We start from the raw sequence: 72,089 nt of genomic DNA, 5'->3' as shown, positions 1-72,089 counted from the left end.
AGTATTGTGCCCGCCATGTGCAGGTGGATAAATTTGCTGTACAAGAATTTAATATTTTAATGTTTTTTAAATTTTATATCATTACATGTAGTGATATTAATATTTTGCTTTAAAATAATTTAAATTTACAAATTTTAAATAAATTAACAAACATATTTTTATAATTGCTTGATAATAATGTTTAGAAGTTGTTGAAATCATAATCTATTGTCCATGTTGACATGTTTGCAAGGGTCCATCCTTTCGGTTCTTGTATAATATTTTTTTCTATACAATTTTGCAATTTTAAAATATTTACTTTGTGATGATGTTTTTTCAATCAAATTCTAGCTCTCCTCAAAATTATGTTTATTTTGCTTTCTAGAATCTTTGATAAATCTATGAAATTGAAATAAGCACGTCTTACTTTTTAAATTTTATTTGCTTTATATAGTAGTTTAAAGGTTTAAATATTGTGTTAATTATTACAACAAAAAATAAATTAAATGTTATTATACTTTTTTTTGGTAAGTAATGGAAAGAAAAACAAACAAGAAACCCAAAAAACTAACCCGAGATTAGCCTGGGAAAGCGAACCCCAACTCGATCATCAGAAAGAATAGAAAAAAGGAAGTCCGGAGGCGACCAGAATGTTATTATAATATAATATATTACAATCAATACTTTTCTAATAATTAGTCACAAATTCATCTTGATGATAATCATTTTGCTTGATGGAATTTTATGATCACCAAGTATTCGAATTAAATTATTCATTCTCATACAATAACCCAATATATCCAATTGAATCAGCTTAAGGTGATGATTTCTCCTATTTTCATCTCGTAATACCTCATCAAGACATTCAATCAATTTGTTCTTTATTCTTTCACTGTATAGAATATCATTCATGCTCGCAGATATCGCTTATTTGACTTCATTAATATTTTCTAATAATTATATATTCTTGAATTTCGTAAGCAAAAAAAAAACAAATAAAAGAATAGAAAACAAAAATGAAGGGACAAAAAAGATAATTAGGAGAGAACTACTCTCGTTTTTTTTCAAAAATATGAGAGAATGTCAAGATATAAGGATACAAAAAGAAGAGTGAAAATATTTTTTTGTCCATTAATTATTATTTTTTTTTAAATAAATTTTTTTATTTTTTCTTAATGAAGTATTAATTTTAGTTAAATAGAATTAAATCGCAGTTACTACTCAGTACAAAAAAACGTTTTATAATTAATATGTTAAATTAATTCTATTAATTAGAATCACTAAGTTCAACATTTGAGAATTTGAAGAGATTCAAATAATAATATTTTTAATTAATATTTTCCAACAACTTCTCCTATGATCATGTTTCATTTACATTTGTTAAAAACTCTTGAAATACTAATAATTTTGTACATCAAACAGTTGAGAATAAAAATAACTACAACAAATGAAAAAAATTGAATAATTACCTTGAGAAACATAAGAATTTCTTGTAATTTTTGACACTTTTGTGTTTCCCGATTTAGTTGTTTATAGAAAATTAAATATGTTTACTCTTTTCACATTGGAAACTTTTAATGTTTTACCGAATACACCAAAACCATGGTGTTTTAATGCGTTGGATGCTAAAAAAATTTTGAGCATCCCGACTTTGAAAATTTACTCTCAATCATACGCCTAAAATTTGCCACCAAATCTGAATCTCTCCACTGTTTGTTTGTAGGGATTAATATTTGTTTTCTACACATACAGTGTATACATAACCAATAAAAAGTAATATTGGTTGTACTTCCTTAAATGCACATGACCAAAAACAGTGGATACAGAACCAACAACCCTAGCCCTAGTTCACATTTTAACCCTTTGTTTACTCTTTAAATTTGTCTTGAGAATAATAAAAAAACAAAACCTTGAATCAGAAACCATGGAGAAGGTTATACCTATCCGATCCAGTGAAGTTAAGGAGATTCAGAGAGGATCGGATCAAGTAGCAGCTAAGGATGTTGATCCTGAGAATGTCCCTGTTGAATTAGGTGAATCTCCAAGTCCTGATTAATCCTCAGTTACAGGTAATGATCAGACTGCTGATGATTCGGAGATACAAAAAGCAACCATGGATGAAAATGTTGTGGTGAAGGAGAAACAAGATGTCCTTATTGAATTAGGGTCAGATCAAGTAGCAACTAAGGATCCTGAGCATGTCGCTATTGAAACACAGACATTATTGCAGGCGGTGATCAGACTGTTGTGCGGATTGAGCTAAAGATAAATAATCAACAACAAAGAACGAAAAACGAAACACAGACATTGTTCACTAACGTTTATGTTGGTTAGTCCACGGCTAGAATGAGAATAGCTTTTATTAAGGAGGCTGAATTCAGATTACAATATAGGGTTTAACATAAAAGAGTATTTATAGGAAACAGCATATACGGTCTGGCAGGGTGTAACTCCGCCCTGTGAATCCCCCGCCAGCCAGACCGGGTTGTTTTCTGTAGTAGCCTGTAATACAGATTCAAGGCATTACGACACAGACTGCTAATGATTCGGAGATACCTATCAGATCCAGTGAAGTTAAGGAGATTCAAAGAGGGTCGGATCAAGTGGCAGCTAAGGATGTTGATCATAAGAATGTCCCTGTTGAATTAGGTGATTCGTCCTCAGTTGCAGGTAATAATCAGACTGCTAATGATTCCCATATATGATGCACCCTCACCTACGTTAGAGATGAGAACTCACTAAGGGATAAGTGTACCCCGTCGTTATCAAGTAATAAATTTCTGGTTTAAGTCCAGGTTATCGTCCACAGGATTTATTTCTGCAAGTATCGAGCTACTCGATCTCGGATGTTATCTAGGCTTAGGGGGTTTTGAGTTTGTTTGATTAAATTAATCTACTCCTAGGTTGAATTACGCTATTCCTAACTAAGTTATCTGATTCTAACTAAGTTATTCTACGCCTAATTAAGTTACTCTACCCCTAATTAAGTTAAACTACTCCTAAGTGATCTTTTACCAATGCAATTAACCGAAGGAACACGAAGGGATACGATGATAATGAAAATAGAATGTTTAAACAATTGATTTGAAACCTAAGTCACTTGTGTCCAAGGCGATTAACCCGACCTATCCTCCTAAAGTCCCTAGTTCGTGATTCCCTTATAAGGCCGAAACTAGCTCTAAGGCTCAGTAATTTGGGCTTAATCTTCTATAGGGTCGTCAATCCTATAGGCACTGACTAGGTCAGATTCAGCTCGTAATATGTGCCAACCTAATTTTGGGATTATCGAATGAGTTAAAGCAATCAGACAAAGCGTAAGACAAAGATTAAAACATCAAAACAATTGAATAAACAAGAACTATAATATATATCAAAGATGGAAACATTGTCACGAAGTTACAATAAACCTAGAATTCATATCATGTATCAGAGGCTAGACAGAATGTAAAAGAAGAAAAATCCCTTTCAGGGAACCTGTCTACCAATGCAGGCGTCTTTCTAGGATTTAAGGATGAAGCTTGAGCAATCCTCGGTGAATGGAGCTTCGGAGGTGTCTTCAATGGAGGTTTGAAGGATATGGAGGAGGTGGAGAGGATTTCTCAAGGTGAAAAGCTAAGAAAATTACAAAGGAAAAAGATATCTAAATTACAATGGAAAAATCCTATTTATAGACGCGGTTCGGGCCTCGTTTTGACCTATTTTCGTGTCCTTATTGGTGTAGGAAGACGTGGGGCCAATCGTGGCTTCGTGGGGGCGGAATTGATCTTTTTAACCAATTCCCGCAGGGATGCTCGCCGAGCAGGGCTGCTCGCGACGAGCAGCCCCCTGCTCGCCGAGTAGGCGCCTGGAGGCCTGCTCGGCGAGCAGGCCTCTAGCGGCCTGCTCGGCGAGCAGGCATGGCCTGCTCGGCGAGTGGGCCTCCAGGGGCCTGCTCGGCGAGCAGAAATGGCCCACGGGGCCCTGCTCATCGAGCGTTTTCGCCCGGAATGCTCCCGAAGCGTGCCGAACAACCTCGATGTCCTTTTTCGCCCGAATTTACACCTGCGCACATATAGAAACTCCAGATAACATTAGTCCAAAAGCTAAATTGATCCGTCAATCGCTTATTTTGAGTAAACGCTTCGTTTGGTGCGACTTTTGACGGACCAATTAGCTTCAAAAGATAACGGAATTATACTATGCATGTTATTTCGGCCGTATTTGCCTAATTTGATCACAAAACGAGCCTAAACAGCAAAAAGTAAATAGAACGTTTCCAATTTCTAACTTACTCACACAAAAGCATTTAAATGCGAGAATTGCTCGCTTATTAACTAAATAACTCTAAAACCCGTCCTAAAACCGTACCGAAAGATAGGGGTTTTTGACCCCTATCAAACCTCCTCGCACTTAAAACTTTACTTGTCCCCAAGTAAACTAAAAAACTAAACCCGCCATCACAAGCAAGCTAGAAAACCTCCCGGTTTGACTAGGTGCTTGACACAATTTCGAGCATCTGTAATTACATGCATTCGGAAATACAAAGTAGAGACACGATATCCAAAAGCCGCATTTCAATTATCATGGGTCATAGTTTTAAGCAAATGGACACATGTTCAATTAAACGAGTTTAAGGGGATCGCTAAGTAAAACACCTCACCATAGGTAGTTCACTCATTTCACACAATTTTTGGTGGCTAAGGTGTTTACTCTCGGCTTATATGTTCTTGCTTAGGATTACGTTGATTTTGCACGTTCATCCGCGTTCCTCTACTATGCTATATGATTCCGATGATATCAAAAACAACCTCTAATCGGGGTTGTAATGTGGTTAGAGGGTTAAAGGTACAACAAGGGTTAATAGTCCTAGCGCTACAAAAACAAAGTTTAAACGACTTTAGCAAATATGAAGTGACTGAGCTTTCTTATTCATCCCTTATTATTTTCTTTTTGGGATGTTTCCTTGAGACGTTTTTTATTTTTAAGAACTGGGGAATGAAGTTCTTCCCTTTTGTTCGTCTCTTTTCTTTTCTTTTTTTTTTCTTTTTCTGTTTTTTTTTTCGGATAGTGATGCTCATTCACTTTGGCTTGCTACTGTAATGCCATAAACAAAGATAAAGCGCTAGAAGAAAACAAAGGCTCTAATTGAGCTTTGCAAAATAAATTGGGTTAAATAGCAAACCAAGTTGTGGTTTGCAAAAACAGGTTAGAACGAAAGAAAAATCTATAAACTACAAAAATGTAGGCTCAAAGGGGCTTCCTAGAGTGGATGAAAAAGAAAAAATAAGGTAAAGAAAAGGGTTAATTCTAATGAGGCTGATTCATCGTTTATCATCTCAAACCATTGCATGTAGGTTCAACATAGTATTAGGTGCAAAATCTGTAATCTTCCACAAGTCAAAGCATTCACACAAAAATGTCAAGAAAAAGAGCTTTTTGATGTTCGCTCTTAGGCTCAAATTCAACTCACAATTCTTTGGGTTTCAATTTTGTGTTTACTAGTTTTCCCCAAACTCAAGTTTAATGTCACATGCCTTCAATTCTTAAGTTATCTACCTAAGTAATGATTTTAGCATTTCTTCAAAAGTAGGGTCTAAATGCAAACTTTAGCTCATGCTTTTACAGATACAAGAGTTGTGTCCTACGCCTAAACTAGTTGTCATGCAATTTTAGATTCGGTTCTCAGCCCTCAAAAACAAATAACGAAATTTAGATTCGAAGGAGGTTCACGGTTTTAGGTCCTAAACATGCAAAACATAAACAAAACCCAAAAACGCTAAACTAAACTAGACACGACGCAACAAAAATTAAAAATTTATACAATTTTTGTAAGTTTGTCTACCCCTCCTCCTCACACTAAAAATATGCAATAAGTTCCAATATTGCATCACAAATCATGAAGTACGAGTGTAAAGAGTTAGGGTGGAGAAGACAACTTACTGATCGGCCGGGGGGTATGGCCAAGGCATGTTGTAGCGCTCGCAGTAATCTGCCGCTACGTATTCAAGACCCGAAAGCCTTCGGTCCATATTCTGCTCAAAGTTGGTGAACCGTTGGTCCATCTGTTGAACAGTGTTAAAGGTCCATAGGTTAAGATCTCGCATCTCTGCCATCATGGTGTTGATGGCTTAGAACTGGGCCTCCGTCCCCGGCGCTTGGTGCTCCCTTTGGTCTCCTGCTGTCGCAGGTTCTTCTTCCTCAGGTCCCTCGTCCCTATGCTGTTGTGGAACTCGTGCTCTTTTCCTCCCCCCTCTGCTAGAGCTTGCTCCTCCGGTTGGGTTCCTGTTTAAGACTTCATGAAAAGTAGATTTCCCCAAAAACTTGGAGTTAAGCAAAGTAGGGTAAATAGCAATTTCGGGATTGTCCAAATTTTTGAATTGGCTCTCAAGTAGGTTGGTAACTAAGTGCCCAAGACCTAGGGAACCGCGTTTCCTACTCGTTTGGCTTGAGAAGCCTTCAAATATGGTCTTAACATTATTCACGTGTTTGTGGTTGGCCACACACCATAGTATGAGCAATTCTGTCTTTGAGACTTTATTGCTCTCGTTTTTGCCCAACAAGTTGTGGGCCACAAATTTGTGAACAAGATTGAGAAGTGGGTCTCGGAGAGCGACTGGGCTAGCAGTCTGGAGTCAAAGTCCGATATGCCTGTTAATTGTTCCCAAGCCATATCTTTTGTTAGAGGTTTCTCAAAATCTGAGATCGCCTCTGGGTCGTTATAGACTCCCATTAGGGCTGCTAGTGTGGTACCATCGAGACGGTAAGGTTTACCGTTTAGTCTAAAAGAATGCTTCCCACCGCCCAAGGGTAGCTCTTTTTCCCAAGTGGTCAAGAATTCCATAGTAAAGTTGTGATAAACTGGAGTCTGTTTCGTGGCTAGTCTATACTAGCCGTGGAATTTGAGGATTTCATTGAAATCCTTCTTTAAGCCTATACTCGATAAATAAGTTTGATCAACAACTATGTGTGTAGCAAGATCTTGCTTGGAAAATCTATCGTACAATATCCCCTCACGTTCATCAATAAGACCAAAGGGTGGATCATACTTAGCATGGAGGCTTTCGTCGAACTCGACCTCAGATTCGGCTTCATTCTCGACGACGACCTTGGCTTTGCCTTTCCTACCCATAGTTCCTGAGGAATAGACCAAAAATGGAAATGTTAGGACATATTTACAGTTTTTAACATAAACCCCCAAATAAACCATTCATAGGCATAAACCATAGCTTTAGGGACTTTAGGGACTAAAACCATAAGTATTTGGTCCCTAAGTGTTTTACCCGTAATCCACAAATTCGTACAAAATTGGACATACCCAATGACTAAAACATGGTAAGAATGCAATTCATAACTCTATTGACAAGTTTCTAACTATAATTTGAATAGTTGAACTTTGAGCTAAAATGAGGATTTTTGCCCAAATTGAGCAATTTCTCCAAATATTCACAAATTGAGAATAGAAATCACACATAAACTATAAATTAATCATTATGTCAACCTAAATTGCAAGGAAATCAAGAATTAAAAAGCAAACAAGAGATTAATTTGAGAAAAGAGAGAAACCTAAAACTTAGGTTTTTCTTAAATCTCAAAAATTATCACCCTAAGCTGAACTCTAAGCCTAGAAACATGTCAGAAATCATAAATAGGTAAAGATTCATACCTTATATCTTGAATTCGGGTCAGAATGGTGGATTTAGGGGGTTAGGTTTTTGAAGAAGTAAAAGGAGAAGGAGAGGGGAAGAAAGAAAGAATGGAATAAAAGAAAGAAGAGAGAAGGGAAGAAGAAGGTGGGGAAGGTGATGATGAGTCACCCCCCTCTTTTTCTTATTCTTTTCTCTTTTTTTTTCTTTTTTTTATTCTTCCTTCTCTCTCTTTTTTTGGTTCGGGATCTTTAAAATCCCGAACAGCCCGTGTCGGTCGAGCCGGCTGACTCGGCCGACCAGCCCGGCGAGCTAGGCATTGCCTAACTCGCCCGGGTTGGGCGAAATTCGTTTTTTTTTATAGAGTGCGGGGGAACAAAGTTTGACAGCGTAAATAAACAAAACGAGATTAAAATTCAATTAACAATAAAAGAAAATAAAAACAGAAAGAAAAGGGAATGCATAATCAAATTGTTCAAACTTTGAATCAAAAATCGAGGAGAACCCGATTTCTCCCCCTTACTCAATCCTTTCTCAGGATCTTTGGATTCTTCTCCGTTGTGCTCGGGAGAGAACCCTGTGCCCTTTCCTGCCTGTCCCTATTGATCTGAGCCACCTGATTGCTCAAATCCTTGCAGAAGGCTTCGTTGTTGGCAAGCCTAGCCGAGATCTCCTTCAAAAGAGTGATCACCTCGTCGGATTCTTTAGGTGGCTGCATTGGCCCTTAGTTCTGCTGTTGGTATGGGGGCATGCCAAGCCCCTACTCTCTATGCTCTTGAACAAAACCGCTAGGAGATCAAAGCACATTCTGATTTGAATTCCCGTAAGAGAGGTTCGGGTGCTGAGGCCTCTTGTAGTTGCCATTGTTGTTGTTGTTGTAGGAGTTGTAGTTGTTGGGGTTGGAGTTGTTATAGTTCTGATTGTATCTCGGCTGCCCCCCAACATAGTTGACCATCTCTACCCCATCTCCAGCGAAAGGGCTACCTGCTTGACAATCCTTTCCATTGTGGTCGCCGCCACAGTGCACGCAGGTGGGAGGTCGGCTGAGCGTAGCCAACAGTACGTCCATCTTCCTACTCAAATTCGCAACAACTGGATTTTGTTCCTGTTCTTCCACAGCAAATACCCGCTGCCTTGTGGGGCCGGCGAGCTTCTGTTCTTGCCACTGCACGCTCTTTCGGGCCAGCTCGTTAATCATGTCATATGCCTCTGTTGCTGTCTTCCTAAACAAATCTCCACCCGCTGCGGAGTCTACAATGACTCTGTTGGTGGGTGTTAGTCCGTGATAGAAGACGCTTACTAACTGATGCTTGGGTATGTCATGATGAGGGCACATGCGCAGCATTTTTCTGAATCGAGTCCAAGATGTGTGGAGCGCCTCATGCTCGGGTTGGTGGAAGGATGTGATCTCACCCCTGAGCATTGCTGTCTTCGAGGGAGGGAAGTAGTAGGACAAGAATTCCTTCTCCAACCCTGCCCATGTCGTGATTGAACCGGGCTCCAGTGTTCTCAGCCATTCCAAAGCTTGCCCAGTCAGAGAGAACGGGAACAATTTCAGTCTAGCAGCATCTTGGGGGACCCCATTGGTCCTTGCGGTGTCTGCGCACATTAGGAAGCGATCCAGATGATCATTCGGGCTCTCATGTGCTTCTCCTCCAAACAGTCTGGTCTGTTGGATCAAGTGAATTATACCAGACTTGATTTCATATGTATTTGCCGAATGTTTGGAGCAGCAATGCCGGACAGGTGCTGGTGTCGGTGCGGTGCCAGGATCTCGCTCATTAGACGAGTGTCATTTTCTGGTCCGGTGTTCTCAGCATCCCGCTCATTGTTCCGTTCATTGTCAGTCATCTTGATAGGCTTGATAGGCTCGATGATCTCGTCTTGCTTCAGCTTTCCGATCTGTTTGCTCCTGCGAAGAGTACGTTCAAGTTCAGGGTTAAGAGGGACAACCGGTATTTTCGCTGATCTCGTAGGCATACGCTGAGAAGAGATAAATACAGAAATAAATGAAAGCTGAAGGGGAATCATACACATCATACAGTTTTGTACATGTATAAGAACAGTATAAATAAACATATACAGACACGTATAGATGAAGTTGATAACTACATGTTCGTACAAACGAATATAAACAAGCGTAAGTATAAAGAATGGTTATCATAAATGAGTATATATAAACAAGTATAAACGGTATAGATACATATGAAAAAGAATCATGATTATAAACAAGGGTGGTTATTGTAAACAAGTATATATGATATTAACAAAGGATATATTCACAAGGAATGCCTAAACTAACAAGTCGACCTTTGGTTCGATATTGCAGAAGAAATAAATCCCCGGCAACGGCGCCAAAAACTTGATGCGCCCTCACCTACGTTAGAGATGAGAACTCACTAAAGGATAAGTGTACCCCGTCGTTATCAAGTAATAAATTTCTGGTTTAAGTCCAGGTTATCGTCCACAGGATTTATTTCTGCAAGTACCGAGCTACTCGATCTCGGATGTTATCTAGGCTTAGGGGGTTTTGAGTTTGTTTGATTAAATTAATCTACTCCTAGGTTGAATTACGCTATTCCTAGCTAAGTTATCTGATTCTAACTAAGTTATTCTACGCCTAATTAAGTTACTCTACCCCTAATTAAGTTAAACTACTCCTAAGTGATCTTTTACCAATGCAATTAACCGAAGGAACACGAAGGGATACGATGATAATGAAAATAGAATATTTAAACAATTGATTTGAAACCTAAGTCACTTGTGTCCAAGGCGATTAACCCGACCTATCCTCCTAAAGTCCCTAGTTCGTGATTCCCTTGTAAGGCCGAAACTAGCTCTAAGGCTCAGTAATTTGGGCTTAATCTTCTATAGGGTCGTCAATCCTATAGGCACTGACTAGGTCAGATTCAGCTCGCAATATGTGCCAACCAAATTTTGGGATTATCGAATGAGTTAAACCAATCAGACAAAGCGTAAGACAAAGATTAAAACATCAAAACAATTGAATAAACAAGAATTATAATATATATCAAAGATGGAAACATTGTCACGAAGTTACAATAAACCTAGAATTCATAGCATGTATCAGAGGCTAGACAGAATGTAAAAGAAGAAAAATCCCTTTCAGGGAACCTGTCTACCAATGCAGGCGTCTTTCTAGGATTTAAGGATGAAGCTTGAGCAATCCTCGGTGAATGGAGCTTCGGAGGTGTCTTCAATGGAGGTTTGAAGGATATGGAGGAGGTGGAGAGGATTTCTCAAGGTGAAAAGCTAAGAAAATTACAAAGGAAAAAAATATCTAAATTACAATGGAAAAATCCTATTTATAGACGCGGTTCGGGCCTCGTTTTGACCTATTTTCGTGTCCTTATTGTTGTAGGAAGACGTGGGGCCAATCGTGGCTTCGTGGGGGCGGAATTGGTCTTTTTAACCAATTCCCGCAGGGCTGCTCGCCGAGCAGGGCGAGCTGCTCGGCGAGCAGGGCTGCTCGCGACGAGCAGCCCCCTGCTCGCCGAACAGGCGCCTGGCGGCCTGCTCGTCGAGCAGGCCTCTGGCGGCCTGCTCGGCGAGCAGGCATCCAGGGGCCTGCTCGGCGAGTGGGCCTCCAGGGGCCTGCTCGGCGAGCAGAAATGGCCCACGGGGCCCTGCTCTTCGAGCGTTTTCGCCCGGAATGCTCCCGAAGCGTGCCGAACAACCTCGATGTCCTTTTTCGCCCGAATTTACACCTGCGCACGTATAGAAACTCCAGATAACATTAGTCCAAAAGCTAAATTGATCCGTCAATCGCTTATTTTGAGTAAACGCTTCGTTTGGTGCGACTTTTGACGGACCAATTAGCTTCAAAAGATAACGCAATTATACTATGCATGTTATTTTTGCCGTATTTGCCTAAATTGATCACAAAACGAGCCTAAACGGCGAAAAGTAAATAGCACGTTTCCAATTTCTAACTTACTCACACAAAAGCATTTAAATGCGAGAATTGCTCGCTTATTAACTAAATAACTCTAAAACCTGTCCTAAAACCGTACCCAAAGATAGGGGTTTTTGACCCCTATCAATATACAAGAAGGAACAATGGCGAAACAAGATGTTGAATCTGCAAAAGAAAAGTACAGCAGCAGTAATGGATATTCATTTCTAATTTTAATTCAAATGGTAATGTTTTCTTGCTTTTTTTCACCTGTGACAAAAAAAATTACCTAATATAAATTCTCTTATAAATTATCAAATATAACAGTCAAACTTATATATCTCTTATAAATTATCAAATATAAAATATGACTCTCATCTCGGAATCATCATATGAGGTGTATGTTATAAGATCAACTCTAGGCAAAAGATTCATTTACCATGTGGTTATGCATCTTATAACTTATTATGATTGTTTGGACTAATATTTGATGCAGTAAATTTATCAACCAATTTGGGGGTTAGATTACCTTTATGGATTTAATTTGATGTAGTAAATACTAGAATTAAGAGAATAAAAATGAGACAGAAGGATTAGTTGGAAATTTGAGAATTTGTAAGGGTTAATATTGGTTTTCTACACATGAGCAAAGACAGTGGATACATAACCAACAAACGGTAATATTGGATGGCCTTCCTTATATTTACACTTCCTAGTTGACATTTTAACCCTATATTTACACTTAAAATTTGTCTTGAGAGCAATAAAAAAACCGAAACCTTAGAATCTGAGAGGGTATTGATACTGAGAAGGTTATACCAAGCCGATCCAATGAAGTTAAGGAGATTTTAAGAGGGTATTGATCCTGATATGGCCCTGTTGACTTAAGCGATTCATCCTCATTTGCAGGATGAATCACCTGATTCAACAGGGATATTTATATATTAATTTAAATACCAACAAACACTTCTTTTTATGAATAGTTGTGTTCGTAAGTGAACAACGGTATCTGTCGGTGTACAATAATGTTCGTTCGTCAAAGACATATCCTTTGAGTTCTATTTATATAAAATGAAATTGTCAAATTCAATTACTAGAGTCTTAGTTGTTGGAGACGTTGTTGAAAAAACTATTTGTCGGTTCATAATATTCTTATTTCCCTACTCTTATGATAACGAACATACACATTATTTGAGTTCGCTTGTTTAGTCTGTTGTATCCGATGATAACGAACATACACACAATAACGACAGATTTGTATAAGCTTCATTCTTTTGATTTTTTTATCTACTGTTAATATTTTTTTTTTCCTTTTGTTTTTTGGTTAATCAGAAGGATTGATGGGACTGGAATCTAGAGTCCAAAGACTTGAGAATTTTGTTTCAGAAAGAAAATTTTTGATCTCCATAAGTAGTTCCTAGATTTCTCGGAATATGTAGTTTCAAAGTTCTTTACAGTAGTTCTAAAATTTCAATGCCTGACATCGCAAAAAAATTCGTTCAAGTTGGAACCTCAGGTTGTCCTTCAAAATAGCAACTTCTTCCTATTATGTCATTTTTATTTCTTTTATTTTTTCTTCTATTTTATGTTTTATGTTTCTATTTCTATTTTATTTCATGAACTACATAGTTTAAATATAATCTATGTTATTTAATTTTATAAAATTGAAAAAATAAAATTTAAGTTTATTTTCTATATTTTATTTCCTTTTTAATATATAAGATTGATATACAAGTAGTAATGCAGAACAGTAGCAAAGTTTTTGGGGTTAGATTACGTTCATGAATTTAATTTGATGCAGGAAAAAGAAATATTGCCATAAAAAGTAATATTGGTTGTCCTTCCTTATATGCACATGGCCAGATACAGAACCAACAACCCTAGCCCTAGTTCACATTTTACTCTTTAAATTTGTCTTCAGAACAATGAAAAAAAAGCAAACCTTCAATCAAAAAAACATGGATGCTCATCCTGAGATAATCCTTATTGTTGATTCATCCTCAGATACAAGTAATGATCAGACTGCTGATGATGAATTGGAGATACCAAAAGCAGCAATGGATGAAAATGTTGTGGTGAAGGAGAAACAAGGTGTCCCTATTGAATTAGGGTCTGATCAAGTAGCAGCTAAGGATGTTGATCCTGAGAATGTCCATTCATCCATATTTGCAGGTAGTGATCAGACTGCTAATGAAGTTAAGGAGATTCAGAGAGGGTCAGATCAAGAAGCAGCTAAGGATGTTGATCCTGAGATACAGGTAATGATCAGACTGCTGATTCCGAGATACAAAAAGCAACAATGGATGAAAATGTTGTGGTGAAGGAGAAACAAGATGTCCCTATTGAATTAGGGTTAGAACAAGTAGCAGCTAAGGATGTTGATCCTGTTCAATTAGGTGATTCATCCACACTTGCAGGTAATGATTCTGAGAAACAAGATGTTGAATCTGCAAATGAAAAGAAGAGCAGCAGTAATCGATATTCGTTTATGGAAGAAATTATGGGGCTGGAATCTATAGTCAGAAGACTTGAGAATATTGCTGCAGAAAGAAAACGTGCAAGAAGAAGTTAATGGTTCTAATTTTAATTGAAATTGTGATGTTCTTCTTTTGTTGTTTCAGTTTTCTTTTTTCTTATGAATATATGCATTATCTTTCCATCAGTGAAGGTGTTAAAATACATATATAATAATTCTTAGCATTCTCAAATTTGATTTCACGCAATAAAATTAAAACTGATGGAAGATTTTGAAGCTGCTGTTTGATTTAATGAAAATATAGGTAGAAAATGGGACAGTATGCATCCTTTCCTTCATTCTGAGTTTGTCCTTTGGCTAGAAAGAGATGAGTGTACCATTCCTTATTATTGTTTTGTTAAAGGATTCCATAATGATTGAACTCTGTGTTGCAGGGAAACTCTTCTTTATTAGCACTTCGGGATTTTTGTTTTCTAATACTGTTTCCTAGCTAATTTTTCTTTAAAAATAAGTTTCCCTATGTGGTTTTGGTTTTATTTCGGGTTTTCGATTCAGTGCAACATAATATTGAACTATATGTGGTCTCCCACATTCTCTTGTGTAATCTAGTGTCACACCAAATAGTTGTGTAATATTAAAGACTGGTTATGGATTATATTTGATGAATTGATGAGGTCTGAATGTTTTTGCTTCTATTTTAATTTTTTGATGCTCCAGCCTTCCCTTCATTTGGAAGAAGTATGTATAGAGCAAGTAAGATTGACTCAAATAAATACATATTTTTCTTATTATTGTTTCACTGGTTTGAGTATTATTGGCTTTCAGGTTAATTCTAGTAAGCAAAGCGCTTTTTGCATACCTAAATCCTTCCTTGCCACCAGTATACACAGAAAACCTCCAATAATCAATTGCTAGTGTTTCTCCTCCACCAACAAGTGCAGAAGCTACTTCATCATGCCCATTCTTCACAAAACATGTCATCACCAGAGAAACAATTTGTTGAATCTATGTCTAAGCACTTCTAGATAGAAAGGAGGTGAGGTTTCCTCTTTCCTATTATTAAGAAAATAAATATGTCATACTAGAAATAGCAGAGAACCAAAATCCAGTTGCAGCTACTAAATCGAATACACCAAGAATCGAAAATCAAAAGCTAAGAGCTCTAACTAGTGTAAATCTGTGAATATGAAGGGTGAAAGAGCAGAAAGAAGTAGGAGGAGGGTGATAGGGAAGAAGAAAGCACATAAATTTTGCACCTATAATCAACTACAATACCAGCTATACCTATTCCAAGCTCAATCAGAAATATCCCATGGGTAAGCAAGTACAACCATTTTAGCATGTGAAAGCTCTATGAAATAAATCCTAAATACAGCCAATATAAGATGAAAGCATTCACATGCTAATAAGCTAATTCATTCTCAAGACAAAGCGATATGCCAAATACATAATTGATATTCTACATTCTAGTGTGCTTTATGCAATTTGAAGTTAATATACAAGGTACCAATCCAAAAATTCATTCCAAAGTGCAACCAATACTAGAAATCTGTGTTAGGATTCTGATTATGGAGCCGAATCACCTAATCAAACAAGCTGAATCCCATATCATCGTCACTCTCTTCCTTTGGCTCCTCCTGCACAGGAAAATGTACAGTGTTCTTATAAACCAAACAATTTTTTTTTTTTAATTAAATCATGACGATCTGTAATAAAGATGTCATCGACATTACAAAATGAGATCGTCAATATGAATGTAGAGAGAGAGAGGGAAGAAGAGGGGAGGGATCTCGAGGGAAAGAGATAAGAGTTAGGTTACAACCGAGAGAGAAAAGGGGGAGGGAAATTAGGGTTCAGAAAATCTCAAAATAAAAAATGGGGGGAGAATAGAAATAATTCCCGCTTAAGTGAAATTGGATATTCCTACCTATATATTTATTATTATTATTTTAATTACCAGCGGAATTCCGTCCGTATGTTAAAATTCCGCTGGTAAGATTATAATTCAGTAGCGAAACCTTAATTCTGCTACTATTTCGCCGCTGATCAACAGCATATATAAATCCGCTGCTATTCCGCTGGTGATTTCCGCTGGTAAAACACGTTTTTCTTGTAGTGTGTGTTGAAGAATCCTCATTATAGATTATCAAACTTCTTATTAAGCTTATGAATGATGCCAGTGGCAGCGGCCTAGCCCCTCGGCCACCACCGGAACCATCCTTATAAAAAAAAATTTATACATGCACTTGTAAAATTGGGGTCCCAAGGGATGCAACATGTGTTCGCCAATGTGCACGATTTATACTTGGTATGATGTTAAATTGGGCAAGTTGGTACGAGGAAGGTGTTAAAAAATGAGTACAAAGACATTTTAAGGATGATAGTTGCTCGCATCGGCCATCACGTCAAACTTTGGTTCTTCGGTCCTCAACCATACATTCACATCGCGTTTCTTTTGTCATGTGTTTGCTGGAATCTGAGATCCGCGTATATATTCCCACCCGAGCTAGAAGCGCACCTAGATCGGTTAGGATTAGTAAAGGATAAAAAACGCACCATAAAAATGCACCATAAAAAGAGTAGGACTTTCCTAATACAAAAGTAAAAAATATCAGATCGAAACATATTTTTGGGTTGCACAAACTTTAAGTTCAACATGTCCTTTTAATCATTGACTTTTTCTGTTTTTTTTTTTTTAATTTAAGCCTAAGGCCCTAATTAACCTATAAATAGTAGTCCTTTACAAAGCTTTAAAAGCACGGAAATAATATTGAAAATTACTGAAACTCTGTTGAAAAGCTTTGAATAAATTCCAGTTTTCTGAATATACGATTTGTGATCAATTTTTTCAAAATCCCACCCTTCTATATTTTTATATTCAAATCCAATAATAATATTAAAAGTTAATATTGTTTTGAGGTCTTTTGCTGTTTTTCCAGTTCCAGTTCCAGTTCCAACAAATATCTTACGTATTTTATTTTAAAAAACTATCATGACGTATCTTTGCGTCATACTTTTATAGAAGTTTCATAATTTTTTTTATTTTTTCTGAGAAAGTTCTAAACGCTAGGTTTCCCTTCGCAAACTGGGACGAAGATGATCTCGAACAATTTTAATTTAATTTTTGAAAATTTTAAAATGATATTCCACTTAGAAAAATCTAACTAAGCATTTGCAATTTATTTCATATTAAAAAAAAAAACAAAATTCAGCCACCTCGGCTTTAATTCGTGCTTTCGGCTTTAATTACACTGCAAATTAGAGCCGAACCGGACTGATTAAGAAATATTTAAGGAGATTTTGAAGTAAGATAAAGTAAATATAAGAGTCCACAGACTCTGTCTCTGAAGGATGTGGTAGTCTCATTGCGACGTCTACCATGTCTACTATTTCTCGAATTAGTGGAAAACAAACTGAGTGACGTCTTTCACTATTCCTTCAGGGTTGCCCGTCTGTAAACCGAATACCCAACCAAACAAAAAGAAAGAGACCTACGGTATGGAAGGATCCATTCCCTTCAAAATCGCGTGACATGTTTCTAATACGAACAACGAACATGAGGGGGCCACTAAAAGGTATCTAACTTTCCGACATTGGGAAAATCTCCTTCCATACCTATTTTGAAAAGGAACGCCCGTTCACAACCGGTAAAATTAAAAAAAAATGGATTTAATTAAATAAAATTAAAATGTCATTTCGATAATATATTAGAACCTAAATGTCATTCCCATAATAGATTAATTAAAACCTAAAATTAAAAATGTTAAATAAAATTAACCTACACATTTTTTTATAAACAAATTAACCTGAAGATTATTATTCCTCACCTACCAAAAAATAAAATTGTCAACCCCAACCCCAACCCCAACACCAGGTTTCCTTTCTTAGCATGCTTACTATGGAAAGAACAACTTAGAACAAAATTGTGACCTTAATACCCCTTAAGTAATTGGGTTTGTTCATAATTCTCCATCTATATAATGGAAGGTAATGGAAGAACTTAACAAAATAAAATAAAATAAAACCTTGATATCAGTACAGAAGAGGAGGTGAGAATATGGCAAGAAGGAAGCTGAGCAAAGGCAAGCAGAAGATCGAGATCAAGAGGATCGAAAATGAGGATGATAGGTTGATCACCTTCTCCAAAAGAAGATCAGGGATATATAAGAAGGCCAGTGAACTGGTGACTCTTTGTGGTGCTGAAATTGGGTTCTTGGTGTTTTCACAGGCAGGTAAGCCGTTCTCTTTTTGGCTATCCTTCCCTGGAGACCATAGCCAACCGGTTTCTGGGACTCCAGATTAATGAAAACAGTCACCCTCGCCCTCTGATCGAGGCTTATCGGAAGATGAAGGTTCATGAGCTTACTCAGATGCACAATGATATGATCAGCAATCTGGAGGTTGAGAAAGCCAAGGGAGCTTAATAAGAATTCACCTCTCACATATGCAAAAGACTCTCATGAATAATAATTATAATGATAGTAATAACTTATTTTCTTGTATAATTCATTTTTTAACTATAAATAATTATCACTTTTCTACCGTACATTCGTCACGTGATAGTCATGTTAATATAAATGATAATTATTTCAGAATATTAACGGTATCAAAACATTCTAGGATTTTAAATAATTATCACTTTTCTATGGTACACTCTTGATATCATCACAAAAATATAAGGGTTTATCACTGCTAATGAGCATTAATTAATGGGTAATTAATTTATTAGTCCTTATATTTTGACAAAACACACTGTTTAGTCCCTGTATTTTCAAAAACACACGGTAAAGTCCCTAACGTTTTTCTCGGTGAACTGTTTAGCCCCTAACGTTTTTCTCGGTGAACTGTTTAGTCCTTGCCGTTAGACTCTCATGAAGATTCTATTAGTCAATTTGGACTTGCGTTCTCCTTTTCCTTTATTTTCATTTCCTTTAAACTCTAATGCATCTGAAATCAACTTTGAATGTTCTTCTTCTTAATCGTTCAAATTCGCAAGCATTGGGTCTGTTCTTTTTCTTGTTCTCCATATAAATAGCTTATTCTTCTAAATTGGATTTCCTCTTCTGAAGTTTGAAGTTAAATAGTAAAGGGTAATTTAGTCATTTCCAAAGTCATAAATGGTAAAAAAATCTAACAAACAGACGGAAAGACTAAACAGTTCACTGAGAAAAAGGTTAGGGACCTTACCATGTGTTTTTTAAAATACAGGGACTAAACAGTGTGTTTTATCAAAATATAGGGACTAATAAATTAATTACCCTTAATTAATTGATCAAGTGTATTATTCTTAGAATACCTTTTTAAATTAAATGTTTCACACTTTCGTACCTAAGATTTTTTACACATAAAAATATAAATTCTACCATCTAAAAATAATAATATAAAACATTTTAAGAAAGAAAATATATATAATTTAATAATTATCACATTAAAGTCTTTAAATAAGAAAATTGTGCCAACAAAATAACATTAACAACAAATTGTGCCAGTAAATTAATATTAATATCCTTAAAAATAAAGTTGGAAATGATATTTTCTTTTAGTTTTAGGTTATTTAATATTTTTTTTTAAGAACTTTAATATTTTATTTGAAATTTAAAAAATTAACATGAAATTCAATGGCTGATTTTTCTAAAGGGACTGCCTGAAGCCGCCTTGGTCGGCACAGGCGGTCGAAAATTGTTTAAACCGAATAACACCGCCGCCTGATTTGAGAAATCGAGGCAATGTTGTGTATTTCAATACCTATGCGGCCGCCTACGCCAATTTTTAGAATACTTTAATATGTTTTTACAATCAATTATGTTGCACGAATTCTCCGGATGAAACATGTATTTATACTGTGTGACAATACTAGTTAGTGTCCAAAAGATTATGGCTTAAAAAAATAATTAATGTCAAGAAGAGGTTTTAAGTGAATCTGGAATTCCACTAAACAAATACAGATTTTACCAATCTGAATCAATTCGACAAATCAAGCCCAGCAAGTGTCCAGAAGGCATATCTGAATCAATTCGACAAAGATTTTACCAATCTTTATCCTAACATGTTTTAAGAAATGAAAATTTAACCCTAGCGTATAAAATGATACAAATTTAATTCTAATTTTTCCGATAAAATTAATTTTAGTCATACGTCACCACTTTTTTCAAAAAACTGGTTTAACTATTATTTAACTGTCACACCATATCTACCAAACAAGTTTGACGATAAATTTATTATGTTAGGGCCCGTTTGGTTTACCTGTTGTCTACTATTATGGTTTACTGTTTGTTGTTACGATTTACTGTTTGTTGTTGGAAAAACAATGATTCACTGCTTTTGTAGAAAGCTAATTTTTATGTATGAAAAAGCAAACAACGGCTCCTAACTAAACACTTAAAACTCTCATTTTCAATGTAAAAATGCAAACTGGAGGTAAAAATGGAGTAAACAAACACCCCTTAGTGACAGTTAAATAACAGTCAAATCAGTATTTTCAAATTTTCCATAACATAAGGCTAAAATTATTCTTGCTTAGAAATATTAGCTAGAAATTTAGATCATTTACTTTTTTTTGGTAGGGAAAGGAAATGAAAACAAAAAAAAAACCAAAAAGAGGCCTAACCCGGGATTAGCCTAGGGAAGCTAACCCCCACCATATCCTCCAAAAGGAGAGAAGAAAGGAAGGTAGGAGGAGAAGAGAAAGTAGAGATCCCCAACATCTTCTCATGACCCTCGGCTGCTAACCGATCCGCCACACGGTTCTGTTCTCTGAAAATATGGCTGAAGTTGATGTATTCAAAGGAAGAGCACATCCTTTTGATACCTTTGATCAAATTCAGGCTATTCAAACAATAACAATATTATCTGATATCATTTTGATAGCTTCGAGGTTATCAGATTCAACGAGCAACTTCTTCAAGCCCAGACTCTTAGCAAGTCTAAGGCCAGATAAGATCCCCCAAAGCTCAGCGGAAAAGGAAGAACACATTCCAAGATTCTGAGTGAACTCGGAAACCCAAACACCACCACCATCTCTCAGGACTCCTCCAGCAGCGATCTTCCCGTCCTTCAGACAAGAGCCATCCGTGTTTAACTTCACCATACCTCTGCTAGGCCTACCCCAGCCCAAGAGATGAATCGCCTTCTTCTGGATAGATCTGGCAAGAGGATCTTCCTTAAAGCTATCAATAATGGAGCCGAACTTTTTAGAGAAGAAGTCAACCATATTAGGAATAATAACCATTTCTCCTTCAAAGATCTCCAAATTCCTCCATTTTCAAATCTAGTGACAAACAATTGCAAAGATAATATCACCATACTCCAGATTGGCTAACAGTCTTCCATTAACACCATCCGTAAACCAGTCAGTTTCAGAATGGGACAAGAAAGCAGACAACAACTGGTTAGGAAGAACTATGCCTCACACCTCTCTACTTTTAGGGCAGTCTCTAAGGGCATGACAAATGGACTCCTCATGACCTCTACATCTACTGCACGCCCCAGAATCAACCAAATGCCGCCTATACCTATCAGCATTAGTAAGCAACCTATTCTTGACCCCGAGCCACAGGAAACTCCTAATACGGTATAGGACTTTCAAAGTCCAAATCTTCTTCCAAACATCCGGGCGAGGAAACTCCAAATTATGATGAAGGCCTCAAAAGCAGACTTGCCAGAATAAGCCCCATTTTTAGTCAAAGCCCAACAGTGACTATCCCTATCTTCCTCCTTATTACTAATCTTAACTCCTCTAATCCTCAAGAGAGTTTCAATATTAAGGAAAGAGTCAAACCTAGACCAAATCCAATCACCCTCAGAATCAACCACATCAGCAATCCTCCAATCTCGGATCTCCACAGGCGGCGGGGAAGTACAAACTTCTAATAAAGACTTATTACCAATCCAGATGTCGTTCCAGAAACTGATAGACTTCCCATTGCCCACATCCCAACCAATCCCAGAGCAAAACTCTGAGAACACATTACTTAGGCGTTTCCAGAGAAAAGAACAATTAATAACTCTCTCCTTAGGTCCTCCAAAAATCTTATCTTTTCTATATTTTCCGCATAAAAGGCGAACCCAAAGAGAAGAAGGGAGCTGCCACATTCTCCACAGAAGCTTCATAAGAAGAACTTTATATTGTCTCTGGCTTGTCTAATCCTGAGACCCCCCATATCTTTAAGTTGGCAAACCTGTTTCCAGGGAACGAGGTGAATTTTTTTTCCCTCTGCCGAATCCCCCCACAGGAAGCGACGATTAATCTTATCAAGATCCTTAAGAACAGGCTCAGGCAGCTTGCAAGCTTGCATAATATGATTAGGAACCGCACAATTGATAAACTGAATCATAGTAAGACGGCCAGCCATAGACAGGGTTTTAGCTTTCCAACTGGCACATTTACTATTAGTTCTATCGAAGGTCTCTTTAAAGGAAGCTTTAGAGACTCTATCACTGTGGAGGGGAACCCCCAGATATTTACCTAAATAATTGGTCAGAGGAATACCAGATACATCACTCAGCCTCTTACAAGTACTTTGTTTCATGTTTTTAGAACACAACATCCGAGATTTTTGGATATTGATCTTTTGGCCAGAAGCAGCGCAGAAGCAGCTAAGGATGTCCATAATAACACAAATTTGTTCCTCATTTCCTTCCACGAATAACATAACGTCATCAGCGAAGAACAAATGGGTAACCGGGGGACAAAAATTATTGATGGAGATCAGATGAAGACTCCCATTATCAACTGCTTCTTGGATGAGGTGAGATAACCTTTCCATAGCGATAATAAATAAGAAGGGGCTCATAGGATCCCCTTGACGAATACCCCGAGAAGGAGTAAACTCCTCCGACATATCTCCATTAATCATAACTTGAAACACAGGAGAAGAAATGCAGACCTCGATTAATCTCTTCCAATTATCTGGAATACCCGCTTTATCCAGACTATCAAGAAGAAAACTCTAGTTAAGACGGTCATAAGCTTTTTCCAGATCCAAATTAAGAGCCACAATACCCCTCTTACCCTTTTTAATTTTCATAGAATGGACCATCTCTTGGGCAATAACAACATTATCCATTAACTGTCTCCCAGGAACAAAACTGCCTTGATTCTGACTAATAATATCCGGAAGAATACACCGGAGTCTATTAGCCACAATTTTGGTAATAGTTTTGTAAATAACATTACAAAGACTAATGAGTCTCATTTGAAAGAACGAGGTAGGCTTCTCCACTTTCGGAATCAAGACCAAAAGAGTTTTATTCACAAGCTTGATATCCTCAGAGCCACTGAACACTCCTTTAATAAAACTATACATACCTTCCTTAACTATCTCCCAATGCTTATGATAAAAACCGGCAGGAATCCCATCAATCCCAGGGGCTTTGGTAGCCCCAATACTAAGGATCGCCTTTTGGAAAGCTCTCAGAATCAAATCATCACCAAGTCTGGGAAAAGTAATCCTAGAAGCAGCTTTATCCAACTCCACTCTTTCCTCTCTAAATAAATCTTTATAGAAAATAAGTGCCAAATGACGAATGTCCTCATCCTCATAAGCCCAATTCCCATTCAGATCTTTGATAGCATCAATCTGATTCCTCTACCTTCTAAAAACAGTAGAAAGGTGGAAATACCTGGTGTTGCGATCTCCATCTTTGATCCAAGCTTTCCTAGATTTCTGAAACCAAAGTAACTCTTCTTGTATAAGCACAGCTTCCAATTCCTTCTGGAGAGTTCTAAGAAGGCCATTCAAACTATGATCAAATCTAATCTCCAAACTACGTTGAATGCCTTCGATTCTACTCAAAAGCTTGTTTTTCCTTCTGATAATATGGCCAAAGATGCTTTTATTCCAACCTACCACATTCCTTCTGAAACCCTCAGCAGCAAGTAAAACATTAGAATGAGGCTGCCAATTCTCCTGAACAAAGTTATTAAACTCAGGATGAGATTCCCAGGCTACCTGGTACCTAAAAGGTCTATCCCCTCTAGGGCGATGGCCTCTAACAAGCTTAATAAGGACAGGACAGTGATCAGAGTGACGGAAAGGGAGGATTAACACAGATACATCAGGAAATCTATAATGAGCCGTCGTGTTCACATAAACTTTATCTAAGTGAACAAATGTACTGTTGCGCTTCTAAGTAAACTTATGGCCAGCAGCACCTAAGTCCGAAAGACCACATAAATCCATACTCTATTTATGATTAAGACACCGGTTCACGTAGTGGTTCCCACCCCCTCTTTGATCGCTCATAAGAGCAATATCATTAAAATCCCCAGCCACAAACTAAGCATCCACCAAACTTGTACTCAACTGGTATAGAATCTCCCACAGCCTTCTATGGTTGACCAAAACAGGGTCGGCATAAACAAAAATGATAAAGAAAGGGTTATTTCTAGGATAACTAATGTTACTGTGAATAAATTGCTTATCCATACTAACAACATCAATATGAACGCGACCTGGCTTCCAGAAGAGCCAAATCCCTCCAGCCCGGCCAGTAGCCTCTGATCTAACACACTTCCAATTTTTAAACTTTCAAACCACCTCATCAGCTTTACTTCCACTAATCTTTGTTTCCATCAAAGCAAAGCAAGAAGGGTTAAACTGTTTAATTAAATCTTTAACATGGATACGGGTAGCCTTGCTAGCCGCTCCTCTAACATTCCACACAAACAAATCCATCAAATGGAAGACTACTGACCACATGCCCACACCCTAAACCAGGTACTTATTAGGGGCTCATAAGAGCCTAGAAGCGGTACCCGCAGGCCCCCTTTTATCCAACAGTTCCAAGGAACTTTGGTTACTTTTCTGGTTACCCTTATGTTTCTTCAAATTCATTTTATTGACACCCATAGCTTTACTATTTCTAGGTTCAGCACAGTTTTTCGGGATACTAACCTTTTTATCGGGTAAATTACATCAATGGTACCTGAATTATACTCCAGTTCACACTTTGGTACCTAAATTACATTTTATCACAAAATATACTCAAACTTTGTATGACTGGACAATATAATATTTATGACCTACTATAACAGGTTATCTATTAAAAATGATTATGTGGCATAGTTTGACTAAGTCTTTAAAAAAAAAATTAGGACCCACCATACACTAACTACCTTGCAAAGACTACACTACCCCCTCTTAATCAATTCCATTCCAACGCCACTATCCCTCATTCTTATTCATATATACTCTCTTCATTCTTGTTTCTCTCTCTTTTGTTTCTCTCTGTTTGAACATGCTTATCTCTCTTCTAACCTTTCTCTTTTCTAAACTGATAAAAAAAACTCTCTCTCTTCCTACACGGTAATTAAAACCAGCATCAATGGAAAATACCCATTGTCTATTCTCTACAAACTAAATGGACATAATATAATCTTCTAATCAAACAGGTTTTATTTGCTATTATTCGACTTAACAATACAACTGTGCTAAGCAAAATCAATAATCAATTCCACCTTTGAACACAAAATGATTCACAACGGGAGAATATATAAACTTTTCTAGAGAATATACATTTAAATAAATAATTATAGATGCATGTACATCTTCATTTGAGTTAATGGGTTGGAATAGATTTAGCAATAAAAGAATAAGAACAAGAGAGAAAATAATAAGATCCACTAACCTTAAATGTCTAGTCTAGTCTTCTGCTAAAGAAAAACTAAACAAAAAATGGGGTCTTTAATGTCTATTTGAGGCTCACATATTCTGGATCCTTAAATCAGGTAATTATTCTTCTTAAGTTGCCATGATCTGTTTTAATCTCTTCTTTCTCTTTGCGTTTGTCTCCACTTATCTGCCAAACGTTCCCTTCTTCTACCTCCACTTCCACTTCTTCTTTCTTCAATCCTGGAAGTTCTACTTTAAATATGTGAGCCTCTAGTGTTTCCTTTCAATCCGTTCATGTGTTTGAAACGATGTTGTTTCGTTCGATAGCCCCGATTGAGGGACCAGGGAGGCGATCGGGAAGTCCTGGAAGGAAACATCGAAGAGAGAGATGTATGGGTAGGTGAAATTTGTATAATTTCTTATGCTTAATACTGGTTTGATTATTCTTCAAAAAAAAAACTAATTTAATTCCTTTATGCATATCAGATTATACTGGGTAGGCCGAATCAAAGAGAAAAAATCAAAGAGTTAGAGAGAGAATCAGATTACTTGAAGATAGAAAACAAAGAGACTGAGAAAAAGAGACTGGGAAGGATTTTGTCGAGAGAGAGAGAGAGAGACAGAGAGAGAAGGATTCTGGGTAAGAAAGCTTTATGATTTTGAGAAGATGACGTAAAAGGGATAATTAGAATTTGGGAATTAAAAAAAAAAGATTAAATGGTAGTATTTATTTTATATAAAGGGTATAATTGTATTTTTATGTATTTTGATATAAGTGGAGTATATGGTGGGTCCCATTTTAAGTTATTAATGGTCAAACTGACGTTGACCGGTTATAAACCGGATAAATGCACATAATTGTCCAGTTATCCATACTTGAAGTATATTTTTGGGATGAAATGTAATCTAGGTACCAAAGTTTGAACTGATATATATTTCAGGTACCATTGGTGTAATTTACTCCCTCTTTATCTTTCTGTTTTACAGTTGGGGCCATTGCTTGGGATTCATCCGGACCCTCAACTTTGGATTCAAACAGAGGATTGACAGTCTCCACATTAATAGCTGCCGGCTCAGCAGATTCTAACCCAGGCATGCTGAGATCCATTTGCTCATTTGTCGGATCAGAGTCGAGGACCTCCTCAATAGAGAGAGCCCCAAATCTAGACCATGCAACAACAACCGACACATCACCTGAACCTTCTTTCTCCTTTGGGCTAGATCTCTCCTTAATTCTAGGAATGTTCTAGAGAGGAACCGAATCCTTGCCAATGTTAGGGGGGGCGATTCTAAGCAATAGTCGCGCGAGTCCTGCACCTTCCCGACCTCTTAGCAACCATCCAAGGGCCAAAGTTCCGTCCATCCTCTTGAATCCCCTCTTCTCTTACCATAACTGCTTCAACAACCTGCTCTACCACTTTTACTCTCTTAGGGCAACCTTCAAATGTATGACCAAACATACCATATTCGTAGCATATATTATGAATACCTTCATACTCAATAAAGTAGACAGTATTCCGAACACAGAATTTTGATAAAAGGGGCTTAGCAAGATCATTATCAATGCAAACTCTTGCAAGCTTACCTCTAACTGCCCCAATGGTAGTCTTATCCACATGGTGCACTTTCCCAACTAGACCACCAATCCTATTTAGAAAGCTTTCATTATAATAATATTCAATTGGTAGGCCCGGGAATCTCACCCAAGTAAGAATCCTATTCACAGAGCAATCATGTGGGTTAAAGTTAGGAACTCATGGCCTTAAGGCTAGAACATGGTTAGAGATCATATAAGGACCTCCATTGATCACAGCATTAAAGTCCTCAGCTTGAGTAAATTTTATAACGTAATAGTCGTTCTCTAAGTCAGTAATACTGACTTTCCCTTTTTTTGCCCACTGCGCCTGGATTCTCTGAGCGAAGTAATTGAAACTAATTCTTTTCCCTAGAACCGTTACTATTAAGGATAACTTCCAATTAGCTCTGAGGGCCCGCTTCTCTGCCGACGAAAGCCGAATCACAGGACATAAAGGATCATCCTGACCTCCATCCTCTTCATCTGAGTCTGAGAAATCCTCCTTAGAAACATCCTCAATAAAACAATCGTTTGACAAAGACTCCTCCTCGGTCACTCCCATGACCGTATCCCTCCATGAACTCTTCCCCAAACCTTGCTTATTATTAGTTTTATTCTCAGCCTCACCACCAGGCCTAGCCACCATTTTTTCCATCAACATGCCCTCGACGGCCGCCACGTCAACCCCAACTTTCTCACCCCTTGCGACCAAGAACGGGCCTGACACCATGGGCACTTCGCCCGCAGCCGCAGGGGCACCATCACCCAAAGACAAGGCGTCGCGTGCCCTGTGGCCTGCCGCAATCCCCTCTTGGCCAGACACCATACCTGCTTTCCTAGGACTTTTCCCATCGCCAAAATTATCCACCCCTGGCACATAAACATCCGCCCCACCAGCCTGATGCCTACATCGTCCCTCTCCTCCCTCCTGAAACGCCCACCTGTTCTCAACCTTAGATCTAGAACCGCCATCCCCTAACCACCTAAAACCGGAAACTCCCTCCTCGTCCCCATCCCTTGCCCTCACCGACCCCAGATCGACGCCTATCCCCTCCCTAGCGCCCCGATCCCCCCTATCCGATAGAAACCGGCCACCCTCACCGCCCAGACCCGCTCTCTCCGCCGACCTCTCTCTTTCACGCCTTTTCTCTTTCATCGCCTAGGTCTCGCATTGTGATAATTTAGATCATTTACTACATTAACGCTAAATCTTCTATTCATTAAAAACGTTGGAGTCAAATTTAGCCTATACCCCTTTTCTTTTCAAATGGTTGGAACGAAATGGATTCTAACCAAAAGTCGCCCATAAAATTATCTGTAAATTATACTCATCGTCTTTTGGGTCTTATTTTTTTAATAGTCTGTGGACATTAAAAATAAATAAGAAGTCTGTGAATTTCTTCTTTTACTAATATAAAAATTTGTTAACCTTTCACCATTCAAATAACAAGTAATCTTTATTACGGAGCTGATGTAAATAATATTTTAAACAACTTCTAAGTGTTTTTTTTATTAGAAGTAAGAAATTGACTATTTAAAAAAAAGTTTCGGAAATGGTAATTTGAAAATAAAAAATGTGAGTTTCCATAGAAAATATTGTTTTAAATAATATTATAATATTAAGTTTTAGAAAATAAAAAAATGTGGATTTCATGTTAAGGTCATTTGTTTTTTCATCTGTTATTTTGAAATTGTCTACCTAAGATATTTTTGTATTAGTAAAAAAGTAAAATTTTAGGAATTGTTTATATCAAAATTTTAAATTTAGGTGCCATAAAAAGGTAAGCCAAAAGTTAATAGGCCATACATGTAATTTTTCATAAAATGATAAGGTATCAACCATGGCTTAATATTTTTGTCGCCGAACTTGCCACATTTTGCCACTTAGGTCAACTTATCATTCTCCTCAATTTAATAAATGTAACACGTTGTGTCTCTTTATGTGTTTATATGGGATTTATTTGCCCTCTCAACTCATCCTGTGCATATAGAAAAAAATTGAATTATGGATTAAAAACATATGGAAAAAAATTGAGCGAGTTAAATTATGCAAAAAAAAAAAAAACATGCACATGTAAAATTGGTTCCACTTATAAAGCTTTTGTAGAGGCTGTTATTATGAAATATGACTCTGGTTTGGGAAAATATAATCTCAGGTGTATTATACAAGTTACAAGATCAACTTTATTCAAAATCATTAACAAGTATGCTATGGAAGGCAAATGCTTCATTTTATGTATGTTATAACTTGAGAAAACTTATGATTGTTTGTACTAATATTAGATATAGGAAATTTATCAAGTAATCTAGTGTTTTCTTTTAGTTTTTTTTTGTATGAAATTTATGTCTACTTGCTATAGAAAAAATAAATATTGGAGTCGTTTATCACTTCTAATGAGCATTAATTGATTGGTTTATATTATACATGAGCATTAATTGATTGGTTTATATTATACATGTCACACTTTCGTACTTGGTATAATTCATAATATTTTTTATGTAAAAGAATGTTATATAAAATAATTATGTTGAGCCCAAACAGAGTGAGGCAGGAACTTTGGAATGGTTTAAAGCACTTTTTGGCCCCTGACCTATTCAAAATTTGTGCATTTGGCTCCTCATCTATTATTTGGTCACATTTTGTCACTGACCTATCAAATTAGATAAAATTCAACCCATATTGAATGGAAAATTAACTTTGTTAGAAAATTAACAGCAGTCACCAATATAAAAACGACACATGACACATGAATAAAATTAATTTTCAACTAGAAATGGCAATAGTAACTATTTTACACAGTAAAAAAATCCTAAAAACTTTTCTAGTGTTCCGATAGAGTGAAAATTAATTTTATTTATGTGTCATGTGTCATTTTTATATTGGTTACTGCCGTTAATTTTCCAACACAGTTAATTTTTCATTCAATATGGGTTGGATTTTATCTAATTTGATAGGTTAGGGGCCAAATATGACCAAATAATAGGTCAGGGGCCAAATGCACAAATTTCGGATAGGCCAGGGGCCGAAAAGTGCTTTAAGCCCTTTGGAATTGATAAGGTATATAGGTCATCCTTATTCGGTCTTCGATGTATTTCCCTTTTTGTCGCCAAATCCTTCTAAATAAAGTGATTAGCAAAAAATTCAATAAAAATAGGATTCAAACGGTTAGAGATGAAATTGACAGAGATTATGAATGATTTGAGGAACATGTAACATATGAGAAAATTTAATTGGAGTATTAGAGACAGTGAAATTCAAATGGGATAATATTTCCATTACCTACCTAACATTCTTAGGTTTGTCATATTCTGAATGAATAGATAAGTTTCATAGGTCAGGAGTAAGGTGATGAGTCGCTCCTGGGTCCATTAACCAGTCAGTTAAACTCGAGTGAGAGGTGGTTGCAATGTTTGATGCGGATTTGAAATTGGTTCTGAAATTGCGATTCAGTTTGGGCAAAGGATTGCTTTGCTATCTGACCAACAATTATAGTTGCGTGAGGCTAGATTGACTGATGGCATGAAAGACGGAAGGGGAATATCACGAGCAAGCTCTCTTTCTTCACTTAGCAAAAGTCCATTGAGATCATCAAAATTAACAATTTTTCCGAGACTTGAGATGTTAGAATATTGTGGGAGAGAGGGGCCACGCAGGAATATTAAAGCTGAATCATAGATCTTATATTAATCTCCAACACATCTCCATACGCAAATGTTGTTGGGCTTGTAATGTGTATATAGGGTTAATTACAAAATTAGCCCTATTTAAGAAAATGCAAATGATAAACCTAACAAATAACGGAGGGCTTAGGATGAGGTCCATACAAAATTTCTTCAAGCTATTATATATTGCAATGAATATAGGAAGTTCCAAGGCTATAATTTGGAACATAATGACATGCATGGAAGACTCATCATTGACACAATTTAAACAACAAAGCCAAGTTTCAATCTTTGCAATAGGCCCTCTCCACAAACGTGTCCCTGTCTCTCTATCAACACCATCTACCTTTCTAGAAGAAGATAAAAGCTGCATAACATGGCTGGACAAGCAATCCATCAAATCTGTAATCTATATAAGCATCCGAAAAAATTACTTCATGTGACAAGGGATAGATTCAAATCTACGGGTTTGATAAACCACTTAATGACTGAAATTAAAATATTAAGTACTTATTTAATTTAAATGTATTTGATAATTTTTGTTACTCCATCACTTAAATTATTGAATTAATTTCAAAATCACTTATTCGAACCAAATCTCTCTTTCTTCCTTGGTCTATTCGTCAGGAATGCCTGACGATGCGTGGAAACTCTTCATTCTTTAACCTTCATGGCCTCTCATATTTATCGGGATGGAAATGAGGCAACTGACTCGCTTGCTAATTGTCGCTACCGGATTTTTCGACAAAATGGGTATCTACACTAATTACGGCAGAACATGGTCTGGTTATGAGTGGTGGGGCGCTTCTCTTAGTTTTGTATTCCTTTTTTATTTTGCAATTTGAGTGGCCGGCTTGTTTACCCTTTCACTTGATTTTTGGTTTCCCTTTCCAAGAGAAGGAGAGGTGCTATGTCAAAAGCGTGTACAACACATGTCCATCCCACCTTATGTTTTTAATTTCACAAATTAATGAGGTTGTCGGGACTCGAACCCTCGAATGTTTGGTCCTAGAGGCTCGGATACCATGCCATGGAATCGATTGAACTAAAAGCTCGAGCTAATAGTTAAGGTTCAATCATATATCTTATTATTAACCTCCCACAGACACTAGATACGATTGAAAGTGGGATCATGGAAAAATCATTAATTAAAAAGCTAAAGTCAACAATTTCCCATTCAAAACCAAAGTTTTGAGAAAACCAAATTGAATTATATGATATCTTTAGTGAATCGTGTCCTCCAAGAGTGTTATAACGCAATTTTACGGCTACAATGTTTTGACACATATGGCTAGTGGCACGTGTTGTGCACGCGCCTACAGTGTTTTGACACGCATTAGATGCGCTACACAATCGGTTTACTGCTTTTTGTATTTTAGGGTTACGCAAACTTTAAGCTCAAAATGTCCTTTTCATCGCCGACTTTTTATGCTGTTGTCAACTTTAACCCTAAAGTCCTAATTAGCCCGATAAATAGTAGCCCTTTACACATCTTCACGAAAATTACACCAAAAATTACTAAAACTAACACTTTGATGAATTCTTAGTTTTATAGATATACGATCCGAGATCGATTACTCAGTTTCGTACAAAAATATCACTGATATTTAATTATTTATACTGGAAAATGTAGATATGTAGATTGTTCATCCTATTTTTATTTATTTTCCAGTTTTGATTATGTTAAATATATTTGATCCACAAATTGATGGAAATTTACAGTAAAGTAATAATTTACTGGATAAATAATTTGTTTTGAGTTTTTAATTTGTTTTAATTAATCGGTCTTTTTTTATTTTTATATTAAAATCTAAAATTAATAATATTATAAGTTAAAATTATTAATTTTATCCGCTCATTTGATTTATAACAATGATTTGGAATAAACGAACCAATTAAAGATAAACTTCATTTCAAGGTTGTTTGAATACCGAGAGTTATCAAGAATCTTTAATTTCATTAAATTTAGTCTATTTTGATTTGTTTTCAATTTAGTTAATTGGTATATTTTTACCCAACAATTGAGACATCGATATTGGGTTGACTCTTTGGATTATTTATATTTTAAATTGGTATTTCATATATCGTTAAATTTTCCTTTTCTTTTTATTTATTTTAGTCCCTAATGTAATAACTTGATTTTTATTCATTTTAATCCCAGAGTTAAGAACTTCATTTTTTATTCATTTTAATCTCTAATTTAATAACGTTTATTTTTAGGGCAAAGTACGAAAAAAATGCTTGTGGTTTGCCTCGTTTGCGAATAGAGGTCCGTGGAGTTAGTAAATAAAGGTATGTGGTATGTTTTCTTTTACAAAACAAAGTATTTAAAATTACATTTTTAAGTAATCGATGATAATAAAAGCATTTTCTTAAAAAAATTCAGTTACATTTATATATATATTGATAAAATACAGATACCAATATCAAATTGCAACTGTAAAATGAACTTAAATATCAATTTAGTTAATAAACTATCAGTTTAGTAAAAAACGTAAAATTCCAACATATTATTAAATTTTTCGATTTAGAAAGTTGTTTTTTTCGGGGGTTGTGTTATGCTGATATGTAAGAATAATTTTTTTAAGATAAAAATGGCTTTGATTATAATCAGAACTTAACTGTGTAATTGTAATACTTTGTTTTGTAAATAAAACATATCACAGACCTTTATTTGTAAACTTTTAAACCACAAGCATTTTTTTCGTACTTTCCCATTATTTTTATTCATTTTAATCCCAGGATTAAAATGAATAAAAATAATAAAGTTCTTAGGTTAGGGCCCTAACCTAAGAACTTTATTATTTTTCTTCCATAGAGTTAATAAGCTTTATTTTTATTCATTTTAATCATTAAACTAGAAACTTTATTTTTATTCACTTAATTCTTGTTTCATAGACGTTTATTTTATTAATTCTAATCTCTAATTTAGTAGTTCTTATTTTATTCATTTTAGTTCCTGATTTGAAATTTTCTATTTTATTCATTATATTCCTTATTTTAGAACTTTATATATTTTTTCAGTTTAGTCCTTAATTTGAATTTTTCTTCTCTCTTTCAATTTGGTCCCTGAATAAACTTTGATGTTTTATTCAATTTAGTCATTTATCCATTTTTACACCATAATTAATTTTATAACTATTTTATTTGTTTCTAACCTTTGATTTCAAGTGATATACATATGGGAAAATATTATTTTTGTGCGGATTGAACACCCGAGAAAGTTGGGATTGTATCTAATTTGTATCTATTTTATTGCTTTTGTGGTTATAATATTTTTGTTGTTTATTTGTTGTGTATAAATGTGCAATATAACGTAAAAATGTGAGATTTTTCAAGCAAAGCAAGCATTCAAAACGAATTTAAAAAGTAAAAAAAATTATTAATAGCCTAATATTTCATTCCTAGGGGATTAACCTTCCACAATCCTACCTAACATTCTGAATCCACTTGCTTCCTACAATAAATTTCAAAAACATTCTCGGACGTAAAATAAAGGTGGAGACTCTTTCTCCGACACCGGCCCTACTAAACTATTTGTTTTCTCAAATAGACTCCCTATCCTAACAGTACGGTAGCGTTATTAAGTATTAGTCATTAAGTTACTTTAGTTCTGAAAATTTATGAAAAGTTATGCCAAGTTAAGTTATGTTCTTAATTAGTTATTAAGAGTTATTAAGTTTTACTAGATTTGGAATAGTTACAATTTTCATTTAGTATAAATAGTTATATTGTATAAGTTAAAAATTAAGAAGAATGAATTAAAAAAGAATTAAAATTAAGAAAAGCTAGCCGATCCAATGAAGTTAAGGAGATATCTAGCCATGGAGAATGTTATACCTAACCGATCCATTTTATTATACCAAGCCGATCCAATGAAGTTAAGGAGATTCTGAGAGGGTATTGATCCTGAGATGTCTCTGTTGAATTAAGCGATTCATCCTCAATTGCCGGCAATGATGAGACTGCTAATGAAGCAACAATCGATGAATCACCTAATTCAACAGGGATATTCTCAGGATCAACATCAGCATTAATGGATATTCGTTTGAGCCAGAATTGATGGGGCTGGAATCTAGAGTCCAAAAACTTGAGAATTTTGTTCCAGAAAGAAAAAGTTTGATCTCCAGTAGTCTTTAGAATTTTGTTTCAGAACTCTTTACTGTCATTCTAAAATTTCAATGGATATTCGTTTGAAAAAATTCTTCCTAAGTTGGAACTCAGGTTAACCTTTAAAATAGCAACTTCTTTTTATCATTTTTTCCTTTTATTTTTTTTTTCTATTTTATGTTTTATGTTTTTATTTCTATTTTATTTCATGAACTATATATAGTTTAAATATAATCTATGTTATTTAATTTTATAAAATTGAAAAAATAAAATTTAAGTTTATTTTTTCAATTTTATTTCCTTTCATTAAGATTGATATACAAGTAATACAGAACTGTAGCAAATTTTTTGGGGTTAGATTACCTTCATGAATTTAATTTGATGCAGCAAAAAGTAATATTGCCATAAAAAGTAATATTGGTTGTCCTTCCTTATATGCACATGACCAGATACAGAACCAACAAACCTAGCCCTATAAGTTCACATTTTACTCTTTAAATGTGTCTTGAGAACAATCAAAAAAAGCAAAGCTTCAATAAAAAACCATGGATGTTCATCCTGAGATAATCCTTATTGTTGATTTAGGTGAAATACCAAGTCGTGATTCATTCTCAGTTAAAGGTAATGATTCGGAGATAAAAAAAAGAAACAATGGATGAAAATGTTGTGCTGAAGGAGAAAGAAGATGTCCCTGATGAATTAGGGTCGGATCAAGTAGCAGCTAAGGATGTTGATCCTGTTCAATTAGGTGATTCATCCACAGTTGCAGGTAATGATTCTGAGAAACAAGATGTTGAATCTGCAAATGAAAAGAAGAGCAGCAGTAATCGATATTCGTTTATGGAAGAAATTATGCGGCTGGAATCTAGAGTCAGAAGACTTGAGAATATTGCTGCAGAAGAAAACGTGCAAGAAGAAGTTAAAATACATCAGTGAAATTGTAATTTTAATTGAAATTGTAATGTTCTTCTTCTTTTGTTGTTTCAGTTTTCTTTTTTCTTATGAATATATGCATTATCTTTTCATCAGTGAAGGTGTTAAAATACATATATAATAATTCTTAGTATTCTCAAATTTGATTTGACGCAATAAAATTAAAACTGATGGAAGATTTTGAAGCTGCTATTTGATTTAATGAAAATCTAGGTAGAAAATGGGACAGTATGCATCCTTTCCTTCATTCTGAGTTTGTCCTTTGGCTAGAAAGAGATGAGTGTACCATGATCCAATGATCCAAGCATTAGCATACCATTCCTTATTATTGTTTTGTTAAAGGATTCCATAATGATTGAACTCGTGTTGCAGGGAAACTCTTCTTTATTAGCATTTTGGGTTTCGGTTTTCTAATACTGGTTCCTAGCTAATTTTTCATTAAAAATAAGTTTCCTTGTGTGGTTTTGGTTTCATTTTGGGTTTTCGATTCAGTGCAACATAATATTGAACTATATCTGGTCGCCCACATTCTCTTGTGTAATCCAGTGTCACGCCTAATAGAGTATAAGGATATAATTGTAATTACGCTAGCTAGGGCTTGTATATATATACATCACTATCAATACAATATCCTTACGTTGCCTCATATCCTACATGGTATCAGAGCCACGTTATCGTAACCCTAAGCTAATTTGCTATTTCGGCTCTCATGGCTTCTAATACAACCACTGCCGCCGTCTCTTCCCCCTCCTCCTCCACCAACACCGATCCCTTCCAGTTCATTAATCACTTTTCATCACCCAGCACCGAATCATTGATTGTCAATCCCCAACCAATCTTGATGACACCATTCACGCCCCCTACACCATCTCTCCACAGTCAGCTCACCGTCGAACTCACCTCTACAAATTTCATTCTCTGGCGTGCTCAGGCGCTCTCAGCTATTCGTGGTAGCGGTTTATCGCACCACCTTGATGCCCATGCTATCCCACCCGCTCCTATGCTTCCAAACAACAACCCTAACCCTAGCTATGCTTCCTGGTACCAAAAGGATCAACAGGTCCTCAATGTTTTGCTCAGCTCTGTGTCTGAATCCTTGCTGCCTCACATCGCTACCTCTACAACTGCTTTAGAGGCGTGGAATAAACTCACCACGACCTATGCTTCTGGCTCCCGATCTCACATCAGAACTCTTCGTGCTAACATTAGCACTCTGACACAAGGCTCGGATGATGTATCTACTTATCTGTTGCGAGCTAAAGTAATATCTGATCAATTGGCGGGTCATCAATTCCTTTTACCGGAAGAGGATTTGAATGATGCAATTGTTCTAGGGCTCGGGGAATCGTGCTCTTGCTACTGGTGCTTCAGAAATTGGTTGGCTGCACATTTTACTTCAGGAACTTGGTATCACTCTATCTCGACCTCCTCGCTTGCTGTGTGACAACATCTCTGCCACTTACTTAACAGTCAACCCCATTTTTCATCATCGCAGCAAACACATAGAGGTTGACTTCTTTTTTGTGCGAGATAGGGTTGTTAAACGGCTACTCCACGTGCAATATATTCCCACCAAAGATCAGATCGCTGATCTGCTCACCAAACCACTTACCAAAGCTCGTTTTCAATTTTTATGCTCCAAATTGAGCCTTTGTAAACCCCCGGCTCAAATTGCGGGAGGGTAATAGAGTATAAGGATATAATTGTAATTACGCTAGCTAGGGCTTGTATATATATACATCACTATCAATACAATATCCTCACGTTGCCTCATATCCTACAACACCAAATAGTTGATGGTCTTCCATTAATTTACAATATGTTGTTGTAATATTATAGACATTAGAGAGAGATTAATTTACCTCTAGCATATGGTTTTAATTAAAACTTATGCTTGAATTGAAGGATTCCATAGTTGATGGTTTTAATTAAAACTGGTTATGGATTATATTTGATGAATTGATGAGGTCTGAATGTTTCTTTGCTTCTATTTTAATTTTTTGATGCTCCAGCCTTCCCTTCATTTGGAAGAAGTATGTGTTGAAGAATCCTCATTGTATATTATCAAACTTCTTATTAAGCTTATGAATGATGCCAGTGGCAGCGGCCTAGCCCCTCGGCCACCACCGGATGGTTTCGATCCTGTACTGTTTAACTATCCTTACTATGAACTTTTATTTGACTGAGTTGAATTATATAAAAAATAATAATTTATGCATCCACGTGTAAAATTGGGGTCCCAAGGGATGACACATGTGTTCGACACTTATAAAGCTTTTGTGGAGACTGCTATTATGAAATGTGACTCTCTTTTTTGCAAGTTACAAGATCAACTATATGAATATCAGCTCACGTCAATAATTACTTCAAAATCATTAACAAGTATGCTATGGAAGGCAAAAGCTTCATTTATAATGTGATTATGCATGTTATAACTTGAGAAAACTTATGATTGTCCGGAATCTTAAAAAATTGATACTTCTTAATTTGACAGAATTTAAGGATTTGTCAATAGATCTTATTTTTCCAAAACCTGAATTGCTTAATTTTCGACCCCAGCTGCTAGATTAATATTTTCATTTGAAAATACAATTTGAAAATTTCAGTTATTTTCTTTTAGTTTTAGATTATTTAATATTTTATACAAAAAGAAGAGATTATTCTAAAAGTTTATCTGATTGATGAATAGGTAACTGATATATTTACAAAACCAGATTGGGTTATCTACAGAGAAATTGGGTGGAAGTATTTTAATCTCTTCTCTAATTTATCATGTATTGCATGCTAATTAGTTGCCACTGTTTTAGTGCATTAAAAAATGATTAGCATTTGTATGTGTCGTGAAATTAAAAATACATTTAATTTGTATGTGTCGTGAAATTAAAAATACATTTAGTGAAAACATTAGGATGTATTTTCATGACATCATATTTCCAAAGGCTTGATACATTATTTGTTCTCAACTTGTCCAAAAAGGTTGATTGGCCACTATACTTGCATAAAATATTCAGTTAACTTCCTAAACTTGCGTAAAATGTAATAAATTGATCACTCGGTTGCGAAAAAAATAAGTTAAATACTGAAGATGTATTACACGCGTCTTAGAAAAAGTAAAATGACTAAGATCGGGGGTATACGGTTTTAACTTTAGCGAAAATAAGTTTTATTGTTGAACAAGTAATAATTTCATTTTTAATCTTGAATTATGTAATAACATTTTAACATGCCTAGAATACATTTTCCGTATTTAATTTACTCTTTTACAACCGAGTGATTAATTGATTATATTTTATGCAAGTTCAAGGAGCTAAATGAACATTTTGTGCAAGTTGAGGGGATTACTGGGTCATTTTGAAAGTTCAGGGGACCAATCAAATTGTTTGAACAAGTTCAGGGGCAAATAATGTATTAAGCCTATTTGCAAAAGGTATGTTTTGCATGGAAATCATGTAAAATGTTTTATTTAATGAAAATCTCACAGTTACAAAGTGGGATCTCACAGATTTGAGAAAAAGATTAGATGAAGTTGGGTGGAGGTGATGTTATGATTAATTATTTTCAAGAGCTTTTTCAATCAGCAAATACATTCTATGTATAAGTGTTAGACAATATTCACGGGTTAATGACGGATGAAAATAGATAAAGCATAACATCTTACTATAAAGAAAAGATTTTTAGGGAGAGAAATCTTAAAGCTTGAGTTTTTAAGTGAAATTCCACATTTAAAAGCTTAAGACATCGAATTACCTAGTGTTGTAACAAACATAAATCGACTCGAAAGTTGATGTGGGTTAGGTTAGTGGAGAAATACGAAGAAATCAACTTAGTTTAGAGATTTTGGATGTTTCAAAGGGGTACTTGACACGATTTTGGGTGGAGAACCACTTCAGCAGGCTCGTATACACTATGGAGACACACTTCAAAGATAATAAAATGAGGGTTATATAAAATCTCGTGTTTTCTTGCAATTTGATTCCGACATTATGTAAAGTTTATTCGTATATGACGTTGTAGTGAATGAAAGGCATGAATCTGAAGGTCTTGTCCTCCAAAATGCCATTTACATATAATTTTGAGGGCTTAAATGTGTATTCTTAGTAGTCCATGAGGTTAAAGTTTGGTGAGTAGCTACATTTAAGGTTCTCTCATGTTCTTAAAAGTCGTTTCCAAGCTCATTTACATCGTAAATACTAAGTCATGATTGGAATAAATGATACAAATGTATGTAGAAGGCTATGTGCACATTTTATACTTGGTATGATGTTAAAGTGAGCCAGTGGGTAGTAGAAAGGTGTTAAAAACGAGGACCAAGATATTTTGAGGATGATAGTTGATCGCATATGCACTGTAAGTGATCGGCCATCATGTCAAACTTCGGTTCTTAGGTCCTCGACCTTATATTCGTATCCCATTTCTTCTGTCATGTGTTTGTTTGAGTATGAGATCAGCGTATATATTCCCACACAAGCTAGAAGCGCACCCAGATGAGTTAGAACTAATAAAGGATAAAAAATGCACCATACAAAGAGTAGGACTTTCAAAATACAAAAGTAAAAAATGTCAGATCGAAACATGTTCTGACATGGTGGAAGTCATATATGCGTCAGACACGTTGCACATGTGTTGCCTACTTTTAGGATTTTTGGGTTGCACAAACTTTAAGTTCAAAATGTCCTTTTAATCACTTACTTTTTCTGTTCTTCCAATTTTAACCCTAAAACCCTAATTAACCTATAAATAGTAGCTCTTTACAATGCTTTAGAAGGACGGAAATAACATTGAAAATTACTGAAACTCTATTGAAATGCTTTGAATAAATTCCAGTTTTCTGAACATACGATTTGGGATCCATTACTCAGTGATTTTTAAAATACCCCACAACTATGTACATGTTTTTAAGAGAAATATCATGTACTATTTAATTATTTGTATTGGAAAATGTAGATTGTTCATCCTTATTTTTATTTTGTTTTTTTGTTTTGCATTAACCATTTCATTTCTGAGCAGGAGAAGAGATGTTACCTCATTGGAGTGTTCCTCTTGGTCAGATCCATCTGAGAGGTCAGCTTGCTCAGATCGGCAGTGGTCAGCAGATTCGTCAGCCATGAAACATATGTTTGCTGACTCAGTGGCATCAGCTTCTGATGAGGTTGACTCATCACTATCGCTCCATGTTGCCACCATTGCTTTTCTGCTACCTTTCTTTTCTTTCTTCAGAGTGGGACAACTTGATTTAATGTGCCCAGTTTGATGGCATTCAAAGCAAGTGACAGGCTTCGAGCTGTTCTTCTTGTATCTGTTGTCGCTGGACTCGGCTTTGTATTTATCGCTCCTTCTGAATGGCCTTTTGCTGTTCTTGTCATTCTTTCTGAACAGCTTCTTCATCTTTCTGGTGAACATGGCCATCTCCTCATCATCTGATGAGTCAGCTTCTGTTGAGTCAGCTTTCTTGTCCTCTGACTTTTCTTTAGCTTCAAAATTCTTCATGGAGATCTCCTGGGTCAGAGAGATCCTATGAGCTCATCATATTTGTATGTGGTCAGGTCTTGAGCTTCTTCCACAGCTGTCTTCTTAGCTTGCCAACTCTTGGGGAGACTTCTTAAGATTTTCTTCACTTGTTCTTCTTCTGTGAAGTTCTTGCCGAGTCTCTTAAGCTCATTTATGATATTGGTGAACCTTGAGTTCATCTCAGAGATGTCTTCATTCTCGTTCATCTCAAACATCTCATATAGTCTCATGTATTGATTCACCTTGGACTCATTGACCTTGCTAGTTCCTTCATAGGTCACCTCCAGCTTCTTCCAGACTTCATGTGCTGACTCACGACCTAAAATTTTGTTGTACTATGCAGCATCTAACACACAGTGAAGCATATTGATAGCCGAAGCATTATTTTGCAATTTTTTAAGGTCATCCTCTGACCACTTAGACTCACTCTTGATAGACTTTACTCCATCAACAATTTCATAGTGAACAAACGGGCCTTAGACTATAGCCAGCCATGCACTCATGTTTGTTGCCTGAATGAAGTTTTTCATTCTGTTTTTCCACATTGATTGCTTCTGCAGTCACATTTGGTATTTTAAAAGTGTCACAAATTTCTAAGAAATTTGTCAAATGGGTATTAGGATTTTCGTTAGGTAACCCGTAAAATGTTACATTATTTTGCAACATATTAAACAACGCTGGCTTAATTTCAAATTGATTTGCATTAATCTGGGGTCTAACTATACTATTTGTTACACCGACCACTCCTGGCCTAGCGTAATCCATAAGTGTCGCCATTACTTCTGGCTCGGTAATTTTAGTTTTTATTGGGGTTTTGTTTTTCTTTTTCTTTTCTCTCTTGTTCTTTTTAAGGGTCTTTTCAATTTCTGGATCAAAAGGGTCTGGTGACGTGCCCGAACTTCGAGAACTGCGCATGAACTTGAAATTTCGCACGAACCAAAACTACCTACAAAACAGAACTTGAAAAATAAATAAGTTAGTAATTGAAAATAAGTAAAAATATAAAAGTTTGAATAAGTATGAATAAACCTAGATTCGTAATAAAACACGTAAAATTTAAAATTTTGTCAAAAATTTTGGCGTGTCCCCGGCAACGGCGCCAAAAACTTGTTGAGCGATTTCCGCAAGTGCACGGTATACGCTTGTAGTAATAAAAGATATCGATCCCACAGGGAACGTTTTTTAACAAAACTTATTTATAATCGGTTGAATTTTACTTTTAAAGGTTTATAATATGGAAAAATCGTTTAATCGGTTTTGGTTTTGAAATTGCTAGAATGAGAATTAGATTAGAGTATGAAAACGTTAGAAAATATTCTGATTTAAGAATGAATTTGCAAAACAGGAGCGTTTAGTACTTTTTAGAAAAGTAAACTAATGTATTCGTTTGCATTAAGCAAAGAAACAACTTTAAACTTTGTACGAATTATAAAGATGAAATAAATGACGGAACCTCTAATTAATTGGCTTTGAACGCGATAAAACCCTTTCGCGATAGTTGCCCTTAATCAAATTAAAACTCTTTCGAGATGATAATTTGTCTAAGTGTTCAACAAAGTTTCCTTGTAAAGATTTGAATTAAATACGTTTTAATGAAAACACCAGCAGTCACTTTAGTGGATTGGTTACCATAAGTGCTGCATAACGATCTATCGAATAGAACAGACTTTATTAGATGAAATGTAAATTGATACAAGTTTACAGAGAACATGGAGCATTGAATTCTTCGACGGCGTGCAAGTGAATGGGTTGATCAATCCTTTCCTTGGGTTTCGTTAGAGTTTGTCAGGCTCAGGGGCGAATCCTCTCCTCAATCTTCTCGCTGTAACTTCGTAATAGGGATACGGTCGGCCTCTACCAAAATGAAAACTAAACTGGAACAATGTCTAAACGTTACTGAATTTTGTTATTAATTTGTAAACAATGTGTGTACATCATATTGCTTTGAACAGAAATGAACTTCTAATCTCTGAATCACTTGATTCAGAATTTCTGCATAAATTCTACACTAATTCTTTCTTCTATACATATCACATATATATCTTTCAACTCTCCATCAACTCTTTATTTATAGATGTTGAAGAGTCTTGATTGAAATGTCGTGTCCGTTGTGAAGGATCGTGTCCACTGCGGAAGGACGTCTTTATCCACTTGAACAGTCGTGTTTTGTTGAAAACGAAAGTGTGCAAAATGGCTTCCAAATCTCCTGCTCGTACCGAGATTTATCAAATTCACTACCGTGAATGGGGAAGCATCAAGTTGAGATTCGGACGAAGGGAAGAAGTGGCTGAAGGCGCGTGTCGTGACCGTGAAAGAGGGGGGCCGCGGTCGCGGCACGGAGCTTTTTCTGAATTTCTGCTCTCGTTCGTGTCCTCGACTTGGCGTTATTAATTTTCGTCGTCTTCGACTCCTTTTGTAGGGCTTTTCTTCTATTTTTGAGCTCTTTTTACTCCTATTTGGATTTTACCAAATATTTATGTACCTTGCATGAAAGAAACATATTCGAGAGTAAAAGTATTCTAAATAGGTATAAATAGCATAAATTCGTAGCAATATTGATGTAATTATTGATGATATATTAGGTGTATTTTGGGCTTAACAGGGGGTTAGGAACTAATATAACTTTTTCGCTTAATTATGCTGACTTAATTAAATGTTTAAATAACTTCACTCAGTTTTGGTCAGCAAGGCTGAGCGTGATGTAAGACAGCTTTAGTCAGAGGTTGACTAGAACTGTTTCACTTGTGAGTTGGGAAATAACACTTAAGGTCAGCTTCCAACTCAGCACTCTGATTACTCAGCGTCGGCTTATACGAATTATACACTGAGTAATTTAAGCAAGCAACACATACATATATATCAAGAGAAGGGTTAGAGATTACTCAGCAGTCTTATCCTGGTTCGGCCTCACCGCCTACGTCCAGTCCCCAGAATCCTTCCGGGCTTTTTCAATCCACTACTGAGCTCTTTAAAGGTAGAGCACAAGCCGTTTACAACACAATTGAGTATGCAAGAGTACCATCCTCTATTTGTCTACTCAATCCTACTGAGCGCTATAACCGAACACTCAGATTTTCTCTACCGCTGAGTATTAAAACCGAGTACTCAGCTTCACTCTCTCAACCTTTACAATTGATACAAGATTTGTTCTCTCTAAACGAAGAACACTTTAGATGAATACAACTTCACTCTAGACTTTTACACAGAGATTGGATTTGGGTGTAAGAACTTGCTTTTTCTATTTAGACAGCTTCTATTTTGGATTTTCACTCTTGTGAAGATTTGCTTTTCTGTCTGTGCTTTCTTGTATTTCGGCAAAGGATCCAAGTGATGAAATTGTCCTTTTATAGCAAATTCTGAAGCTCCAATGATTTGAATTCGGATGTATTCGTTGAATTCAAACGGTCTTCTTTCGTCATTGATAGGTCAGCATTCAGAATTGCAGGCCAATCCTGTCGTTTGAATTTAGCAGGCGCCAGGCCTACCAGTTTTATCTTCTTGCGCCAGGTTTCGTCTTCTAGCGCCAGGTTTGTCTTCTTGCCAAACGCCAGGTGATCCATGCGTCTCTAAAAGGTCTCTTGGCATAATTCTGAGGCTTCTGAATTGGTGCAGACCTTTGTCGGGCTTTGTCTTCTAGTCAACGGATCATTGGTGCTGTCCTGACGAACACTCAGCTTGACTTAATTGACGTTGCCTTTTAAGATCTCCTTTGACGAGGCTGAGTTACGTTCTACTCAACTTCTTCGGTCAGTGGATCACGGAAAAATCATTCATTAAAAAGTTAAATATCTTAAGTGAATTGTGTCATCCTAAAGTGTTATAATGAAATTTTATTGGCTCGATTTGAAGGTCTAACCAAGAAGTTGTGACGAATGGGTGAACTCCGGAAAGAAATTGGACAATAACCTTAGATAGGATCATTTTTAGCTATAGGTGGTGAAAAATAAAAAAGTCCATCTGATCGAAATGAGTCTAATGATATAAGAATCGTTGAAATCAGAGGTCAGAAAAGGCATTTTCAGAGAAAACATCTACTGAAAAGGGGAGTTAGATTAGAGAGGAACACATGTCAATACGTGTTGGACGTATGCATATCATGTACGAATATGCAGTTTGGCTTCAATCTGGCACGCATATTATATAAGCCTAAGTGTGGTGTTTTGACATGTGTTGTCCATGCACCTACAATGTTTTGACACATGGCTACTGGCACATGCTGTGCAGGTGCCTATAATGTTTTGACATGAGTCACATGGGCTACATAAGCGGTTTACTCCTTTTTGTATTTCAGGGTTGCGCAAATTTTAAGCTCAAAATCTCATTCTTATCCCTGACTTTCTATGCTTTTTTCAACTTTAACCCTAAAATCCTAATTAGCCCTATAAATAGTAGCCCTATACACATCTTCACGAAAATTACACCAGAAAATTACTGAAACTAACACTTTGATAAATTCCAGTTTTCTAAATATATGATCCGCGATCGATTACTTGTGCCATTTTCTAAAAAATCTTACAACATAGGTAAAAAATTATGACAATAGGATGTGAAATATATTTTATGTATATATTTGATCCATAAATTAATTGAAATTTACTCTAAAGTAATAATTTACTAGTTAAATAACTTGTTTTGAGTTTTTAATTTGTTTTAATTAATCCGTTTTTTTCTGTATTTTTATATTCAAATCTAATATTAATAATACTGCAAGTTAAAATTATTAATTTTATCTGCTCATTTTATTTATAATAATGATTTGTAATAAACGAACCAAGTAGAGATAAACTTCATTTCACAGTCGTTTGGATATGGATAGTTATAAAAAATCTGTAATTTCATTAAATTTAGTCCCTTTTGATTTGTTTTCAATTTAACTAATTGGTTTACTTTTACCCAACAATTGAGACATCAATATTGACTTGACTTTCGGGTTTATTTATATTTTAAATTGGTATTCCATATATCGTTAAATTTTCTTTTTCTTTTTATTTATTTTACTCTCTAATGTAATAACTTGATTTTTATTCATATTAATCCCTAAGTTAAAAACTTCATTTTTTATTCATTTTAATCTCTAATTTAATAACATTTATTTTTATTCATTTTAATCTCTAACCTAAAAACTTTATTATTTTTCTTCACTTTAATCATAGATTTAATAAACTTTATTTTCATTCCTTTTAAACTCTAACCTAGTAACTTTATCTTTATTCAATTAATCCTTGCTTCAATAGACATTCATTTTATTAATTTAATCTTTAATTTGATATTTTTTATTTTATTCATTTTAGTTCCGATTTGAAATTTTTTATTTTATTCATTTGAATCCGTATTTTAGAACTTTATATTTTATTCATTTTAGTCCTTAGTTTGAATTTTTCCTATATCTTTCAATTTGATCCCTGAATAAACTTTTATGTTTATTCAATTTAGTCCTTTGTCCATTTTTACACCATAATTAATTTTATAACTATTTTATTTTTTTCTAACTTTGGATTTGAAGTGATATATATATGGGAGAATATTATTTTGGTGCGAATTGAATACCCGAGAAAGTCCGGATTGTATTTAATTTATATCTATTTTATTGCTTTTGTGGTTATAATATTTTTGTTGTTTATTTGTTGTGTATAAATGTGCAATATAACATAAAAACGTGAGGTTTTCCAAGCAAATCAAGCATTCAAAATGTATTTAAAAGGTAAAAGGAGTTGTTAATAGCCTAAGTGTGTTTAGAAATGCTTCAGGGTGCTTAATATTTCATTCCTAGGGGATTAACCTTCCACAAACGTACCTAACATTCTGAACCCACTTGCTTCTCACAATAAATCTTAATAGCATACTCGGACCTAAAATTCAATTGGAGACCCTTTCTCCGACACCGGCCCTACCAAACTAGTTGTTTTCTCACATGGACACCCTATCCTAACAGTACAGTAGCGTTATTAAGTTTTAGTTATTAAGTTACTTTAGTTATGAGAACTTATGAGAAGTTATATCCAGTTCAGTTTAATTAGTCATTAAGAGTTATTAATTAAGAGTTATTAGTCATTAAGGTTTGGAATAGTTACAATTTTCTATTAGTATAAATAGTTATGTTGTATAAGAAAACATTGGTCCCCTCTTTCTTTCATTTTTTATTTCCTAGGCATGACCAAAGGCAGTGGATGCCCGGCCAATCCAATGAAGTTAAGGAGATCCTGAGAGGGTATTGATCTTGAGATATCTCTGTTGAATTAAGCAATTCATCCTCAATTGCACGTAATGATCAGACTGCTAATCATTTCAAGATACAAGAGCAACAATGGATGAATCACCTAATTCAACAGGGATATTCTCAGGATCAACATCAGCATTAATGATGTTAGTCTGAGGCAGAATTGATGGGGCTGGAATCTAGACTCCAAAGACTTGAGAATTTTGTTGCACAAAGAAAAAGTTTGATATCCACGAGTAGTCCCTAAATTCCTCTGAATATCTAATTTCAGAATTCTTTACAGTGGTTCTAAAATTTCAATGTCTGACATCTCAAAATATTCGTCCAAGTTGGAACCTCAGGTTAACCTTTAAAATAGCAACTTCTTTTTATCATTTTTTTTCTATTTTATGTTTTATGTTTCTATTTTTATTTTATTTCATGAACAATATAATTTAAATATCATCTATATGTTATTTAATTTTATAAAATTGAAAAAATAAAATTTAAGTTTATTTTTTAAATTATATTTCCTTTCAATAAGATTGATATAGAAGTAAGTAATGCAGAACTGTAGCAAATTTTTTGGGGTTAGATTACCTTCATGAATTTAATTTGCCATAAAAAGTAATATTGGTTGTCCTTCCTTATATGCACATGACCAGATACAGAACCAACAACCCTAGCCCTATAAGTTCACATTTTACTTTTTAAATGTGTCTTGAGAACAATAAAAAAAAGCAAACCTTCAATAAAAAAACCATGGATGTTCATCCTGAGATAATCCTTATTGTTGATTTAGGTGAAATACCAAGTCGTGATTCATTCTCAGTTAAAGGTAATGATTCGGAGGTAAAAAAAGAAACAATGGATGAAAATGTTGTGCTGAAGGAGAAAGAAGATGTCCCTGATGAATTAGGTGATTCATCCACAGTTGCAGCTAAGGATGTTAATCCTGTTCAATTAGGTGATTCATCCACAGTTGCAGGTAATGATTCTGAGAAACAAGATGTTGAATCTGCAAATGAAAAGAAGAGCAGCAGTAATCGATATTCGTTTATGGAAGAAATTATGGGGCTGGAATCTAGAGTCCGAAGACTTGAGAATATTGCTGCAGAAAGAAAACGTGCAAGAAGAAGTCAATGGTTCTAATTTTAATTGACATTGTAATGTTTCCATACATGTATATCTGCGCTACCACATTCTCTTCTGTATTCTAGTGTCACATGTGACCAATCTTAAAAGGAAAAGAAACCATTGCCAAAGATTGTTTTTACACTAGCTGATGGCCTTCCAAAAATTGATCTGGGATTACAGACATTAGAGAGAGATTAATTTACCTCTAGCATCCATCGGACATACTTGACATTGTTGACATGGTGGTTCATATCTAGATCACCAGATAATAAAGAAGACTGGTTACGGATGATTTTAATGAATTGATGAGGTCTTATCACATGTTTCCTTGCTTTCTATTTTAATTATCAAACTTCATTGTAAATTATGAAACTTCATTGTCCATGAACCCATAAATTTAGGAAGAATAGAGTGAATAGAAGAAATTGGAATATAGTGAGAGTAAATTTAGGAAGAATGGAGTGAATAAAAGAAGTGAGAATATGGCGATCGTAAATTTAGGGACGAGTAGGAAGATATTGTAACTTCCACATCCTCAAAAACATCCAAACAACAAATTTTTTTTATTTCTCTTTTATGATATTTGGGTTGCGGATTAGAGCCTGTGGGGATTATCACTTTCAATTAAAAAAAACTTGTCTTCATAACTCCTTTTTTATAATTTCCAACTAATAAAATTCCGTGTTTCCAAGCCTAAAATCACTCATTAGCAACCGATTTTTAAGTTTTAATCATTCATTTACAAATACGAGTCCTAAAGTTAATGTTTTCCTTGCCCAAATTTCATAAAAGTCATTTTCTACCCCTTTTAAATATTATGCACAGCAATGTTACTTTAACCTTTTAGACCCTTGACAGTCTATTTTTGTTCCAACTTCTTATTCATATTTATTCCTAACATCCTAATAAATTTAAATTTTAGCCTTTTTTAATGGTTCTAATTTTAATTGAAATTGTAATGTTCTTCTTTTGTTGTTTCAGTTTTCTTTTTTCTTATGAATATATGCATTATCTTTTCATCAGTGAAGGTGTTAAAATACATATATAATAATTCTTAGTATTCTCAAATTTGATCTGACGCAATAAAATTAAAACTGATGGAAGATTTTGAAGCTGCTGTTTGATTTAATGAAAATCTAGGTAGAAAATGGGACAGTATGCATCCTTTCCTTCATTCAGAGTTTGTCCTTTGGCTAGAAAGAGATGAGTGTACCATTCCTTATTATTGTTGTGTTAAAGGATTCCATAATGATTGAACTCTGTTTTGCAGGGAAACTCTTCTTTATTAGCATTTCGGGGTTTGGGTTTTCTAACACTGGTTCCTACCTAATTTTTCTTTAAAAATAAGTTTCCCTGTGTTGTTTTGGTTTCATTTCGGGTTTCGATTCAGTGCAACATAATATTGAACTATATCTGGTCTCCCACATTCTCTTGTGTAATCTAGTGTCACACCAAATAGTTGATGGTCTTCCATAAACCCATTAATTTACAATATGTTGTTGTAATATTATAGACATTAGAGAGAGATTAATTTACCTCTAGCATCCATCTGAATACTTCTCTTGGGCTGCAAAAACAAGAAAAAAAAATATATGGTTTTAATTAAAACTTATGTTTGAATTGCCATTGATGAATTGAACACTAGTTATGGATTATATTTGATGAATTGATGAGGTCTGAATGTTTCTTTGCTTCTATTTTAATTTTTTGATGCTCCAGCCTTCCCTTCATTTGGAAGAAGTATGTGTTGAAAAATCCTCATTGTAGATTATCAAACGTCTTATTAAGCTTATGAATGATGCTAGTGGCAGTTGCCTAGCCCCTCGGCCACCACCGGATGGTTTTATGCATGTACGTGTAAAATTGGGGTCCCAAGGGATGAGACGTGTTCGCCACTTATAAAGCTTTTGTGGAGGCTGTTATTGTGAAATGTGACTCTCTTTTTTGCAAGTTACAAGATCATCTGTATGAATATCAGCTCATGTCAATAATTACTTCAAAATCATTAACAAGTATGCTATGGAAGGCAAAAGCTTCATTTATAATGTGATTATGCATGTTATAACTTGAGGAAACTTATGATTGTCCGGAATCCTAAAAAATTGATACTTCTTAATTTTACAGAATTTAAGGATATGTCAATAGATCTTATTTCTCCAAAAAAGGAATTGCTTGATTTTCGACCCCAGTAGCCGCTAGATTAATATTTTATTTGAAAATACAATTTGAATGTTTCAGTTATTTTGTTGTAGTTTAATTAGGTTATTTAATATTTTATTTGAAATTGAAAAAATTGTTATAAAATTCAAGGGTCAATTTTTTAAGGTGCGCCTAGGTCCACTGAGACGGCCTGAAATCGCTAAGACTTACATGGGCCGATTTGAGGAATCAAAGTGATATTGTAAATTTCAACGCCTACAGGACCGTTAGGGCCAATTTTGTTGAATACTGGTCAATTTCTAGGTCAAGCATTTGTCTCATGGTCTAGTATAGGAAGCCGACTACTATAGCTACTTTTACAATTGAAGCTGGACACAAATTCTCTACATGAAACATCATGTAGAACGTTATGGATTAAAATTTCAATATATACTCATACCGTGTGACAACACCAGTGGAATCAAAGGAAAGCAATCGGCCACCTTTTTACACTTAAGTTAATTATCTTTTGATCTTCATCCCCTAAAGCTTCCTAACCTAGCCTGATCTATAGATCCAAATGGGAAAAGATGGATTTTGTGTGTATGACATTTTAATGAATGAAATGCATGAATCCAAGGGACTTGTCCTCCAAAAATGCCATCTACGTATAATTTTGACATGGTTTGGACTTCCAGTGTCTAAAGTATTAACTTTCATTGTGTTTCAGGGATTACTAAGGGCTTAAATGTGTGTTCTTAGTAGTCAATGACGTTAAAGTTTGGTCAAGTAGCCACATTTAAGGTTCTCGTGTTCTTAAAAGTCGTTTTCAATGAGGAAAGTGTTAAAAAATGAGTACAAAGACATTTTAAGGATGATAGTTGCTCGCATGTGCCCTGTAGGCGATCGGGTATCACGTCAAACTTCGGTTCTTCGGTCCTCAACCATACATTCACATCACGTTTCTTTTGTCATGTGTTTGTTGGAGTCTGAGGTCCGCGTATATATTCCCACACGAGCTAAAAGCGCACCTACATCGGTTAGGATTAGTAAAGGATAAAAAACGCAGCATAAAAATGCACCATAAAAAGAGTAGGACAAATGCACCATAAAAAGAGTAGGACTTTCCTAATACAAAAGTAAAAAATATCAAATCGAAACATGTCCTGAGATGGTAGAAGTCATACATGTGTCAGACGTGTTGCACATGTGGTTGTCTCCTTTTTGGATTTTTGGGTTGCACAAACTTTAAGTTCAAAATGTCCTTTTAATCATTGACTTTTTCTGTTTTTTTTTATTATTTAACCTTAAAGCCCTAATTAATCTATAAATAGTAGTCCTTTACAAAGCTTTAGAATGACGGAAATAACATTGAAAATTACAGAAACTCTGTTGAAATGCTTTGAATAAATTCTAGTTTTCTGACCATACGATTTGGGATCAATTACTCATGATTTTTTAAAAATCCCACAACCATGTACATGTTTTTAAGAGAAATATCGTGTCTACAATTTAATTATTTGTATTGCAAAAAGTAGATTGTTCATCTTTATTTTTATTTTGTTTTTTTGTTTTAATTATTATTATGAATAGGTTGTCATGTACATTTTTTTAATATATTTAATTCCTAAATTCATTGAAATTAACCTAAAGCAATGATTTGCTAGTTAAATAACTTGTTTTGAGGTTTTTATTTATTTAAATTAATCCATCATTTTATATTTTTATATTTGAATCCGATATTAATTATATTAAAAGTTAATATTATTAATTTTATCCATGCATCTCATTCATAACAATAATTCAAATCTGACATTATTTTAGTCTGCGACTTTGCCCATTTCTTTTGTTCGGTCTTTTGCTATTTTTCCAGTTCCAGTTCCAACAAATAGCTTACGTATTTTATTTTAAAAAACTATCATGACTTTAAAAAACTATCATGACGTATCTTCGCGTCATATTTTATAGAAGTTTCATAATTTTTTTGATTTTTTCTGACAAAGTTCGGAACGCTACGTTTCCCTTCGCAAACTGGGACGAAGATGATATTCCACTTAGAAAAATCTAACTAAGCATTTGCAATTTATTTCATATTTTTTTTTTTTAAAATTCAGCCTCCTCGCCTTTAATTCGTGCTTTCGGCTCTAATTACACTGCAAATTAGGACAGAACCAGGCTAATTAAGAAATATTTAAGGAGATTTTGAATTAAGATAAAGTAAATATAAGAGTCCACGGACTCTGTCTCTGAAGGATGTGGTAGTCTCATTGCGACGTCTACCATGTCTCCTATTTCTCGAATTAGTGGAAAACAAACTGAGTGACGACTTTCACTATTCCTTCAGGATTGCCCGTTTGTAAACAGAATACCCAACCAAACAAAAAGAAAGAGACGTACGGTATCGAAGGATCCATTCCCTTCAAAATCACGTGACATGTTTCTAATACGAGCAACGAACATGAGGGGGCCACTAAAAGGTATCTAACTTTCCGACATTGGGAAAATCTCCTTCCATACCTATTTTGAAAAGGAACGCCCCCTCACAACCGGTAGAATTGAAAAAAAAATGGATTTAATTAAATAAAATTAAAATGTCATTTCCATAATATATTAGAACCTAAATGTCATTCCCATAATATATTAATTAAAACCTAAAATTAAAAATGTTAAATAAAATTAACCTACACATTTTTTTATAAACAAATTAACCTGAAGATTATTATTCCTCACCTACCAAAAAATAAAATTGTCAACCCCAACCCCAGGTTTCCTTTCTTAGCATGCTTACTATGGAAAGAACAACTTAGAACAAAATTGTGACCTTAATACCCCTTAAGTAATTGGGTTGTTCATAATTCTCCATCTATGTAATGGAAGGTAATGGAAGAACTTAACAAAATAAAATAAAATAAAAAAACCTTGATATCAGTACAGAAGAGGAGGTGAGAATATGGCAAGAAGGAAGCTGAGCAAAGGCAAACAGAAGATCGAGATCAAGAGGATTGAAAATGAGGATGATAGGTTGATCACCTTCTCCAAAAGAAGATCCGGGATATATAAGAAAGCCAGTGAACTGGTGACTCTTTGTGGTGCTGAAATTGGGTTCTTGGTGTTTTCACAGGCAGGTAAGCCGTTCTCTTTTGGCTATCCTTCCCTGGAGACCATAGCCAACCGGTTTCTGGGACTCCAGATTAATGAAAACAGTCACCCTCGCCCTCTGATCGAGGCTTATCGGAAGATGAAGGTTCATGAGCTTACTCAGATGCACAATGTTATGATCAGCAATCTGGAGGTTGAGAAAGCCAAGGGAGCTTGGTTGAAGGCTGCCATGATGAGAGATAAAGGGAAAGGGAAAGAGATTAATTGGTGGGATGCACCTCTCAATGAACTTAACCGTGAAGAGCTTCAAAAACTGTATGCACTGTTTGAAGAGGTGCATACAATTTTATGCAGGATACTCACTGTGGAAAGCATCAATGGAGGAGCTTCTTCCGGTCAGGCTCAGGCTCAGGCTCAGGCTCCAATGGCTGAACCTGTGTTTGCTGATGAGCCTGCTGCAAATGATATGCAGAATACTCTGAATGGTGGTTATGATTTTGGGTTCAATTATGAATCACAGCAAGAAACTTCTCTGAGGAAGTTTTATCCCATACTTGGGTAAAATTTTAGTGAAAAGATAGAACTCAAAACTCTACCAACACATGAGAATAAGAGTTCTAAGTTTTTTGTTTTTTGTTTTTCGTTTTTGGTGCTTATTGGAAGATTTGCACTCGGTTTAGTTTTGTATTTGTCTTTAATTATGTTGCAGTTTTGTTGAGTAGAAAAGGCATCTAATAAAGACAAGTGTTTTTCATTAAAAATGACTCAATTTCACTCCCAGATAACCATTCATTTTGTGCGACTTTCATTTTCTTCAGGATTTTTGGTTGACAGTAAATTTCCATTCATAGACATATTGAATTCACCTCTCACATATGCAAAAGACTCATAAATAATAATTATAATGATAGTAATAACTTATTTTCTTGTATAATTCATTTTTTAACTATAAATAATTATCACTTTTCTACCGTACATTCATGTTAATATAAATGATAATTATTTCAGAATATTAACGGTATCAAAACATTCTAGGATTTTAAATAATTATCACTTTTCTACCGTACACTCTTGATATCATCACAAAAATATAAGGGTTTATCACTCCTAATGAGCATTAATTAATTGATCAGGTGTATTATTCTTAGAATACCTTTAAAATTTCCTATTTATATGATTTAAATTAAATGTTTCACACTTTCGTACCTAAGATTTTTTACACATAAAAATATAAATTCTACCATCTAAAAATAATAATATAAAACATTTTAAGAAAGAAAATATATATAATTTAATAATTATCACATTAAAGTCTTTAAATAAGAAAATTGTGCCAACAAAATAACATTAACAACAAATTGTGCCAGTAAATTAATATTAATATCCTTGAAAATAAAGTTGGAAATGATATTTTCTTTTAGTTTTAGGTTATTTAATATTTTTTTTAAGAACTTTAATATTTTATTTGAAATTTATCAGTGAAAAGCAATTCACACCTTAATGTCTTTCTCTCACAACATACTCTCATGAAAAATGGAGAAAGGATTGAATCTCTAACCCATAATCGAATCACTCATGCTCACTCTTCCTGTTTGAATTGAAGGTAGAAATTGACTCAAATCTCTCTCGCTTACCAGACCTAATGCTTACGAATTTGAACGATTAAGAAGAAAATCAAGAAGAAAAACACTCAAAGTTGATTTCAGATGCAGTAGAGTCTAAAGGAAAGAAAAATAAAGGAAAAGAAGAACGCAGAGATGAGAAACAATGAATTTAATGGTCTTATATATTTGATTTTGTGGTAAAGGGTAGTTAAAGCATTACATTTTTATTTTAAATAGATTTTGATTCAAATCCAAATTGACTAACTTAATTTTCATGAGAGTCTAACGATAGGGACTAAACAGTTCAACGAGAAAAATGTTAGGGGTTCATCGTAAAAAAGATTAAAGACCTTAGTGTGTGTTTTTGAAAATAGATGGACTAAACAGTGTGTTTTTGAAAATAAAGGAACTAAACAGTGTGTTTTGTCAAAATATAAGGACTAATAAATTAATTACCCTTTATATTTTTATATTTGAATCCGATATTAATAATATTAAAAGTTAATATTGTTAATTTTATCCATGCATCTCATTCATAACAATAAATCAAATCTGACATTATTCTAGTCCGAGACTTTGCCCATTTCTTTTGTTCGGTCTATTGCTGTTTTTCGAGTTCTAGTTCCAACAAATAGCTTACGTATTTTATTTTAAAAAACTATCATGACGTATCTTCGCGTCATACTTTTATAGAAGTTTCATAATTTTTTTGATTTTTTCCGAGAAAGTTTGAAACGCTAGGTTTCCCTTTGCAAACTGGGACGAAGATGATCTCGGACAATTTTAATTTAATTTTTTAAAATTTTAAAATGATATTCCACTTAGAAAAATCTAACTAAGCATTTGCAATTTATTTCATGTTTAAAGAAAAAAATTCAGCCTCCTCAGCTTTAATTCGTGCTTTCGGCTCTAATTACACCGCAAATTAGAGCCGAACCGGACTAATTAAGAAATATTTAAGGAGATTTTGAATTAAGATAAAGTAAATATAAGAGTCCATGGACTCTGTCTATGAAGGATGTGGTAGTCTCATTGCCACGTCCACCATGTCTACTATTGCTCAAATTAGTGGAAAACAAACTGAGTGACGACTTTCATTATTCCTTCAGGGTTGCCCGTCTGTAAACCGAATACCCAACCAAACAAAAAGAAAGAGACGTACGGTATCGAAGGATCCATTCCCTTCAAAATCGCGTGACATGTTTCTAATACGAACAACGAACATGAGGGGGCCACTAAAAGGTATCTAACTTACCAACATTGGGAAAATCTCCTTCCACACGTATTTTGAAAAGGAACGGCCGCTCACAGACGGTAAAATTGAAAAAAAATGGATTTAATTAAATAAAAATTAAAATGTTATTTCCATAATATATTAAAACCTAAATGTCATTCCCAAAATATATTAATTAAAACATAAAATTAAAAATTTTAAATAAAATTAACCTACACATTTTTTTTATAAACAAATTAACCTGAAGATTATTATTCTTCACCTACCAAAAAATAAAATTGTCAACCCCAACCCCAACCCCAGGTTTCCTTTCTTAGCATGCTTACTATGGAAAGAACAACTTAGAACAAAATTGTGACCTTAATACCCCTTAAGTAATTGGTTTGTTCATAATTCTCCATCTATATAATGGAAGGTAATGGAAGAACTTAACAAAATAAAATAAAAAAAACCTTGATATCAGTACAGAAGAGGAGGTGAGAATATGGCAAGAAGGAAGCTGAGCAAAGGCAAGCAGAAGATCGAGATCAAGAGGATCGAAAATGAGGATGATAGATTGATCACCTTCTCCAAAAGAAGATCTGGGATATATAAGAAGGCCAGTGAACTGGTGACTCTTTGTGGTGCTGAAATTGGGTTCTTGGTGTTTTCACAGGCAGGTAAGCCGTTCTCTTTTGGCTATCCTTCCCTGGAGACCATAGCCAACCGGTTTCTGGGACTCCAGATTAATGAAAACAGTCACCCTCGCCCTCTGATCGAGGCTTATCGGAAGATGAAGGTTCATGAGCTTACTCAGATGCACAATGTTATGATCAGCAATCTGGAGGTTGAGAAAGCCAAGGGAGCTTGGTTGAAGGCTGCCATGATGAGAGATAAAGGGAAAGGGAAAGAGATTAATTGGTGGGATGCACCTCTCAATGAACTTAACCGTGAAGAGCTTCAAAAACTGTATGCACTGTTTGAAGAGGTGCATACAATTTTATGCAGGATACTCACTGTGGAAAGCATCAATGGAGGAGCTTCTTCCGGTCAGGCTCAGGCTCAGGCTCAGGCTCCAATGGCTGAACCTGTGTTTGCTGATGAGCCTGCTGCAAATGATATGCAGAATACTCTGAATGGTGGTTATGATTTTGGGTTCAATTATGAATCACAGCAAGAAACTTCTCTGAGGAAGTTTTATCCCATACTTGGGTAAAATTTTAGTGAAAAGATAGAACTCAAAACTCTACCAACACATGAGAATAAGAGTTCTAAGTTTTTTGTTTTTTGTTTTTCGTTTTTGGTGCTTATTGGAAGATTTGCACTCGGTTTAGTTTTGTATTTGTCTTTAATTATGTTGCAGTTTTGTTGAGTAGAAAAGGCATCTAATAAAGACAAGTGTTTTTCATTAAAAATGACTCAATTTCACTCCCAGATAACCATTCATTTTGTGCGACTTTCATTTTCTTCAGGATTTTTGGTTGACAGTAAATTTCCATTCATAGACATATTGAATTCACCTCTCACATATGCAAAAGACTCATAAATAATAATTATAATGATAGTAATAACTTATTTTCTTGTATAATTCATTTTTTAACTATAAATAATTATCACTTTTCTACCGTACATTCATGTTAATATAAATGATAATTATTTCAGAATATTAACGGTATCAAAACATTCTAGGATTTTAAATAATTATCACTTTTCTACCGTACACTCTTGATATCATCACAAAAATATAAGGGTTTATCACTCCTAATGAGCATTAATTAATTGATCAGGTGTATTATTCTTAGAATACCTTTAAAATTTCCTATTTATATGATTTAAATTAAATGTTTCACACTTTCGTACCTAAGATTTTTTACACATAAAAATATAAATTCTACCATCTAAAAATAATAATATAAAACATTTTAAGAAAGAAAATATATATAATTTAATAATTATCACATTAAAGTCTTTAAATAAGAAAATTGTGCCAACAAAATAACATTAACAACAAATTGTGCCAGTAAATTAATATTAATATCCTTGAAAATAAAGTTGGAAATGATATTTTCTTTTAGTTTTAGGTTATTTAATATTTTTTTTAAGAACTTTAATATTTTATTTGAAATTTAAAAAATTAACATGAAATTCAAGGGCTGATTTTTCTAAAGGGACTGCCTGGAGCCGCCTAGGTCGGCACAGGCGGTCGAAAATTGTTTAAACCGAATAACACCGCCTGATTTGAGGAATCGAGGCAATGTTGTGTATTTCAATACCTATGCGGCCGCCTATGCCAATTTTTAGAATACTTTAATATGTTTTTACAATCAATTATGTTGCACGAATTCTCCGGATGAAACATGTATTTATACTGTGTGACAATACTAGTTAGTGTCCAAAAGATTATGGATTAAAAAAACAATTAATGTCAAGAAGAGGTTTTAAGTGAATCTGGAATTCCACTAAACAAAGACAGATTTTACCAATCTGAATCAATTCGTCAAATCAAGCCCGGCAAGTGTCCAGAAGGCATATCTGAATCAATTCGACAAAGATTTTACCAATCTTTATCCTAACATGTTTTAAGAAATGAAAATTTAGCCATAGCTTATGAAATGATACAAATTTAACTCTAATTTTTCCGATAAAATTAATTTTAGCCATACGTCACCAAATTTTTTAAAAAACTGGTTTAACTATTATTTAACTGCCACACCATATCTACCAAACAAGTTTGATGATAAATTTATTATGTTAGGGCCCGTTTGGTTTACCTGTTGTCTACTACTATTATGGTTTACTGTTTGTTGTTACGATTTAGTGTTTGTTGTTGGAAAAACAATGATTCACTGCTTTTGTAGAAAGCTACTTTTTATGTATGAAAAAGCAAACAACAGCTCCTAACTAAATACTTAAAACTCTCATTTTCAATGTAAAAATGCAAACTGCAGGTAAAAATGGAGTAAACAAACACCCCTTAGTGACAGTTAAATAACAGTCAAATCAGTATTTTCAAATTTTCCATAACATACGGCTAAAATTATTCTTGCTTAGAAATATTAGCTAGAAATTTAGATCATTTACTACATTAACGCTAAATCTTCTATTCATTAAAAACGTTCACTACAAGAAAATAATAGTTTACTAACGACAATTTACCAACGACACATATGTCGTTGTTAGTATCAATGACATACCTACGATTACGTACAAAACAATTCAACCAACATTATAAGTAAATATACCCATAAAATGCAAACGACTTACGGATGACATAAATTACCAACGACTTTTGTCTTTGGAAATGTTAATGACAATATGTGTCAACGCCATGTCCTTGGTATTAGAAAGTACATACCAACGACATACTTACAAAATTCCAAATTTATATTAAAAAAATAGAATTATGGGTCATAATAGTCTTTAAAGTTGACAGCAACGATCAGTTTAGCTCAAATTGAAATTTAAGTATTAACTTAAGTTTTAGAGTAATTTTGACTCTTAATTTAAAAAAAAATACCAACAACTTACCAATGATAAAAAAAAACACTACTTATTAATTTTTTTGTCCCGCTTCTTTTTCTAAATTTCCCTCTCATTTTTTAACTTTCACTATTTTTCCAAAATATTTCCCTCTCAATTTTACCATAATTTAGTTTAGGGCTTCTTTCACTCAGCCAATCACTCTCTCTCTCTCTATCGGTGTCTCTCTCCCTCTCTCTCCCTCTCCCTCTCCCTCTCGCTTTCCCTTAAAAATTCTCATACAGAGTTTCCCTAATTTCCCAATAGGGCCACCAGATAAAGTTAACCAGCATACTCCCCTCAATTTCTCTGGTTCGAAGCAGTTGCGACCTCCATTCTAGGGCGAAAACCAAAAATTTCAATAGGTCAGGCGAGTGAGCTGCCTAGACTCACTGATTCCGAATCAAGAGTGGAAAAAACTTCATTCTTCAGTGAGAAGGTGAGCTTCTTTGCATCTCTACAAGTAGCTGCCAAACAGGATGCTATTTTTTCTGTTTGGGGGGTTTCCTATTTCAGATTCCATATATGCTTCCAATTACTTCGATTTTGTCTGTATATACTTCCCATTGCTTTGATTTTTTTTTTCATTTTTTGTGATATACTAGCTTTGGTTGAACTTCGAATTTGTACCAAATAGTTTTTGCACATGCCCAATATCAATGTTTATTAGGATGTTAGATCAACAATTTGATTTTTGTGAAGTCTAATTAAGTTCTAGGTTTTTTTCTACGAATTGAAATTTTATTCTGTGATGAAATTACTTTCAGTGAGTACCTTTTACCCCTTTTGTCTATATGACTAATTTGAATTGGGTATGTATGGCTGGATTTTTCTATTATTTTTGTTGTAATATGAACTGATATTGTAGTTTAGATATGTAAGAGGTTGAAAGGTGGTGGCATTTGTCGAAGAGTTTGATGCTAAAGTGAATGAGAAGGTGGGTAAAAAATCTTTTGTTTAAGGAACATTTCTACTAGCTATTTGTGTGAAGCCTTCAATTTATTTCATGGCTTCTCGCAGATTTCCTTTTCACAGATTGAATGATGTTTGTGCTTGTTGAAGAAGTTCCCACAAATAATTTTGAGAGGAAACCTCTTGCATTAATTCTCTGCTACTTGTTATATCTAAATTCTAAGTACATTTGTCTTTGAGATAGAGGCTAAGTTGTTACTGTGTCTTTCTATCATTCAAGGAAAAATTAATTTCGCTATCATATTTAGCCTTTGTTGTTACTTTAAGCTTCCAATGTGTTTCATGAAGTACTGTATTGAAGGATATCCTTGCAAGTTCCCGACTTCTAACTGTTAATTTTATTTTTTCTATCCCTGTGCTTCTTCACATTGGTTTGAGCAGGTATGTGTATGTGTGAGACTTGGACAGATTCTCGTTTTCATAATTTGTTCTCCAGGTTTGTGTCTCCCCCTGAGAATGGTAAAACTAACCATGTGCTCCCCTCTCCCACCGAAGTGTCAAAAGAGCCAGAGGGCGTTGTCTCTGTGATCTTCCTGTCTAAGAACGGAAACAGCTAATGTATACTCTTGCAACTGGGAGACTCATTGATAATTGACATTTTGCAGTGATTGAAGGTATATTTTTTTTTTTTTGATACATTTGAAATTACCTAAGAATGAATTTTTAGACCATTATCAATGATATACATGGGGTAATGGGCTCAATTTAAATAGGGTTTAAATTTAAATTTTGTTGTTTTATCCAGATTCCAGAACAACAATTATCTACATGAAGGCATTCATTGGAAAATTTTCCAATTGATCAGCATATCTATGGTGTATGTATTATTAGTTAATCTTTTTTAGTCCCTTCATAGGATGCTTTTTTTTTTTATAAGTATGATCTCTTTTAATTTGGATATTTCAGCAGAAGTCACTACAAAATAATTGATTATATAGGACAAATATTAAGGACAATTTAGTTCAATGTTTATATGTGGAGTAAAAAAGCTTCATAATCTGATTAGTACATTTTAGTTGAAAAACTAGATTATTGTAATAAAGTTAAGGGTAATTAATTTATTAGTCCCTATATTTTGACAAAACACACTGTTTAGTCCTTGTATTTTTAAAAACACATGGTAAGGTCCCTAACCTTTTTTTCAGTGAACTGTTTAGTCCTTCTGTCTGTTTGTTAGATTTTTTAACGTTTATGACTTCGGAAATGACTAAATTATGCTTTACTATTTACCCTCAAACTTTAGAAGAGGAAATCAAATTTAGAAAAAGAAGTCGTTTGTATGGAGAACAACAAAAAGAACAGACCCAATGCTTACGAATTTGAACGATTAAGAAGAAAATCAAGAAGAAGAACACTCAAAGTTGATTTCAGATGCATTAGAGTTTAAAGGAAAGGAAAATAAAGGAAAAGAATAACACAAATCCAAATTGACTAACAAAATTTTCATGAGAGTCTAACGGTAGGGACGAAACAGTTCACTGAGAAAAACATTAGGGACTAAACAGTTCATCGAGAAAAAGGTTAGGGACTTTATCATGTGTTTTTGAAAATACAGGGACTAAACAGTGTGTTTTGTCAAAATATAGGGACTAATAAATTAATTACCCTAAAGTTAATTAACTAAGTAAGGCCATTTAATTTAGTTCAACATTAAAAAACCCACTAGTTACCTTGGGTAGAAATGATTTAATATATATATATATATACATAAATAGATCACTTAGTATGGGTCAAAGTATTAATTAATTATTAATAAAGTCTACAACCTACAATTAAGAAATATACAAAATGGGAGTAGTTTGTAAGTTGCTGCCAATAGAGTGGAATTTTGATAGATCACTTCAAAAAAAAAAAAAAAGATTTTGAAATGAGGATTCTTAATTACACAAAAAAAAAGACTTATAAACTAGTATACTTGACTACTTGTATTAGTTGATTCCCAAGAGATGTAATGCAAACTTTTAATACTAATACTCAGTTGTGCTAATAATATATAACAAAAAAACTTTATCAATCAATTGTTTTGATCTTCATTTTACTTTTATACTTGGACGGTTTCAATAATGTGTGAAAATTGACTAACTACTTTATTGTTTATTAATTTCAATTGTAAACTTCATTTGACAGATATATATATTATTGTGGTAACTAAGAAACCTTATAACTCAGTTCATGGAGCAAGGTCTGAATACTGACTTGTGCTATAAAAATGAGAAAATGGGAGAAACTTTAAGTATTGTTCCCTCCCTCGTGGAGCAAGGTTTGATGGTTACTTGATAAGGTATATGTATGTATACTCAGTGATTAATTTCTAAATCCCTCCCTCATAAGATAATATTAGCAGTCGTAACTTTTGAATGTTTTTTTTTTTTGGAATTTTTTACTTTTGAATGTTAATAGGTTTAGTTAAAATTTTCATTATATATTATATATGTGGAATTTTTTTTGTCTCCATTGATGGGAGGATTGTCGTCTATTTTGGGACAAACAATCGTCCCTTAATAAAGGGACTTAGGGACCACAATTCTCTTTTATGGACGACAATCTCTTTTGAAATTTGAAGATTGTATTATGAACATCTGCCCCTAATATTATAAGTTCAAATGATTATGGAAATCCTTTTTCTCTTTAATCCATAAAGTTATTTTTGCAAAGATTTAAAAGATAGTAATGTCCAGTGGCGGAACCAGAAACTAGCATTGAACTAATTGAATATTAAATATGTTTATTTTTTTAATGGTAAGCTGGGCGTTAAGGACAGGCTTCTTACTAATTCGGATAGGCACAGAAGGCACTTGGCTGATTCTGGAGCTTGCAGTAGATGCAGAGGCCATGTTGAGACTTTGTGCCATGCTCTTAGAGATTGTTCTAATAGTAAAGAGGTTTGGAGGAAAATTCTCCCACACCATATTTTCTCTTCCTTCATGGCACATTCTGAGGTCGACTGGTTCTCTGATGGTGTTAGAGGAAAGTTGCTTCCATACATGGAGCATGGTGACATTTTCTTTGCTATTATCTGTCACCAAGTTTGGAAATGGAGAAACGAGGAGATTTTTGGAGATAAAACTGTTTTTATGACAAACTTAGCTGATTTCTTCTCGAAAAAACTTTTCTCTATTATCGATAGTTTCAAAGGAGAGTCCCTTGCCAGAGCCTCTCAGTGTTGTGATGTCCATCTCGTGGGATGGAGCAGGCCAAGAGAGGGGGTTGTGAAGCTGAATACTGATGGTTCCTGCCTCAGTAACGGTAAGATTGCGGCTGGAGGTGTGCTTAGAGATGTAGGGGGCGTCTGGCTTTCTGGGTTCTCCCAGAATTTAGGGTTGGGTTCTTCCTTTTCTGCGGAGCTCTGGGCTATTCTTACTGGAATCAATCTTGCTAAAAGGCTGGGTGTTAAGAGGCTCTCTGTGGAGTCTGATAATTTGGAAGCAATCAAAATGATTTCTGAGAATCATTCTATGGGTCTTAACAGTCGCAACCTCATCAAAGCTATTATAAGGCTTTGCTCCTCCTTTGAGTTCGTAGAGTTCAGACACATTTTTAGAGAGCAGAATCGTGTTGCTGATCGCTTGGCGTCGGCGGGCCATGAAGGGACGTTAGGCGTTACTACCCTTCCTGTTTCCCCTAGTTTCATCTCTCATCTTCTCTTAGAAGATAGGATTGGGGTTAGCTTCCCTAGGCTAATTCCTGGGTAGTTTGTTGTTATTCATTTTTCTTTTCCTTTTCTACCAAAAAAAAAAAAAAAATGAATTCAAAAGTGTTATGAAAATAAAAAAGAAAGAGTTCATTTAAAAATAAAATGAGGTTGAAGGGAATCGAACACAGGACCTCTCAAATAAAAGCAAGGATTCTTAACCATCTAATCTACCTTTAAAAATTGATATAATACTATATAGAGTCAATATAATTCTCTCCAAAATATTACGAGACACCATTACTAAAAAAAAAAATTTCTCAATTCTCGGGCGGCCGGCCGGGGCTGGAGCCCCGGCCAACCCCCCCTGGTTCCGCCCCTGGTAATGTCGATTCAATTTGGCGATGTTCCAAATAGTGGATTTTTGTGATTTACGGCCTTTCTGTGTATTATATTTTGCCAACAAGTGTTTGTTTCAAGACTCCATCAAATAGTTGGACGTGGTCGTGAGTGCACTATAATATCTAGGGCTTCATTTCCGTTACAATTCCTTGTAGTGATACTATTTGCAAAATTTGAAACTTGTACTCATAAACAATTTTTTCAATATATTATTAAAAAAGAAATAGAATTTTTTCAGTCTCAATTAATATGCTTTATGACCATAGTTATTACAGGCACTAGGCTGATTAACTATAATTTGGACATTGTAAATGTATTGTATTTTTGGAATCAATTGTTTTGTGTTTTTGCTTCTTTCTTCATTAGATAACATGCTACTAGGCTGATACTTCCAGATATGACTGGTTTTTTTGCATACTCTTCTTAGTTTGTGGAAATCATAATCTTCAAGCCTCTTGTATTTCTTTTGGTGTAATATAGATTGTTGGATTCCTTGCAGGTACAGGAGCATAATCATCCTCATATACTTGTTCTGCAAATAGAGAACACATTTTGTAAATTGCTTGGTGGACGACTAAAGCCAGGAGAGAATGGTACCACTTTCATTAGGTACTTGTATGCAAAAAATTTGAAAATTTCTACATGATAATCTGATGTGCATGGACAAATTCCTTTTCACATATCACAGATTAATTTTTTTTTGGTGCGACATTATATAATGGTAAAGTTGGAACCTGGAAGTCATTTCATTATCGGTTGTTCATTCGTGCTATTCTTTCGTTTATGATGACAGCAAACTCATATGGCTTTCACATAATTGTAGGTACAAAGATTCACAGAAATTCAATCAGTTACACTTTGCACGCAAGTTCATCATTTGAAATATTTAAAACCTTCAATGCTCTTGGGTAATTGTCTTCTCATTTGGGGATGCAATGCTTCTTGAAATACATGTCTATTTTCTGAGCAACTTACATTTGGGAACTTCACTTTCTTGTTGTTTTTGAATCATCGTTCTGGTGAAATGTAAAACCTTTGTTGATTAGAATTAATATGTTCATTTTTTTGTTCGTGATATTATTTATTTTGTATCCGTTATAAAATTGATTAAAAATAATAGAATATAATGTTGAAAATTAGAGGGACTGGAATTATTACGAGGCAAGGATTGAGTTATAATTTGTGATGACCAAACATATAATTTTGAGGACTCTTAATTCATGAAAGAAAAAGAAACTAGAAAAAATGAAAAATAGGAAAAGAGAATGCACTCAATCAAACTTACAATAAACTAACTCTTATATATATATATATATATAGTATAATATTTTGCTTCCAATTTGACAAACATCAACGGATGTTTACCCACATCTAAACTAGTCAATGGCATTTATTGATTTTTTTGTTTTTTCTCTACCCATCATCACAACCCATCATCACATGTTTTTCTATGCTTTCACATACACATTAATACTTAAATTTATTTTATTTTTATTATAAATTAAGTTTATTTTATTTAATATTTTAACATCTCCCCTTAAACTTAATTTTTCATGACTCCCAGTTGAGCTCTCAAATGACTGAACACATCGTGCTTTAGCGGCTTTGTGAAAATATCTGCAATTTGATGTTGAGTTTTCACGTACTTCAGCTTCACCTCCTTTTGCTCAATGCACTCCCGAATAAAATGATACCTCGTATCAATGTGCTTACTTCGATCATGAAACACTGGATTTTTTGCTAATGGCAGTGCAGATTTATTATCAATAAAAATCTCCGTTGGATCATTTTGACTCATCTGAAATTCTTTTAGCAATTTCCGGAGCCAAATTGCATAACAGACGCATTAGGTTGCAGCAACATATTCAGCTTCGCAGGTGGACAACGTCACAATCGCCTGTTTTTTCGAACTCCATGTAAATGCAGTATCACCCAGAAAAAATACAAAACCAGTTGTACTTTTTCGGTCATCCTTGTCACCGGCCCAATCACTATCACAATATCCAACTAATTTGAAATCGTTAGTTTTTGAATAAAGTAATCCCAAATTAGTTGTACCTTTCACGTAACGGAGAATTCTTTTTGTTACGTTCCAATGTGACATAGTTAGGGCTTCCATGTATCGACTTACTAAGCCGACTGCATAAAGAATATCCGGTCTCGTACACGTCAAATATCTGAGACTTCCGACCAAGCTTCGGAATAATGTCGGATTGACTCTGTCTCCACCTTCATCTTTTGTCAACTTGATTCCACATTCGACTAGCGTGCTGACGGAATTACAATTTTCCATCTTGAACTTCTTTAAGATCTCCTTCGCAAAACCACTTTGAGAAATAAAAATTCCGTCATCATTCTGCTTCACTTCAATGCCAAGATAATATGACATTAGACCAATGTCAGTCATCTCGAACTCACGAGCCATTGTCTTTTTGAACTCTTCAAACATCTTAGGATTGTTCCCTGTAAAAATGAGATCATCCACATATAAACAAACAAGTAACATGTCTCCATTTTTCACCTTTGCATACAGGGCATATTCATGTGGGCATTTGACAAAACCATTTTCTTGAAAATATTTGTCAATGCGACTGTTCCAGGCTCGTGGTGTTTGTTTAAGACCATAAAGTGCCTTTTTCAATTTTAGCACTTTATTTTCTTGACATTTCACAATATATCCAGATGGTTGCTGGATATAAATTTTCTCTTCCAGATATCCATTGAGAAATGCGGATTTCACGTCCATTTGATGGATTCTCCACCCGTGTTGAGCAGCTACAGAAATTACCAGTCTGATACTCTCCATTCTGGCAACAGGAGCAAAAACTTCATTATAGTCAATTCCGGATCGTTGACTGAACCCTTTCGCCACCAATCTTGCTTTATGTCGGACAATTTCACCGTTTGCATCTTTCTTTTCTTTGAACACCCATTTAACTCCAATGGTTTTTTGACCGGCCGGAAGTGATGTCAGCTCCCATGTTTTATTTTTCTCGATCGAATGAATCTCCTCTTCCATGGCTTGTCTCCATTTTTCATCATTCATTGCTTCTTCTGGATCTGTTGGTTCATCATTAACAAAATGACAATAAAGAGTTAATTCATCATCGAGATTTCTTGTTACATCATAGAGATCTTTAATAGGTATGAATTTTTTTGGCTTTCCGGGCGGATGTTCATCTGAACTGTCTCCATCACTCGAGGATGAACTCAAACTGGATGAGCTTGCTGATGTCGAACTGGTTACTGGTGTTGTGGCTGCGACTGTGGCTGGTTCTTCCTGATCATTGTCTTCATCCATGAAAGGATAAAAACTGTAGTTGTTTTCTTTTTCACCAGTCCAGTCCCAAACTGCTTCTTCATCAATGGTGACATCTCTACTAATTATAATTTTCTGAGCCTGCGGATCGAACATTTTGTACCCTTTGGAATGTTCTGAATAGCCCACAAACAAATATTTCTTGCTTTTATCATCTAGCTTCTTGCGTTCTTCATCCGGTACATGGACATGAGCAACACTGCCAAAAACACGCAAGTGAGAAATACTGGGTTTTATTCCGCTCCATGCTTCTTGTGGAATTTGATCCCAAACACTGACAGTTGGCGATCTGTTCAACAGGTAGACAGCACAGTCTACTGCTTCGGCCCATAACTCCTTCGGTAAATTTTTGCTTTTTAACATGCTCCTCACCATGTTGAGCACCGTTCTGTTCTTTCTTTCTACTACGCCATTTTGCTGATGTGATCTGGGGACTGAAAGGAAATGACAGATTCCATGCTTTTCACAAAATTGCTTGAAAGAGATGGACATGTATTCACCGCCTCTGTCTGATCTGAGTGCCTTAATAAAATGACCACTTTCTTTCTCCACTTGGACTTTGAATTTTTTAAATGTCTCAAATACTTCTGTTTTTTCCTTCAAAAAATATACCCAAGTTTTTCTACTATAATCATCAATGAAAAGTAGAAAATATTTATTTTTTCCCAGGGACTGTGGAGTGATCGGTCCACACGCGTCTGTGTGGACTAGCTCAAGTGGTGCCTTTGCTCTTGACATGGACTCCTTTGGAAAACTGGTTCTGAATTGTTTTCCAACAAGACATCCTTGACACAGTTGATGAGGCTGGTCAATACGAGGCAATCCGTTTACCATCTGCTTTTGTCCCAACTGCTTCAGTCCTCCAAAATTGAGATGTCCGTACCGTAAATGCCAAAGCCAGGGGGGACTTTACACACAAGCTTTCAAACATTTGGCCACATCCGTCTGAATGTTAATTGTGAACATTCTGTTTCTCGCCATGGGTACTCGTGCAATCAGCTCCTTTTTCTCATTCAACAGGAGTAGTTTCCGGTCCACCATGTGAACTTCATAATTTTTCTCCAGTAATTGTCCCAAACTCAAAATATTGCTTTTCATGTTGGGAACATAATAAACATTATCAATAAACTGGTGAGCGCCATTTTTGAGCCGAATAAGAATGGTTCCTTTGCCTGTAATAGGAACCTTAGAGGAATCTCCAAATACAACATTACCAAGAACGGATTCATAGAGCTCCACGAACATCTCCTTTTCACCACACATATGGTTAGTTGCCGCATTGTCAAGATACCATATATTGTTTTCGTGATTTTCTTCACCTTCGTAGGTAAGTAACACTGTGCCAGTTACTTCCTCATCTTGAATATTATTGGCAGTCTCCTCTACCTCTTTAGGCGGACTCCAACATTCCACCGCGTAGTGACCGTACTTAGAGCAATTATAACATTGAATGTTGGACTTATCGCGTCCTTCATTCGGCCTCCAGTTTCCTCTTCCTTGACCGCGTCCTCGGCCTCTTCCTCTGCCTCTGGTGAATTGAGTGCTTCTGTCATTGTTGTTGTTGCCGTTTTCATTTCTGCCTTGATTTCTGCCACGTCCTCGTCCTCTACCATTTCCTCCTCGACCTCTTTCGTGTCCTCTGCCGGACTGACTACTTTCGCCATTTTTAAACACAGCCTTTGTTGCTAAGACTTGTTCTGCGGAATCTTCTCTTCGTTTCTCAAACCGCTCCTCTCGTGCTTGTAGTGACCCTACAACTTCATCAACGGACATTTCGCTGATGTCCCTGGACTCCTCCATAGCCACCACTACGTAATCAAATTTTGGTAGTAGTGATCGCATAATTTTTTCAACAATTCTGGACTCTTCAATTTTTTCTCCATACTGCCGCATCTGATTTACGATAGATTTTACTCGGGATGAGTAATCACTAATGGCTTCCGTCTCTTTCATCCTCATCATCTCAAATTCTCCTCTCAGCATCTGCAAACGAACTTTTTTAACTTTCTCCTCCCCTTGAAGAGAAACTCGTAGGATTTCCCACGCTTGTTTAGCGGTCGTAGCTTCGGCTACTTTCTCGAACATTAATTCATCCAAACCTTGATGGATGAGAGTAAGCGCCTTTTGATCGTTTTTGCGATTTTTCTGCAGAGTATCTTTTTCTGCCTGTGTCAACGCTGCCTCGTTACCTGGGACTACGTAGCATTTTTCGACTATATCCCAGACATCTTGACATCCGAGTAACGCCTTCATTCGAATACACCAACTTGAATAATTGGTTTTGGTGAGCTGATGGTATTGATAAGGAAGTTTGAGACCGTCTGACATTTTTGTAGGGTTTGTTTTGCGAAAGACCGACTCTCGTAACGTGGCTCTGATACCACTTTGTTGAAAATTAGAGGGACTGGAATTATTATGAGGCAAGGATTGAGTTATAATTTGTGATGACCAAACATATAATTTTGAGGACTATTAATTCATGAAAGAAAAAGAAACTAGAAAAAATGAAAAATAGGAGAAGAGAATGCACTCAATCAAACTTTCTTATCATTCTCACAATACATACAATCAAAATTACAATAAACTAACTCTTATATATATAGTATAATATTTTTCTTCCAATTTGACAAACATCAACGGATGTATACCCACATCTAAACTAGTCAATGGCATTTATTGATTTTTTTATTTTTTCTCTACCCATCATCACAACCCATCATCACATGTTTTTCTATGCTTTCACATACACATTAATACTTAAATTTATTTTATTTTTATTATAAATTAAGTTTATTTTATTTAATATTTTAACATATAAAAGATTTGTATATGTATATATATAATAGTTGTTAATACAAACGATTTACCAACGATTCATTTTAGCAACGATTTGCAAACGACAATATTGCCAACGACTTACAAACGATAATATTATGAACGACTTATCAACAATACATGTTAGCAACGACATACATACAATATTATACTAAATTTGGTGTGAGAAATGCCAACGACATACCGACAATGTAGCATTTACCGACAACTTAACAACGACAATAGTCGAGGCTATTAACGAGAACTCGTAATTCTATTAGGTCATCACATACAATTTGCCAACGACAATGTCGTTGCAAATACAAACGATATAGATTTTGTCGTCGGTATATATTTTACCAACAAGCGAAATGGCTTCGACATATATTACGTTGGTATGTCGTCGCTAATGATAATTACCAACGAAAATATGATAATTACCAACGACATTGTGTCATTGGTAAACTGTTATTTTCTTGTAGTGGTTAGAGTCAAATTTAGCCTATACCCCTTTTGTTTTCAAATGGTTCGACTGAAATGGATTCTAACCAAGAGTCGCCCATAAAATTATCTGTAAATTATACTCATCGTCTTTCAACTTCGGTCTTATTTTTTTAATAGTCTCTGGACATTAAAAATGAATAAGAAG

General features: G+C 35.0%; 2 protein-coding genes and 1 long non-coding RNA gene across 3 annotated transcripts; all 3 read left to right on the top strand.

Annotated features, from left to right (window-relative positions):
• The first annotated feature begins 53,817 nt into the window (after positions 1–53,817).
• Positions 53,818–54,638, top strand: LOC136213971 (agamous-like MADS-box protein AGL61). Its single transcript, XM_066002854.1, has one exon. It carries the CDS (start codon positions 53,818–53,820, stop codon positions 54,526–54,528), a length of 711 nt encoding a protein of 236 aa, XP_065858926.1. The 3' UTR covers positions 54,529–54,638.
• Positions 54,639–57,288: 2,650 nt separating this feature from the next.
• Positions 57,289–58,109, top strand: LOC136213811 (agamous-like MADS-box protein AGL61). Its single transcript, XM_066002848.1, has one exon. The coding sequence runs from the start codon at positions 57,289–57,291 to the stop codon at positions 57,997–57,999; it is 711 nt and encodes a 236-aa protein (XP_065858920.1). The 3' UTR covers positions 58,000–58,109.
• Positions 58,110–60,465: 2,356 nt separating this feature from the next.
• LOC136213705 (uncharacterized) lies at positions 60,466–66,314 on the top strand. The gene is made up of 5 exons (XR_010680862.1): positions 60,466–60,741; positions 61,656–61,888; positions 62,020–62,091; positions 65,807–65,916; positions 66,131–66,314. It is a non-coding gene; the product is annotated as an uncharacterized lncRNA (long non-coding RNA).
• The last annotated feature ends 5,775 nt before the right edge of the window (positions 66,315–72,089 follow it).

This window comes from Euphorbia lathyris, chromosome 1 (assembly GCF_963576675.1).
Source record: "Euphorbia lathyris chromosome 1, ddEupLath1.1, whole genome shotgun sequence".
NCBI classification, from domain to species: domain Eukaryota; kingdom Viridiplantae; phylum Streptophyta; class Magnoliopsida; order Malpighiales; family Euphorbiaceae; genus Euphorbia; species Euphorbia lathyris.
The sequence above is the reverse complement of the archived record's forward strand: the minus strand, read 5'-3'. Positions and strand labels throughout refer to the sequence as shown.

Bases quoted from the DNA above. Each gene is read 5' to 3' on its own strand.
- LOC136213971 (XM_066002854.1), top strand. From the start codon at position 53,818: ATGGCAAGAAGGAAGCTGAGCAAAGGCAAACAGAAGATCGAGATCAAG.
- LOC136213811 (XM_066002848.1), top strand. From the start codon at position 57,289: ATGGCAAGAAGGAAGCTGAGCAAAGGCAAGCAGAAGATCGAGATCAAG.